The sequence below is a fragment of the Anser brachyrhynchus genome (genome assembly GCF_964034855.1).
Source record: "Anser brachyrhynchus genome assembly, contig: SCAFFOLD_47, whole genome shotgun sequence".
Classification (NCBI taxonomy): domain Eukaryota; kingdom Metazoa; phylum Chordata; class Aves; order Anseriformes; family Anatidae; genus Anser; species Anser brachyrhynchus.
In genome coordinates this window covers 1348524-1415968 of record NW_027663839.1, presented here as the reverse complement: position 1 = coordinate 1415968, position 67445 = coordinate 1348524, and the positions used below count along the sequence as shown (strand labels likewise).

Here is a 67445-nt window from a genome sequence, read left to right as displayed (position 1 = left end):
TTTCTTCAGGGTTGGGGCTTTTTCTCAGGTTTGGGGTCGGAGGGGAAGGGCCTTTTCCTCAGGACTGGGGCCTCATGGGAAGGGCCGTGTCCTCAGGGTTGGGGCTGAAAGGGAAGGGAAATTTCCTAAGCGATGGGACCAGAGGGGAATGGGATTTTTCTCAGGGTTGCAGGCAAGGTGGAAGGGGCTTTTCGTCAGGCTTGGGGCCGGAGGCGCAGGGGCTTTTCGTCAGGGTTGGGCCAGAGGCACAGGGGCTTTTCGTCAGGGTTGGGGCCGGAGGCGCAGGGGCCTTTTCCGCAGGCCTGGGGCCGGAGGCACAGGGGCCTTTTCCGCAGGCCTGGGGCCCGACGCGCAGGGGCCTTTTCCGCAGGCCTGGGGCCCGACGCGCAGGGGCCTTTTCCGCAGGCCTGGGGCCCGACGCGCAGGGGCCTTTTCCGCAGGCCTGGGGCCCGACGCGGAAGGGGCCTTTTCCGCAGGCCTGGGGCCCGATGCGGAAGGGGCCTTTTCCGCAGGCCTGGGGCCCGACGCGGAAGGGGCTTCTTTTTAGGGTTGGGACTTTTCCTCAGGGTTGCGGCCAGAGGGGAAGGGGCTTTTCCTCAGGGTTGCAGAGAAAGAGGAAGGGCCTTTTCCTCAGGGTTGCCGCCGGGAGGGGAAGGGGCCTTTTCCTCAGGGTTGCCGCCGGGAGGGTAAGGGGCTTTTCGTCAGGGTTGGGGCCGGACGCGCAGGGGCTTTTCGTCAGGGTTGGGGTTTTTCCTCAGTGTCGCGGCCAGAGGGGAAGGGGTTTTTGTCAGGGTTCGGGCCGGAGTTGAAGGGGCTTTTCCTGAGGTTTTTGGCAGGAGGGGAGGTGGCTTTTCTTCAGGGTTGGGGCTTTTTCTCAGAGTTGGGGTCGGAGGGGAAGGGGCTTTTTCTCAGGGTTGGGGCCTCATGGGAAGGGCCTTTTCCTCAGGATTGGGGCCTCATGGGAAGGGCTTTTCCTCAGGATTGGGGCCTCATGGGAAGGGCCTTTTCCTCAGGGTTGGGGCCGAAAGGGAAGGGACATCTCCTAAGCGATGGGACCAGAGGCGAATGGGACTTTCCTCAGGGTTGCAGGTAAGGTGGAAGGGGCTTTTCCTCAGGGTTGTGGCCGGACCCGAAGGGCCTTTTCCTCAGGGTTGAGGCCTGTGGGGAGTGGGCTTCTTTTTAGGGTTGGGACTTTTCTTAATGGTTGCGGCCAGAGGGGAAGGGGCTTGTTATCAGGGTTGCAGCCGGAGGGGAAGGGGCTTTTTCTCAGGGTTGCAGATAAGGTGGAATGGGCTTTTCCTCAGGGTTGGGGCCGGGAGGGGAAGGGGCTTTCCCTGAGGGTTGGGGCCGGACGTGCAGGGGCTTTTTCTCAGGGTTGGGGCCAGACGCACAGGGGCTTTTCCGGAGGGTTGTGGCCCGAGTGGAAGGGGCTTTTTCTGAGGCTTGTGGCCCGAGCGGAAAAGGCTTTTATGAGGGTTGTGTCCGGAGGGGAAGGGGCTTTTCTTAAGGGTTGGGACGTTTTCTCAGGCTTGGGGCTGAAGTGGAAGGGGCTTTTCCTCATGGTTGGGACAGGTGCGGAAGGGCTTTTCGTCAGGGTTGGGGCTGCAGTGGAAGGGGCTTTTCCTCAGGTTTTTGGCAGGAGTGGATGTGGCTTTTCCTCAGGGTTGGGGCTTTTTTTCAGGGTTGGGGTTGGAGGAGAAGGACCTTTTCCTCAGGATTGTGGCCTCATGGGAAGAGCCTTTTCCTCAGGGTTGGGGCCGAAAGGGAAGGGACATTTCCTAAACGATGGGAGCAGACGGGAATGGGATTTTCCTCAGGGTTGCAGGTAAGGTGGAAGTGGCTTTTCCTGATGGTTGGGGTTTGGACGGGAGGGGGCTTTTCGTCAGGGTTGGGGCCGGGAGGGGATGGGGATTTTCCTGGTGGTTGTGGCTGGAAGTGCAGGGGCTTTTCCTCAGGGTTGGGGCTGGGAGGGGAAGGGGCTGTTCCTCAGGATTGGGGCCGGACGCGCAGGGGCTTTTCCTCAGGGTTGGGTTCGGACGCGCAGGGGCTTTTTCTGAGGGTTGTGTCCGGAGGGGAAGGGCTTTTCTTCCGGGTGGGGGCCTTTTCTGAGGCTTGGGGTGGAAGTGGATGGGGCTTTTCCTGAGGGTTGGGGCCGGTGGGGAAGGGCTTTTCGTCAGGGTTGGGGCCGGAGTGGAAGGGGCTTTTCCTCAGGTTTTTGGCATGAGTGGATGTGGCTTTTCCTCAGGGTTGGGGCTTTTCCTCAGGATTGGGGCCTCATGGGAAGGGCCTTTTCCTGAGGATTGGGGCCTCATGGGAAGGGCCTTTTCCTCAGGGTTGGGGCCGAAAGGGAAGGGACATCTCCTAAGCAATGGGACCAGATGGGAATGGGATTTTCCTCAGGGTTGCAGGTAAGGTGGAAGGGGCTTTTCTTCAGGGTTGGGGCCGGAGGGGAAGGGGCTTTTCCTCAGGGTTGGGGCCAAAGGGGAGGGGATATTTCCTAAGCAATGGGAGCAGGGTGGAAGGGCCTCTTCCTCAGGGTTGAGGCCGGACCTGAAGGGCCTTTTCCTCCGGGTTGAGGCCGGACCCGAAGGGCCTTTTCCTCAGGGTTGTGGCCGGACCCGAAGGGCCTTTTCCTCAGGGTTGAGGCCTGTGGGGAGTGGGCTTCTTTTTAGGGTTGGAACTTTTTTAATGGTTGCGGCCAGAGGGGAAGGGGCTTGTTATCAGGGTTGCAGCCGGAGGGGAAGGGGCTTTTCCTCAGGGCTGGGGCCTGGAGGGGAAGGGGCTTTTCCTCAGGGCTGGGGCCTGGAGGGGAAGGGGCTTTTAGTCAGGGCTGGGGCCTGGAGGGGAAGGGACTTTTCCTCAGGGTTGGGGCCGGACGCGCAGGGGCTTTTCCTCAGGGTTGGGGCCGGACGCGCAGGGGCTTTTCGTCAGGGTTGGGGCCGGACGCGCAGGGGTTTTTCGTCAGGGTTGGGGCCGGACGCGCAGGGGCTTTTCGTCAGGGTTGGGGCCGGACGCGCAGGGGCTTTTCCTCAGGGTTGGGGCCGGACGCGCAGGGGCTTTTCCTCAGGGTTGGGGTTTTTCCTCAGTGTTGCGGGCGGAGGGGAAAGGGTTTTTGTCAGTGTTGGAGCCGGAGTTGAAGGGGCTTTTCCTGAGGTTTTTGTTAGGAGGGGAGGTGGCTTTTCTTCAGGGTTGGGGCTTTTTCTCAGAGTTGGGGTCGGAGGGGAAGGGGCTTTTTCTCAGAGTTGGGGTCGGAGGGGAAGAGACTTTTTCTCAGGGTTGTGGATGGAGGGGAAGGGGATTTTTATCACGGTTGTGGATGGAGGGGAAGGGGCTTTTCTCCAGGGTTGGGGCCGGACGTGCAGGGGCTTTTCGTCAGGGTTGTGGCCCGAGGGGAAGGGGCTTTTTCTGAGGGTTGTGGCCCAAGGGGAAGGGGCTTTTCTGAGGGTTGTGTCCGGAGGGGAAGGGGCTTTTCTTCAGGGTTGGGGCTTTTTCTCAGGTTTGGGGTCGGAGGGGAAGGGCCTTTTCCTCAGGACTGGGGCCTCATGGGAAGGGCCGTGTCCTCAGGGTTGGGGCTGAAAGGGAAGGGAAATTTCCTAAGCGATGGGACCAGAGGGGAATGGGATTTTTCTCAGGGTTGCAGGCAAGGTGGAAGGGGCTTTTCGTCAGGCTTGGGGCCGGAGGCGCAGGGGCTTTTCGTCAGGGTTGGGCCAGAGGCACAGGGGCTTTTCGTCAGGGTTGGGGCCGGAGGCGCAGGGGCCTTTTCCGCAGGCCTGGGGCCGGAGGCACAGGGGCCTTTTCCGCAGGCCTGGGGCCCGACGCGCAGGGGCCTTTTCCGCAGGCCTGGGGCCCGACGCGCAGGGGCCTTTTCCGCAGGCCTGGGGCCCGACGCGCAGGGGCCTTTTCCGCAGGCCTGGGGCCCGACGCGGAAGGGGCCTTTTCCGCAGGCCTGGGGCCCGATGCGGAAGGGGCCTTTTCCGCAGGCCTGGGGCCCGACGCGGAAGGGGCTTCTTTTTAGGGTTGGGACTTTTCCTCAGGGTTGCGGCCAGAGGGGAAGGGGCTTTTCCTCAGGGTTGCAGAGAAAGAGGAAGGGCCTTTTCCTCAGGGTTGCCGCCGGGAGGGGAAGGGGCCTTTTCCTCAGGGTTGCCGCCGGGAGGGTAAGGGGCTTTTCGTCAGGGTTGGGGCCGGACGCGCAGGGGCTTTTCGTCAGGGTTGGGGTTTTTCCTCAGTGTCGCGGCCAGAGGGGAAGGGGTTTTTGTCAGGGTTCGGGCCGGAGTTGAAGGGGCTTTTCCTGAGGTTTTTGGCAGGAGGGGAGGTGGCTTTTCTTCAGGGTTGGGGCTTTTTCTCAGAGTTGGGGTCGGAGGGGAAGGGGCTTTTTCTCAGGGTTGGGGCCTCATGGGAAGGGCCTTTTCCTCAGGATTGGGGCCTCATGGGAAGGGCTTTTCCTCAGGATTGGGGCCTCATGGGAAGGGCCTTTTCCTCAGGGTTGGGGCCGAAAGGGAAGGGACATCTCCTAAGCGATGGGACCAGAGGCGAATGGGACTTTCCTCAGGGTTGCAGGTAAGGTGGAAGGGGCTTTTCCTCAGGGTTGTGGCCGGACCCGAAGGGCCTTTTCCTCAGGGTTGAGGCCTGTGGGGAGTGGGCTTCTTTTTAGGGTTGGGACTTTTCTTAATGGTTGCGGCCAGAGGGGAAGGGGCTTGTTATCAGGGTTGCAGCCGGAGGGGAAGGGGCTTTTTCTCAGGGTTGCAGATAAGGTGGAATGGGCTTTTCCTCAGGGTTGGGGCCGGGAGGGGAAGGGGCTTTCCCTGAGGGTTGGGGCCGGACGTGCAGGGGCTTTTTCTCAGGGTTGGGGCCAGACGCACAGGGGCTTTTCCGGAGGGTTGTGGCCCGAGTGGAAGGGGCTTTTTCTGAGGCTTGTGGCCCGAGCGGAAAAGGCTTTTATGAGGGTTGTGTCCGGAGGGGAAGGGGCTTTTCTTAAGGGTTGGGACGTTTTCTCAGGCTTGGGGCTGAAGTGGAAGGGGCTTTTCCTCATGGTTGGGACAGGTGCGGAAGGGCTTTTCGTCAGGGTTGGGGCTGCAGTGGAAGGGGCTTTTCCTCAGGTTTTTGGCAGGAGTGGATGTGGCTTTTCCTCAGGGTTGGGGCTTTTTTTCAGGGTTGGGGTTGGAGGAGAAGGACCTTTTCCTCAGGATTGTGGCCTCATGGGAAGAGCCTTTTCCTCAGGGTTGGGGCCGAAAGGGAAGGGACATTTCCTAAACGATGGGAGCAGACGGGAATGGGATTTTCCTCAGGGTTGCAGGTAAGGTGGAAGTGGCTTTTCCTGATGGTTGGGGTTTGGACGGGAGGGGGCTTTTCGTCAGGGTTGGGGCCGGGAGGGGATGGGGATTTTCCTGGTGGTTGTGGCTGGAAGTGCAGGGGCTTTTCCTCAGGGTTGGGGCTGGGAGGGGAAGGGGCTGTTCCTCAGGATTGGGGCCGGACGCGCAGGGGCTTTTCCTCAGGGTTGGGTTCGGACGCGCAGGGGCTTTTTCTGAGGGTTGTGTCCGGAGGGGAAGGGCTTTTCTTCCGGGTGGGGGCCTTTTCTGAGGCTTGGGGTGGAAGTGGATGGGGCTTTTCCTGAGGGTTGGGGCCGGTGGGGAAGGGCTTTTCGTCAGGGTTGGGGCCGGAGTGGAAGGGGCTTTTCCTCAGGTTTTTGGCATGAGTGGATGTGGCTTTTCCTCAGGGTTGGGGCTTTTCCTCAGGATTGGGGCCTCATGGGAAGGGCCTTTTCCTGAGGATTGGGGCCTCATGGGAAGGGCCTTTTCCTCAGGGTTGGGGCCGAAAGGGAAGGGACATCTCCTAAGCAATGGGACCAGATGGGAATGGGATTTTCCTCAGGGTTGCAGGTAAGGTGGAAGGGGCTTTTCTTCAGGGTTGGGGCCGGAGGGGAAGGGGCTTTTCCTCAGGGTTGGGGCCAAAGGGGAGGGGATATTTCCTAAGCAATGGGAGCAGGGTGGAAGGGCCTCTTCCTCAGGGTTGAGGCCGGACCTGAAGGGCCTTTTCCTCCGGGTTGAGGCCGGACCCGAAGGGCCTTTTCCTCAGGGTTGTGGCCGGACCCGAAGGGCCTTTTCCTCAGGGTTGAGGCCTGTGGGGAGTGGGCTTCTTTTTAGGGTTGGAACTTTTTTAATGGTTGCGGCCAGAGGGGAAGGGGCTTGTTATCAGGGTTGCAGCCGGAGGGGAAGGGGCTTTTCCTCAGGGCTGGGGCCTGGAGGGGAAGGGGCTTTTCCTCAGGGCTGGGGCCTGGAGGGGAAGGGGCTTTTAGTCAGGGCTGGGGCCTGGAGGGGAAGGGACTTTTCCTCAGGGTTGGGGCCGGACGCGCAGGGGCTTTTCCTCAGGGTTGGGGCCGGACGCGCAGGGGCTTTTCGTCAGGGTTGGGGCCGGACGCGCAGGGGTTTTTCGTCAGGGTTGGGGCCGGACGCGCAGGGGCTTTTCGTCAGGGTTGGGGCCGGACGCGCAGGGGCTTTTCCTCAGGGTTGGGGCCGGACGCGCAGGGGCTTTTCCTCAGGGTTGGGGTTTTTCCTCAGTGTTGCGGGCGGAGGGGAAAGGGTTTTTGTCAGTGTTGGAGCCGGAGTTGAAGGGGCTTTTCCTGAGGTTTTTGTTAGGAGGGGAGGTGGCTTTTCTTCAGGGTTGGGGCTTTTACTCAGAGTTGCGGTCGGAGGGGAAGGGGCTTTTTCTCAGAGTTGGGGTCGGAGGGGAAGAGACTTTTTCTCAGGGTTGTGGATGGAGGGGAAGGGGATTTTTATCACGGTTGTGGATGGAGGGGAAGGGGCTTTTCTCCAGGGTTGGGGCCGGACGTGCAGGGGCTTTTCGTCAGGGTTGTGGCCCGAGGGGAAGGGGCTTTTTCTGAGGGTTGTGGCCCAAGGGGAAGGGGCTTTTCTGAGGGTTGTGTCCGGAGGGGAAGGGGCTTTTCTTCAGGGTTGGGGCTTTTTCTCAGGTTTGGGGTCGGAGGGGAAGGGCCTTTTCCTCAGGACTGGGGCCTCATGGGAAGGGCCGTGTCCTCAGGGTTGGGGCTGAAAGGGAAGGGAAATTTCCTAAGCGATGGGACCAGAGGGGAATGGGATTTTTCTCAGGGTTGCAGGCAAGGTGGAAGGGGCTTTTCGTCAGGCTTGGGGCCGGAGGCGCAGGGGCTTTTCGTCAGGGTTGGGCCAGAGGCACAGGGGCTTTTCGTCAGGGTTGGGGCCGGAGGCGCAGGGGCCTTTTCCGCAGGCCTGGGGCCGGAGGCACAGGGGCCTTTTCCGCAGGCCTGGGGCCCGACGCGCAGGGGCCTTTTCCGCAGGCCTGGGGCCCGACGCGCAGGGGCCTTTTCCGCAGGCCTGGGGCCCGACGCGCAGGGGCCTTTTCCGCAGGCCTGGGGCCCGACGCGGAAGGGGCCTTTTCCGCAGGCCTGGGGCCCGATGCGGAAGGGGCCTTTTCCGCAGGCCTGGGGCCCGACGCGGAAGGGGCTTCTTTTTAGGGTTGGGACTTTTCCTCAGGGTTGCGGCCAGAGGGGAAGGGGCTTTTCCTCAGGGTTGCAGAGAAAGAGGAAGGGCCTTTTCCTCAGGGTTGCCGCCGGGAGGGGAAGGGGCCTTTTCCTCAGGGTTGCCGCCGGGAGGGTAAGGGGCTTTTCGTCAGGGTTGGGGCCGGACGCGCAGGGGCTTTTCGTCAGGGTTGGGGTTTTTCCTCAGTGTCGCGGCCAGAGGGGAAGGGGTTTTTGTCAGGGTTCGGGCCGGAGTTGAAGGGGCTTTTCCTGAGGTTTTTGGCAGGAGGGGAGGTGGCTTTTCTTCAGGGTTGGGGCTTTTTCTCAGAGTTGGGGTCGGAGGGGAAGGGGCTTTTTCTCAGGGTTGGGGCCTCATGGGAAGGGCCTTTTCCTCAGGATTGGGGCCTCATGGGAAGGGCTTTTCCTCAGGATTGGGGCCTCATGGGAAGGGCCTTTTCCTCAGGGTTGGGGCCGAAAGGGAAGGGACATCTCCTAAGCGATGGGACCAGAGGCGAATGGGACTTTCCTCAGGGTTGCAGGTAAGGTGGAAGGGGCTTTTCCTCAGGGTTGTGGCCGGACCCGAAGGGCCTTTTCCTCAGGGTTGAGGCCTGTGGGGAGTGGGCTTCTTTTTAGGGTTGGGACTTTTCTTAATGGTTGCGGCCAGAGGGGAAGGGGCTTGTTATCAGGGTTGCAGCCGGAGGGGAAGGGGCTTTTTCTCAGGGTTGCAGATAAGGTGGAATGGGCTTTTCCTCAGGGTTGGGGCCGGGAGGGGAAGGGGCTTTCCCTGAGGGTTGGGGCCGGACGTGCAGGGGCTTTTTCTCAGGGTTGGGGCCAGACGCACAGGGGCTTTTCCGGAGGGTTGTGGCCCGAGTGGAAGGGGCTTTTTCTGAGGCTTGTGGCCCGAGCGGAAAAGGCTTTTATGAGGGTTGTGTCCGGAGGGGAAGGGGCTTTTCTTAAGGGTTGGGACGTTTTCTCAGGCTTGGGGCTGAAGTGGAAGGGGCTTTTCCTCATGGTTGGGACAGGTGCGGAAGGGCTTTTCGTCAGGGTTGGGGCTGCAGTGGAAGGGGCTTTTCCTCAGGTTTTTGGCAGGAGTGGATGTGGCTTTTCCTCAGGGTTGGGGCTTTTTTTCAGGGTTGGGGTTGGAGGAGAAGGACCTTTTCCTCAGGATTGTGGCCTCATGGGAAGAGCCTTTTCCTCAGGGTTGGGGCCGAAAGGGAAGGGACATTTCCTAAACGATGGGAGCAGACGGGAATGGGATTTTCCTCAGGGTTGCAGGTAAGGTGGAAGTGGCTTTTCCTGAGGGTTGGGGTTTGGACGGGAGGGGGCTTTTCATCAGGGTTGGGGCCGGGAGGGGATGGGGATTTTCCTGGTGGTTGTGGCTGGAAGTGCAGGGGCTTTTCCTCAGGGTTGGGGCCGGGAGGGGAAGGGGCTGTTCCTCAGGATTGGGGCCGGACGCGCAGGGGCTTTTCCTCAGGGTTGGGTTCGGACGCGCAGGGGCTTTTTCTGAGGGTTGTGTCCGGAGGGGAAGGGCTTTTCTTCCGGGTGGGGGCCTTTTCTGAGGCTTGGGGTGGAAGTGGATGGGGCTTTTCGTCAGGGCTGGGGCTGGTGGGCTAGGGCTTTTTGTCAGGTTTGGGGCCGAAGGGGAAGGGGCGTTTCGTCAGGGTTGGGGCCGGACACGAAGGGCCTTTTCCTCAGGCCTGGGGTCTGATGGGAGTGGGCTTCTTTTTAGGGTTGGGACTTTTCCTAATGGTTGTGGCCAGAGGGGAAGGGGCTTTTCCTCAGGCTTCGGGCTTTTTCCGAGGGTTGGGATCGGACGGGAAGGGGCTTTTCTGAAGGTTGTGTCCGGAGGGGAAGGGCTTTTCTTCAGGGTTGGGGCCTTTTCTGAGGCTTGGGGCTGAAGGGGAAGGGCTTTTCGTCAGGGTTGGGGCTGGTGGGGAAGGGCTTTTCCTCAGGGTTGAGGCCAGAGGGGAAGGGGCTTTTCCTCAGGGTTGGGTCCGGAGGGGTAGGCGCTATTCCTCAGGGTTGCGGCCGGACGCGCAGGGGCTTTTCCTCAGGGTTGGGGCCGGACGCGCTGGCGCTTTTCCCCAGGTTTGGGGCCGGACGCGCCGGCGCTTTTCCTCCGGGTTGGGGCCGGACGCGCAGGAGCTTTTCCTCAGGGTTGGGGCCGGACGCGCAGGGGCTTTTCCTCAGGGTTAGGGTTTTTCCTCAGTGTCGCGGCGGGAGAGGAAGGGGTTTTTGTCAGGGTTCGGGCCCGAGTTGAAGGGGTTTTCCTGAGGTTTTTTGCAGGAGGGGAGGTGGCTTTTCTTCAGGGTTGGGGCTTTTTCTCAGGGTAGTGGCTGGAGGGGAAGGGGCTTTTTCTCAGGGTTGTGGCCGGAGGGGAAGGGGCCTTTTCTGAGGCTTGGGGCCGGAGGCGAAGGGGCTTTTCCTCAGGGATTGGGACAGAGTGTAAGGGGCTTTTCGTCAGGGTTGTGGACGGAGGGGAACGGGCTATTCATCAGGGTTTGGGCCGGGAGGGGAAGGGGCTTTTCGTCAAGGTTGGTTTCGGGAGGGGAAGGGGTTTTCCTGAGGGTTGGGGTTTGGAGGGGAAGTGGCTCTTCCTCAGGGTTGGGGCCGGGAGGGGAAGGGGCTTTTCCTGAGGGTTGGGGCCGGACGTGCAGGGGCTTTTTCTAAGGGTTGGGGACGGACGCACAGGGTCTTTTTCTGAGGGTTGTGGCCTGAGCGGAAGGGGCTTTTTCGGAGGGTTGTGGCCCGAGCGGAAAGGGCTTTTTTGAGGGTTTTGTCCGGAGGGGAAGGGGCTTTTCTTTAGGGTTGGGGTATTTTCTGAGGATTGGGGCTGAAGTGGATGTGGCTTTTCCTCATGGTTGGGGCAGGTGGGGAAGTGCTTTTTGTCAGGGTTGGGGCTGCAGTGGAAGGGGCTTTTCCTCAGATTTTTGGCAGGAGTGGATGTGGCTTTTCCTCAGGGTTGGGGATTTTTTTCAGGGTTGGGGTCGGAGGAGAAGGGCCTTTTCCTCAGGATTGGCGCCTCATGGGAAGGGCCTTTTTCTCAGGGTTGGGGCTGAAAGGAAAGGGACATTTCCTAAGCGATGGGAGCAGATGGGAATGGGATTTTCCTCAGGGTTGCAGGTAAGGTGGAAGGGGCTTTTCCTGAGGGTTGGGGTTTGGAGGGGAAGGGGCTTTTCCTCAGGGTTGGAGCCAGGAGAGGATAGGGATTTTCCTGAGGGTTGTGGCTGGAAGTGCAGGGGTTTTTCCTCAGGATTGGGGCCGGACGCGCAGGGGCTTTTCCTCAGGGTTGGGTCTGGACGTGCAGGGGCTTTTCGTCAAGGTTGTTTCGGAGGGGAATGGACATTTCCTGTGGCTTGTGGCTGGAGGGGAATGGGCTTTTCCTCAGGGTTGGGGTTTTTCCTCAGGGTTGGGGCCAGAGGGGAAGGGGCTTTTCCTCAGGCTTGGGGCCGGGAGGGGAAGGGTGTTTTCATCAGTGTTGAGGCCAGGAGGGGAAGGGGCCTTTCCTCAGGGTTGGGGCCGGATGCGCATGGACCTTTCCTCAGGGTTGGGGCCGGACGCGCAGGGGCTTCTACTCAGGGTTGGGGCTTCTCCTCAGGGTTGGGGCCTGAGGGGAATGGACCATTTCCTGAGGCTTGTGGCTGGAGGGGAAGGGGCTTTCCTCAGTGTTGGGGCCGGAGGGGAAGTGCTTTTCGTCATGGTTCTGGCCGGAGTGGAAGGGGCTTTTCCTCAGGTTTTTGCCAGGAGGGGAAGGGGCTTTTCCTCAGGCTTGGGGCTTTTTCCGAGGGTTGGGATCGGACGGGAAGGGGCTTTTTCTGAGGGTTGTGGCTGGAGAGGAAGGGGCTTTTCTGAGGGTTGTGTCCGGAGGGGAAGGGCTTTTCTTGAGGGTTGGGGCCTTTTCTGAGGCTTGGGGCTGAAGTGGATGGGGCTTTTCCTCATGGTTGGGGCAGGTGGGGAAGTGCTTTTCGTCAGGGTTGGGGCCGCAGTGGAAGGGGCTTTTCCTCAGGTTTTTGGCAGGAGTGGATGTGGCTTTTCCTCAGGGTTGGGGCTTTTTTTCAGGGTTGGGGTCAGAGGAGAAGGGCCTTTTCCTCAGGATTGGGGCCTCATGGGAAGAGCCTTTTCCTCAGGGTTGGGGCCGAAAGGGAAGGGACATTTCCTAAGCGATGGGAGCAGATGGGAATGGGATTTTCCTCAGGGTTGCAGGTAAGGTGGAAGGGGCTATTCTTCAGGGTTGGGGCCAGAGTGGAAGGGGCTTTTCCTCAGCGTTGGGGACGGAGGGGAAGGGGCTATTCTTCAGGGTTGGGGTCGGAGGAGAAGGGCCTTTTCCTCAGGATTGGCGCCTCATGGGAAGGGCCTTTTCCTCAGGGTTGGGGCTGAAAGGGAAGGGACATTTCCTAAGCGATGGGACGAGATGGGAATGGGATTTTCCTCAGGGTTGCAGGTAAGGTGGAAGGGGCTTTTCCTGAGGGTTGGGGTTTGGAGGGGAAGGGGCTTTTCCTCAGGTTTGGGGCCGGGAGGGGAAGGGGCTTTTCCTCAGGGTTGGGGCCAGGAGGGGAAGGGGTTTTTCCTCAGGATTGGGGCCGGACGCGCAGGGGCTTTTCCTCAGGGTTGGGGTCTGGACGTGCAGGGGCTTTTCCTCAGGGTTGGGTCGGAGGGGAAGGGGTTTTTCGTCATGGTTGGGGCCGGAGGGGAAGGGGCTTTTCGTCAGGGTTGGGGCCGGAGGGGAAGGGGCTATTCCTCAGGGTTGCGGCCAGAGGGGAAGGGGCTTTTCCTCAGGGTTGCGGCCAGAGGGGAAGGGGCTTTTCGTCAAGGTTGGTTCCGGGAGGGGAAGGGGTTTTCCTGAGGGTTGGGGTTTGGAGGGGAAGGGGCTTTTCCTCAGGGTTGGGACCGGGAGGAGAAGGGGCTTTTCCTGACGGTTGGGGCCAGACGCGCAGGGGCTTTTGCTCAGGGTTGGGGCCGGAAGTGCAGGGGCTTTTCCTCAGGGTTGGGGCCGAGACGGGAAGGGGCTTTTCCTCAGGATTGGGGCCGGACGCGCAGGTGTTTTCCTCAGGGTTGGGTCTGGACGCGCAGGGTCTTTTCCTCAGGGTTGGGTCGGAGGGGAATGGACCATTTCCTGAGGCTTGTGGCTGGAGGGGAACGGGCTTTTCCTCAGTGTTGGGGCCGGAGGGGAAGGGCTTTTCGTCAGGGTTGGGGCCGGAGTGGAAAGGGCTTTTCCTCAGGTTTTTGCCAGGAGGGGAAGGGGTTTTTCCTCAGGCTTGGGGCTTTTTCTGAGGGTTGGGGTCAGACGGGAAGGGGCTTTTTCTGAGGGTTGTGGCTGGAGAGGACGGGGCTTTTCTTAGGGTTGTGTCCGGAGGGGAAGGGCTTTTCTTCAGGGTTGGGGCCTTTTCTGAGGCTTGGGGCTGAAGGGGAAGGGTCTTTTCGTCAGGGTTGGGGCTGGTGGGGAAGGGCTTTTTGTCAGGGTTGGGGCTGAAGGGGAAGGGGCTTTTCCTCAGGGTTGGGGCCGGACGCGCAGGAGCTTTTCCTCAGGGTTGGGGCCGGACGCGCAGGAGCTTTTCCTCAGGGTTGGGGCCGGACGCGCAGGGGATTTCCTCGGGGTTGGGGCCGGAGGGGAAGGGGTTTTTGTGAGGGTTCGGGCCGGAGTTGAAGGGGCTTTTCCTCAGGTTTTTGGCAGGAGGGGAGGTGGCTTTTGTTCAGGGTTGGGGCTTTTTCTCAGAGTTGGGGTCGGAGGGGAAGGGGCCTTTTCTGAGCCTTGGGGCCGGAGGGGAAAGGGATTTTCCTCAGGTTTGGGGCTTTTCCTCAGGGTTTGGGACAGAGTGTAAGGGGCTTTTCGTCAGGGTTGTGGACGGAGGGGAAGGGGTATTCCTCAGGGTTGGGGCCGGGAGGGGAAGGGGCTTTTCCTCAGGGTTGGGGCCGGGAGGGGAAGGGGCTTTTCTTCAAGGTTGGTTCCGGGAGGGGAAGGGGTTTTCCTGAGGGTTGGGGTTTGGAGGGGAATGGGCTTTTCCTCAGGGTTGGGGCCGGGAGGGGAAGGGGCTTTTCTTCAAGGTTGGTTCCGGGAGGGGAAGGGGTTTTCCTGAGGGTTGGGGTTTGGAGGGGAAGGGGCTTTTCCTCAGGGTTGGGGCCGGGAGGGGAAGGGGCTTTTCCTCTGGGTTGGGGCCGGACGTGCAGGTGCTTTTTCTCAGGGCTGGGGCCGGACGTACAGGGGCTTTTTCGGAGGGTTTTGGCCCGAGCGGAAAGGGCTTTTCTGAGGGTTGTGTCCGGAGGGGAAGGGGCTTTTCTTTAGGGTTGGGGCATTTTCTGAGGCTTGGGGCTGAAGTGGATGGGGCTTTTCCTCATGGTTGGGGCAGGTGGGGAAGTGCTTTTCGTCAGGGTTGGGGCTGCAGTGGAAGGGGCTTTTCCTCAGGTTTTTGGCAGGAGTGGATGTGGCTTTTCCTCAGGGTTGGGGCTTTTTTTCAGGGTTGGGGTCGGAGGAGAAGGGCCTTTTCCTCAGGGTTGGGGCCGAAAGGGAAGGGACATTTCCTAAGCGATGGGAGCAGATGGGAATGGGATTTTCCTTAGGGTTGCAGGTAAGGTGGAAGGGGCTTTTCCTGACGGTTGGGGTTTGGAGGGGAAGGGGCTTTTCCTCAGGGTTGGGGCCGGACGCGCAGGGGCTTTTCCTCAGGCTTGTGTCTGGACGTGCAGGGGCTTTTCCTCAGGGTTGGGTCGGAGGGGAATGGAACTTTTCCTGAGGCTTGTGGCTGGAGGGGAATGGGCTTTTCCTCAGGGTTGGGGTTTTTCCTCAGGGTTGGGGCCGGAGGGGAAGGGGCTTTTCGTCAGGGTTGGGGCCGGAGGGGAAGGGCTTTTCGTCAGGGTTTGGGCCGGATGGGAAGGGGCTTTTCCTCAGGGTTGCGGCCAGCGGGGAAGGAGCTTTTCGTCAGGGTTGAGGCCAGAGGGGAAGGGGCTTTTCCTCAGGGTTGGGGCCGGAGGGGAAGGCGCTATTCCTCAGGGTTGCGGCCAGAGGGGAAGGGGCTTTTCCTCAGCGTTGCGGCCAGAGGGGAAGGGGCTTTTCCTCAGGGTTGCGGCCAGAGGGGAAGGGGCTTTTCGTCAAGGTTGGTTCCGGGAGGGGAAGGGGTTTTCCTGAGGGTTGGGGTTTGGAGGGGAAGGGGCTTTTCCTCAGGGTTGGGGCTGGGAGGAGAAGGGGCTTTTCCTGACGGTTGGGGCCAGACGCGCAGGGGCTTTTCCTCAGGGTTGGGGCCGGAAGTGCAGGGGCTTTTCCTCAGGGTTGGGGCCGAGACGGGAAGGGGCTTTTCCTCTGGATTGGGGCCGGACGCGCAGGGGTTTTCCTCAGGGTTGGGTCTGGACGTGCAGGGTCTTTTTCTCAGGGTTGGGTCGGAGGGGAATGGACCTTTTCCTGAGGCTTGTGGCTGGAGGGGAACGGGCTTTTCGTCAGGGTTGGAGCCGGAGTGGAAGGGGCTTTTCCTCAGGTTTTTGCCAGGAGGGGAAGGGACTTTTCCTCAGGCTTGGGGCTTTTTCTGAGGGTTGGGGTCGGACGGGAAGGGGCTTTTTCTGAGGGTTGTGGCTGGAGAGGAAGGGGCTTTTCTGAGGGTTGTGTCCGGAGGGGAAGTGTTTTTCTTCAGGGTTGGGGCCTTTTCTGAGGCTTGGGGCTGAAGGGGAAGGGTCTTTTCGTCAGGGTTGGGGCTGGTGGGGAAGGGCTTTTTGTCAGGGTTGCGGCCAGAGTGGAAGGGGTTTTTCCTCAGGGTTGGGGCTGGACGCGCAGGAGCTTTTCCTCAGGGTTGGGGCTGGACGCGCAGGAGCTTTTCCTCAGGGTTGGGGCCGGACGCGCATGGGCTTTTCCTCAGGGTTGGGGCCGGACGCGCAGGAGCTTTTCCTCAGGGTTGGGGCCGGACGCGCAGGGGCTTTTCCTCAGGGTTGGGGCTGGAGGGGAAGGGGTTTTTGTGAGGGTTCGGGCCGGAGTTGAAGGGGCTTTTCCTCAGGTTTTTGGCAGGAGGGGAGGTGGCTTTTGTTCAGGGTTGGGGCTTTTTCTCAGAGTTGGGGTCGGAGGGGAAGGGGCCTTTTCTGAGCCTTGGGGCCGGAGGGGAAAGGGATTTTCCTCAGGTTTGGGGCTTTTCCTCAGGGTTTGGGACTGAGTGTAAGGGGCTTCTCATCAGGGCTGTGGACGGAGGGGAAGGGGTATTCCTCAGGGTTTGGGCCGGGAGGGGAAGGGGTTTTTCCTCAGGGTTGGGGTGGGAGGGGAAGGGGCTTTTCTTCAAGGTTGGTTCCGGGAGGGGAGGGGTTTTCCTGAGGGTTGGGGTTTGGAGGGGAAGGGGCTTTTCCTGAGGGTTGGGGCCGGGAGGGGAAGGGGCTTTTTCTCAGGGCTGGGGCCGGACGTGCAGGGGCTTTTTCTCAGGGCTGGGGCCGGACGTACAGGGGCTTTTTTGGAGGGTTTTGGCCCGAGCGGAAAGGGCTTTTCTGAGGGTTGTGTCCGGAGGGGAAGGGGCTTTTCTTTAGGGTTGGGGCATTTTCTGAGGCTTGGGGCTGAAGTGGATGGGGCTTTTCCTCATGGTTGGGGCAGGTGGGGAAGTGCTTTTCGTCAGGGTTGGGGCTGCAGTGGAAGGGGCTTTTCCTCAGGTTTTTGGCAGGAGTGGATGTGGCTTTTCCTCAGGGTTGGGGCTCTTTTTCAGGGTTGGGGTCAGAGGAGAAGGGCCTTTTCCTCAGGATTGGGGCCTCATGGGAAGAGCCTTTTCCTCAGGGTTGGGGCCGAAAGGGAAGGGACATTTCCTAAGCGATGGGAGCAGATGGGAATGGGATTTTCCTCAGGGTTGCAGGTAAGGTGGAAAGGGCTATTCTTCAGGGTTGGGGCCGGGAGGGGAAGGGGCTTTTCCTCAGCGTTGGGGACGGAGGGGAAGGGGCTATTCTTCAGGGTTGGGGTCGGAGGAGAAGGGCCTTTTCCTCAGGATTGGCGCCTCATGGGAAGGGCCTTTTCCTCAGGGTTGGGGCTGAAAGGGAAGTGACATTTCCTAAGCGATGGAACCAGAGGGGAATGGGATTTTCCGCAGGGTTGCAGGTAAGGTGGAAGGGGCTTTTCCTGAGGGTTGGGGTTTGGAGGGGAAGGGGCTTTTCCTCAGGGTTGGGGCCGGGCGGAGAAGGGGTTTTTCCTCAGGATTGGGTCCGGACGTGCAGGGGCTTTTCCTCAGGGTTGGGTCTGGACGTGCAGGGGCTTTTCCTCAGGGTTGGGTCGGAGGGGAACATACCTTTTCCTGAGGCTTGTGGCTGGAGAGGAATGGGCTTTTCCTCAGGGTTGGGGATTTTCCTCAGGGTTGGTGCCGGACGGGAAGGGGCTTTTCCTGAGGATTGGGGCCGGAGGGGAAGGGCTTTTTGTCAGGGTTGGAGCCGGAGTGGAAGGGGCTTTTCCTCAGGTTTTTGCCAGGAGGGGAAGGGGCTTTTCCTCAGGATTGGGGCTTTTTCTGAGGGTTCGGATCGGACGGGAAGGGGCTTTTTCTGAGGGTTGTGTCCGGAGGGGAAGTGGCTTTTCAAGGGTTTTGTCCGGAGGGGAAGGGCTTTTCTTCAGGGTTGGGGCCTTTTCTGAGGCTTGGGGCTGAAGGGGAAGGGGCTTTTTGTTAGGGTTGGGGCTGAAGGGGAAGGGGCGTTTCGTCTGGGTTGGGGCCGGACTCGAAGGGCCTTTTCCTCAGGCCTGGGGCCGTATGGGAGTGGGCTTCTTTTTAGGGTTGGGACTTTTCGTCAGGGTTGGGGCCGGATGCGCAGGGGCTTTTCCTCAGGGTTGGGGCCGGACGTGCAGGGGCTTTTCCTCAGGGTTGGGGCCGGATGCGCAGGGGCTTTTCCTCAGGGTTGGGGCCGGAGGGGAAGGGGTTTTTGTGAGGGTTCGGGCCGGAGTTGAAGGGGCTTTTCCTCAGGTTTTTGGCAGGAGGGGAGGTGGCTTTTGTTCAGGGTTGGGGCTTTTTCTCAGAGTTGGGGTCGGAGGGGAAGGGGCCTTTTCTGAGCCTTGGGGCCGGAGGGGAAAGGGATTTTCCTCAGGTTTGGGGCTTTTCCTCAGGGTTTGGGACAGAGTGTAAGGGGCTTCTCATCAGGGTTGTGGACGGAGGGGAATGGGTATTCCTCAGGGTTGGGGCCGGGAGGGGAAGGGGCTTTTCCTCAGGGTTGGGGCTGGGAGGGGAAGGGGTTTTCCTGAGGGTTGGGGTTTGGAGGGGAAGGGGCTTTTCCTCAGGGTTGGGGCCGGGAGGGGAAGGGGCTTTTTCTCAGGGCTGGGGCCGGACGTGCAGGGGCTTTTTCTCAGGGCTGGGGCCGGACGTACAGGGGCTTTTTTGGAGGGTTTTGGCCCGAGCGGAAAGGGCTTTTCTGAGGGTTGTGTCCGGAGGGGAAGGGGCTTTTCTTTAGGGTTGGGGCATTTTCTGAGGCTTGGGGCTGAAGTGGATGGGGCTTTTCCTCATGGTTGGGGCAGGTGGGGAAGTGCTTTTCGTCAGGGTTGGGGCTGCAGTGGAAGGGGCTTTTCCTCAGGTTTTTGGCAGGAGTGGATGTGGCTTTTCCTCAGGGTTGGGGCTTTTTTTCAGGGTTGGGGTCAGAGGAGAAGGGCCTTTTCCTCAGGATTGGGGCTGAAAGGGAAGGGACATTTCCTAAGCGATGGGAGCAGATGGGAATGGGATTTTCCTCAGGGTTGTAGGTAAGGTGGAAGGGGCTATTTTTCAGGGTTGGGGCCAGACTTGCAGGGGCTTTTCCTCAGGGTTGGGGCTGGAGGGGAAGGGCTTTTCGTCAGGGTTGGGTCTGGAGGGGAAAGGGCTTTTCCTCAGGTTTTTGCCAGGAGGGGAAGGGGCTTTTCCTCAGGCTTGGGGCTTTTTCTGAGGGTTGGGGTCGGACGGGAAGGGGCTTTTCTGAAGGTTGTGTCCGGAGGGGAAGGGCTTTTCTTCAGGGTAGGGGCCGTTCTGAGGCTTGGGGCTGAAGGGGAAGGGGCTTTTCGTCAGGGTTGGGACTGGTGGGGAAGGGCTTTTTGTCAGGGTTGCGGCCAGAGGGGAAGGGGCTTTTCGTCAAGTTTGGGGCCGGACTCGCAGGGGCTTTTCCTCAGGGTTGGGGCCAGACGCGCAGGGGCTTTTCGTCAGGGTTGGGGCCGGACGTGCAGGAGCTTTTCCTCAGGGTTGGGGCCGGACGCGCAGGAGCTTTTCCTCAGGGTTGGGGCCGGACGCGCGGGGGCTTTTCCTCAGGGTTGGGCCGGAGGGGAAGGGGTTTTTGTCAGGGTTGGGGCCGGAGTAGAAGGGGCTTTTCGTCTGGTTTTTGGCAGGAGGGGAGGTGGCTTTTCTTCAGGGTTGGGTCTTTTCCTCAGGGTTTGGGACAGAGTGTAAGGGGCTTTTCGTCAGGGTTGTGGACGGAGGGGAAGGGGCTATTCCTGAGGGTTGGGGTTTGGAGGGGAAGGGGCTTTTCCTCAGGGTTGGGGCCGGGAGGGGAAGGGGCTTTTCCTCAGTGTTGGGGCCGGACGCACAGGGGCTTTTTCAGAGGGTTGTGGCCTGAGCAGAAAGGGCTTTTCTGAGGGTTGTGTCCGGAGGGGAAGGACTTTTCTTCAGGGTTGGGGCATATTCTGAGGCTTGGGGCTTAAGGGGAAGGGACTTTTCCTCATGGTTGGGGCAGGTGGGGAAAGGCTTTTCCTCAGGGTTGGGGCTGGGAGGAGAAGGGGCTTTTCCTCAGGGTTGGGGCCATACGCGCAGGGGCTTTTCCTCAGGGTTGAGGCCGGAAGTGCAGGGGCTTTTCCTCAGGATTGGGGCCAGACGCGCAGGGGTTTTCCTCAGGGTTGGGTCTGGACATGCAGGGTCTTTTCCTCAGGGTTGGGTCGGAGGGGAATGGACCTTTTCCTGAGGCTTGTGGCTGGAGGGGAATGGGCTTTTCCTCAGTGTTGGGGCCGGAGGGGAAGGGCTTTTCGTCAGGGTTGGGGCCGGGAGGGGAAGAGGCTTTTCCTCTGGGTTGGGGTTTGGAGGGGAAGGGGCTTTTCCTCAGGTTTGGGGCCGGGAGGGGAAGGGGCTTTTCCTCAGGGTTGGTACCGGAATTGCAGGAGCTTTTCCTCAGGGTTGGGTATGGACGCGCAGGGTCTTTTCCTTAGGGTTGGGTCGGAGGGGAATGAGGGAATGAACCACTTCCTGAGGCTTGTGGCTGAAGGGGAAGGGGCTTTTCCTCAGGGTTTTGTCCGGAGGGGAAGGGCTTTTCTTCAGGGTTGGGGCCTTTTCTGAGGCTTGGGGCTGAAGGGGAAGGGGCTTTTTGTCAGGGTTGGGGCTGGTGGGGAAGGGCTTTTTGTCAGGGTTGGGGCCGAAGGGAAGGGGCGTTTCGTCCGGGTTGGGGCCGGACTCGAAGGGCCTTTTCCTCAGGCCTGGGGCCGTATGTGATTGGGCTTCTTTTTAGGGTTGGGACTTTTTCTCAGGGTTGGGGCCGGATGCGCATGGGCTTTTCCTCAGGGTTGGGGCCGGACGCGCAGGGGCTTTTCCTCAGGGTTGGGGCTTTTTCTCAGAGTTTTGGCTGGAGGGGAAGGGGCTTTTTCTCAGGGTTGTGGCCGGAGGGCTAGGGGCCTTTTCTGAGGCTTGGGGCCGGAGGGGAAGGGGCTTTTCCTCAGGGTTGGGGCTTTTCCTCAGGGTTTGGGACTGAGTGTAAGGGGCTTTTCGTGAAGGTTGGTTCTGGGAGGGGAAGGGGTTTTCCTGAGGGTTGGTGTTTGGAGGGGAAAGGGCTTTTCCTCAGGGTTGGGGCCGGACGCGCAGGAGCTTTTCCTCATGGTTGGGGCCGGACGTGCAGGGGCTTTTCCTCAGGGTTGGGGCCGGAGGGGAAGGAGTTTTTGTGAGTGTTCGGGCCGGAGTTGAAGGGGCTTTTCCTCAGGTTTTTGGCAGGAGGGGAGGTGGCTTTTGTTCAGGGTTGGGGCTTTTTCTCAGAGTTGGGGTCGGAGGGGAAGGGGCCTTTTCTGAGCCTTGGGGCCGGAGGGGAAAGGGATTTTCCTCAGGTTTGGGGCTTTTCCTCAGGGTTTGGGACAGAGTGTAAGGGGCTTCTCATCAGGGTTGTGGACGGAGGGGAATGGGTATTCCTCAGGGTTGGGGCCGGGAGGGGAAGGGGCTTTTCTTCAAGGTTGGTTCCGGGAGGGGAAGGGGTTTTCCTGAGGGTTGGGGTTTGGAGGGGAAGGGGCTTTTCCTCAGGGTTGGGGCCGGGAGGGGAAGGGGCTTTTCCTCTGGGTTGGGGCTGGACGTGCAGGGGCTTTTTCTCAGGGCTGGGGCCGGACGTACAGGGGCTTTTTCGGAGGGTTTTGGCCCGAGCGGAAAGGGCTTTTCTGAGGGTTGTGTCCGGAGAGGAAGGGGCTTTTCTTTAGAGTTGGGGCATTTTCTGAGGCTTGGGGCTGAAGTGGATGGGGCTTTTCCTCATGGTTGGGGCAGGTGGGGAAGTGCTTTTCGTCAGGGTTGGGGCTGCAGTGGAAGGGGCTTTTCCTCAGGTTTTTGGCAGGAGTGGATGTGGCTTTTCCTCAGGGTTGGGGCTTTTTTTCAGGGTTGGGGTCAGAGGAGAAGGGCCTTTTCCTCAGGATTGGGGCCTCATGGGAAGAGCCTTTTCCTCAGGGTTGGGGCCGAAAGGGAAGGGACATTTCCTAAGCGATGGGAGCAGATGGGAATGGGATTTTCCTCAGGGTTGCAGGTAAGGTGGAAAGGGCTATTCTTCAGGGTTGGGGCCGGGAGGGGAAGGGGCTTTTCCTCAGCGTTGGGGACGGAGGGGAAGGGGCTATTCTTCAGGGTTGGGGTCGGAGGAGAAGGGCCTTTTCCTCAGGATTTGCGCCTCATGGGAAGGGCCTTTTCCTCAGGGTTGGGGCTGAAAGGGAAGTGACATTTCCTAAGCGATGGAACCAGAGGGGAATGGGATTTTCCGCAGGGTTGCAGGTAAGGTGGAAGGGGCTTTTCCTGAGGGTTGGGGTTTGGAGGGGAAGGGGCTTTTCCTCAGGGTTGGGGCCGGGCGGAGAAGGGGTTTTTCCTCAGGATTGGGTCCGGACGTGCAGGGGCTTTTCCTCAGGGTTGGGTCTGGACGTGCAGGGGCTTTTCCTCAGGGTTGGGTCGGAGGGGAACATACCTTTTCCTGAGGCTTGTGGCTGGAGAGGAATGGGCTTTTCCTCAGGGTTGGGGATTTTCCTCAGGGTTGGTGCCGGACGGGAAGGGGCTTTTCCTGAGGATTGGGGCCGGAGGGGAAGGGCTTTTTGTCAGGGTTGGAGCCGGAGTGGAAGGGGCTTTTCCTCAGGTTTTTGCCAGGAGGGGAAGGGGCTTTTCCTCAGGATTGGGGCTTTTTCTGAGGGTTCGGGTCGGACGGGAAGGGGCTTTTTCTGAGGGTTGTGTCCGGAGGGGAAGTGGCTTTTCAAGGGTTTTGTCCGGAGGGGAAGGGCTTTTCTTCAGGGTTGGGGCCTTTTCTGAGGCTTGGGGCTGAAGGGGAAGGGGCTTTTTGTTAGGGTTGGGGCTGAAGGGGAAGGGGCGTTTCGTCTGGGTTGGGGCCGGACTCGAAGGGCCTTTTCCTCAGGCCTGGGGCCGTATGGGAGTGGGCTTCTTTTTAGGGTTGGGACTTTTCGTCAGGGTTGGGGCCGGATGCGCAGGGGCTTTTCCTCAGGGTTGGGGCCGGACGTGCAGGGGCTTTTCCTCAGGGTTGGGGCCGGATGCGCAGGGGCTTTTCCTCAGGGTTGGGGCCGGAGGGGAAGGGGTTTTTGTGAGGGTTCGGGCCGGAGTTGAAGGGGCTTTTCCTCAGGTTTTTGGCAGGAGGGGAGGTGGCTTTTGTTCAGGGTTGGGGCTTTTTCTCAGAGTTGGGGTCGGAGGGGAAGGGGCCTTTTCTGAGCCTTGGGGCCGGAGGGGAAAGGGATTTTCCTCAGGTTTGGGGCTTTTCCTCAGGGTTTGGGACAGAGTGTAAGGGGCTTCTCATCAGGGTTGTGGACGGAGGGGAATGGGTATTCCTCAGGGTTGGGGCCGGGAGGGGAAGGGGCTTTTCCTCAGGGTTGGGGCTGGGAGGGGAAGGGGTTTTCCTGAGGGTTGGGGTTTGGAGGGGAAGGGGCTTTTCCTCAGGGTTGGGGCCGGGAGGGGAAGGGGCTTTTCCTCTGGGTTGGGGCTGGACGTGCAGGGGCTTTTTCTCAGGGCTGGGGCCGGACGTACAGGGGCTTTTTTGGAGGGTTTTGGCCCGAGCGGAAAGGGCTTTTCTGAGGGTTGTGTCCGGAGGGGAAGGGGCTTTTCTTTAGGGTTGGGGCATTTTCTGAGGCTTGGGGCTGAAGTGGATGGGGCTTTTCCTCATGGTTGGGGCAGGTGGGGAAGTGCTTTTCGTCAGGGTTGGGGCTGCAGTGGAAGGGGCTTTTCCTCAGGTTTTTGGCAGGAGTGGATGTGGCTTTTCCTCAGGGTTGGGGCTCTTTTTCAGGGTTGGGGTCAGAGGAGAAGGGCCTTTTCCTCAGGATTGGGGCCTCATGGGAAGAGCCTTTTCCTCAGGGTTGGGGCCGAAAGGGAAGGGACATTTCCTAAGCGATGGGAGCAGAGGGGAATGGGATTTTCCTCAGGGTTGCAGGTAAGGTGGAAGGGGCTATTCTTCAGGGTTGGGGCCGGAGGGGAAGGGGCTTTTCCTCAGCGTTGGGGACGGAGGGGAAGGGGCTATTCTTCAGGGTTGGGGTCGGAGGAGAAGGGCCTTTTCCTCAGGATTGGCGCCTCATGGGAAGGGCCTTTTCCTCAGGGTTGGGGCTGAAAGGGAAGGGACGTTTCCTAAGCGATGGGACCAGATGGGAATGGGATTTTCCTCAGGGTTGCAGGTAAGGTGGAAGGGGCTTTTCCTGAGGGTTGGGGTTTGGAGGGGAAGGGGCTTTTCCTCAGGGTTGGGGCCGGGAGGGGAAGGGGCTTTTCCTGAGGGTTGGGGTTTGGAGGGGAAGGGGCTTTTCCTCAGGTTTGGGGCCGGGAGGGGAAGGGGCTTTTCCTCAGGGTTGGGGCCGGGAGGGGACGGGGTTTTTCCTCAGGATTGGGGCCGGACGCACAGGGGCTTTTCCTCAGGGTTGGGTCTGGACGTGCAGGGGCTTTTCCTCAGGGTTGGGTCGGAGGGGAATGGAACTTTTCCTGAGGCTTGTGGCTGGAGGGGAATGGGCTTTTCCTCAGGGTTGGGGTTTTTCCTCAGGGTTGGGGCCGGAGGGGAAGGGGCTTTTCGTCAGGGTTGGGGCCGGAGGGGAAGGGGCTTTTCCTCAGGGTTGCGGCCAGCGGGGAAGGGGCTTTTCGTCAGGGTTGGGGCCGGGAGGGGAAGGGGCTATTCTTCAGGTTTGGGGTCGGAGGAGAAGGGCCTTTTCCTCAGGATTGGTGCCTCATGGGAAGGGCCTTTTCCTCAGGGTTGGGGCCGAAAGGGAAGGGACATTTCCTAAGCGATGGGAGCAGAGGGGAATGGGATTTTCCTCAGGGTTGCAGGTAAGGTGGAAGGGGCTTTTCCTGAGGGTTGGGGTTTGGAGGGGAAGGGGCTTTTCCTCAGGGTTAGGGCCGGGAGCAGAAGGGGCTTTTCCTGAGGGTTGGGTCCGGAAGGGAAGTGACATTTCCTAAGCGATGGAACCAGAGGGGAATGGGATTTTCCGCAGGGTTGCAGGTAAGGTGGAAGGGGCTTTTCCTGAGGGTTGGGGTTTGGAGGGGAAGGGGCTTTTCCTCAGGGTTGGGGCCGGGCGGAGTAGGGGTTTTTCCACAGGATTGGGTCCGGACGTGCAGGGGCTTTTCCTCAGGGTTGGGTCTGGACGTGCAGGGGCTTTTCCTCAGGGTTGGGTCGGAGAGGAACGTACCTTTTCCTGAGGCTTGTGGCTGGAGGGGAATGGGCTTTTCCTCAGGGTTGGGGATTTTCCTCAGGGTTGGTGCCGGACGGGAAGGGGCTTTTCCTGAGGATTGGGGCCGGAGGGGAAGGGCTTTTCGTCAGGGTTGGAGCCGGAGTGGAAGGGGCTTTTCCTCAGGTTTTTGCCAGGAGGAGAAGGGGCTTTTCCTCAGGCTTGGGGCTTTTTCTGAGGGTTCGGGTCGGACGGGAAGGGGCTTTTTCTGAGGGTTGTGGCCGGAGGGGAAGTGGCTTTTCAAGGGTTTTGTCCGGAGGGGAAGGGCTTTTCTTCAGGGTTGGGGCCTTTTCTGAGGCTTGGGGCTGAAGGGGAAGGGGCTTTTTGTCAGGGTTGGAGCTGGTGGGGAAGGGCTTTTTGTCAGGGTTGGGGCTGAAGGGGAAGGGGCGTTTCGTCTGGGTTGGGGCCAGACTCGAAGGGCCTTTTCCTCAGGCCTGGGGCCGCATGGGAGTGGGCTTCTTTTTAGGGTTGGGACTTTTCCTCAGGGTTGGGGCCGGATGCGCAGGGGCTTTTCCTCAGGGTTGGGGCCGGACGTGCAGGGGCTTTTCCTCAGGGTTGGGGCCGGATGCGCAGGGGCTTTTCCTCAGGGTTGGGGCCGGAGGGGAAGGGGTTTTTGTGAGGGTTCGGGCCGGAGTTGAAGGGGCTTTTCCTCAGGTTTTTGGCAGGAGGGGAGGTGGCTTTTGTTCAGGGTTGGGGCTTTTTCTCAGAGTTGGGGTCGGAGGGGAAGGGGCCTTTTCTGAGCCTTGGGGCCGGAGGGGAAAGGGATTTTCCTCAGGTTTGGGGCTTTTCCTCAGGGTTTGGGACTGAGTGTAAGGGGCTTCTCATCAGGGTTGTGGACGGAGGGGAATGGGTATTCCTCAGGGTTGGGGCCGGGAGGGGAAGGGGCTTTTCCTCAGGGTTGGGGCTGGGAGGGGAAGGGGCTTTTTCTCAGGGCTGGGGCCGGACGTACAGGGGCTTTTTCGGAGGGTTTTGGCCCGAGCGGAAAGGGCTTCTCTGAGGGTTGTGTCCGGAGGGGAAGGGGCTTTTCTTTAGGGTTGGGGCATTTTCTGAGGCTTGGGGCTGAAGTGGATGGGGCTTTTCCTCATGGTTGGGGCAGGTGGGGAAGTGCTTTTCGTCAGGGTTGGGGCTGCAGTGGAAGGGGCTTTTCCTCAGGTTTTTGGCAGGAGTGGATGTGGCTTTTCCTCAGGGTTGGGGCTCTTTTTCAGGGTTGGGGTCAGAGGAGAAGGGCCTTTTCCTCAGGGTTGGGGCCTCATGGGAAGGGCCTTTTCCTCAGGGTTGGGGCCGAAAGGGAAGGGACATTTCCTAAGCGATGGGAGCAGATGGGAATGGGATTTTCCTCAGGGTTGCAGGTAAGGTGGAAGGGGCTATTCTTCAGGGTTGGGGCCGGAGGGGAAGGGGCTTTTCCTCAGCGTTGGGGACGGAGGGGAAGGGGCTATTCTTCAGGGTTGGGGTCGGAGGAGAAGGGCCTTTTCCTCAGGATTGGCGCCTCATGGGAAGGGCCTTTTCCTCAGGGTTGGGGCTGAAAGGGAAGGGACTTTCCTAAGCGATGGGACGAGATGGGAATGGGATTTTCCTCAGGGTTGCAGGTAAGGTGGAAGGGGCTTTTCCTGAGGGTTGGGGTTTGCAGGGGAAGGGGCTTTTCCTCAGGGTTGGGGCCGGGAGGGGAAGGGGCTTTTCCTGAGGGTTGGGGTTTGGAGGGGAAGGGGCTTTTCCTCAGGTTTGGGGCCGGGAGGGGAAGGGGCTTTTCCTCAGGGTTGGGGCCGGGAGGGGAAGGGGTTTTTCCTCAGGATTGGGGCCGGACGCGCAGGGGCTTTTCCTCAGGGTTGGGTCTGGACGTGCAGGGGCTTTTCCTCAGGGTTGGGTCGGAGGGGAATGGAACTTTTCCTCAGGCTTGTGGCTGGAGGGGAATGGGCTTTTCCTCAGGGTTGGGGTTTTTCCTCAGGGTTGGGGCCGGAGGGGAAGGGGCTTTTCATCAGGGTTGGGGCTGGAGGGGAAGGGCTTTTCGTCAGGGTTTGGGCCGGATGGGAAGGGGCTTTTCCTCAGGGTTGCGGCCAGCGGGGAAGGGGCTTTTCGTCAGGGTTGGGGCCGGGAGGGGAAGGGGCTATTCTTCAGGTTTGGGGTCGGAGGAGAAGGGCCTTTTCCTCAGGATTGGCGCCTCATGGGAAGGGCCTTTTCCTCAGGGTTGGGGCCGAAAGGGAAGGGACATTTCCTAAGCGATGGGAGCAGAGGGGAATGGGATTTTCCTCAGGGTTGCAGGTAAGGTGGAAGGGGCTTTTCCTGAGGGTTGGGGTTTGGAGGGGAAGGGGCTTTTCCTCAGGGTTAGGGCCGGGAGCAGAAGGGGCTTTTCCTGAGGGTTGGGTCCGGAAGGGAAGTGACATTTCCTAAGCGATGGAACCAGAGGGGAATGGGATTTTCCGCAGGGTTGCAGGTAAGGTGGAAGGGGCTTTTCCTGAGGGTTGGGGTTTGGAGGGGAAGGGGCTTTTCCTCAGGGTTGGGGCCGGGAGGGGAAGGGGCTTTTCCTGAGGGTTGGGGTTTGGAGGGGAAGGGGCTTTTCCTCAGGTTTGGGGCCGGGAGGGGAAGGGGCTTTTCCTCAGGGTTGGGGCCGGGAGGGGAAGGGGTTTTTCCTCAGGATTGGGGCCGGACGCGCAGGGACTTTTCTTCAGGGTTGGGGTTTTCCTCAGTTTTGCGGCCGGAGGGGAAGTGGTTTTTGTCAGGGTTCGGGCCGGAGTTGAAGGGGCTTTTCCTCAGGTTTTTGGCAGGAGGGGAGGTGGCTTTTCCTCAGGGTTGGGGCTTTTTCTCAGAGTTGGGGTCGGTGGGGAAGGGGCTTTTTCTCAGAGTTGGGGTCGGAGGGGAAGGGGCTTTTTCTCAGAGTTGGGGCCCGAGGGGAACGGGGTTTTTCTCAGGGTTATGGCTGGAAGGGGAAGGGGCTTTTTCTCAGGGTTGTGGCTGGAGGGGAAGGGGCCTTTTCTGAGGCTTGGGGTCGGAGGGGAAGGCGCTTTTCCTCAGGGTTGGGGCTTTTCCTCAGGGTTTGAGACAGAGTGTAAGGGGTTTTTCGTCAGGGTTGTGTACGGAGGGGAAGGGGCTTTTCCTCAGGGTTGGGGCCGGGAGGGGAAGGGGCTTTTCCTCATGGTTGGGGCAGGTGGGGAAGTGCTTTTTGTCAGGGTTGGGGCCGCAGTGGAAGGGGCTTTTCCTCAGGTTTTTGGCAGGAGTGGATGTGGCTTTTCCTCAGGGTTGGGTCTTTTTCTCAGGGTTGGGGTCGGAATAGACGGGCCTTTTCCTCAGGATTGGCTCCTCATGGGAAGGGCCTTTTCCTCAGGGTTGGGGCCGAAAGGGAAGGGACATTTCCTAAGCGATGGGACCACATGGGAATGGGATTTTCCTCAGGGTTGCAGGTAAGGTGGAAGGGGCTATTCTTCAGGGTTGGGGCCGGAGGGGAAGGGGCTTTTCCTCAGGGTTGGGGCCAGAAGTGCAGGGGCTTTTCCTCAGGGTTGGGGCCGGGAGGGGAAGGGGCTTTTCCTCAGGGTTTGGGCATTTTCTGAGGCTTGGTGCTGAAGGGGAAGGGGCTTTTCATCAGGGTTGGGGCTGGTGGGGAAGGGCTTTTTGTCAGGGTTGGGGCTGAAGGAGAATGGGCATTTCGTCAGGGTTGGGGCTGGACTCGAAGGGCCTTTTCCTCAGGCCTGGGGCCGGATGGGAGTGGGCTTCTTTTTAGGGTTGGGATTTTTCTTCAGGGGTGCGGCCAGAGGGGAAGGGGCTTTTCCTCAGGGTTGGGGCCGGACGCGCAGGGGCTTTTCGTCAGGGTTGGGGTCGGACGCGCAGGGGCTTTTCCTCAGGGTTGGGGCCGGACGCGCAGGGGCTTTTCCTCAGGTTGGGGTTTTTCCTCAGTGTTGCGGCCGGAGGGGAAGTGGTTTTTGTCAGGGTTTGGGCCGGAGTTGAAGGGGCTCTTCCTCAGTTTTTTTTAAGAGGGGAGGTGGCTTTTCTTCAGGGTTGGGGCTTTTTCTGAGTTGGGGTAGGAGGGGAAGGTGCTTTTTCTCAGAGTTTTGGCCGGAGGGGAAGGGGCCTTTTCTGAGGCTTGGGGCCGGAGGGGAAGGGACTTTTTCTCAGGCTTGGGGCTTTTTCTGAGTTTTGGGGTCGGATGGGAATGGGCTTTTTCTGAGAGTGGTTGCCGGATGGGAAGGGGCTTTTCTGAGGGTTGTGTCCGGAGGGGAAGGGCTTTTCTTCAGGGTTGGGGCCTTTCTGAGGCTTGGGGCTGAAGGGGAAGGGGCTTTTCCTCAGTGTTGGGGCTTGTGGGGAAGGGTTTTTTGTCAGGGTTGGGGCTGAAGTGGAAGGGGCGTTTCGTCCGGGTTGGGGCCGGACTCGAAGGTCCTTTTCCTCAGGGTTGGGGTTTTTCCTTAGTGTTGCGGCCGGAGGGGAAGGGGTTTTTGTCAGTGTTCGGGCCGGAGTTGAAGGGGCTTTTCCTCCGGTTTTTGGCAGGAGTGGATGTGGCTTTTCCTCAGAGTTGGGGCTTTTTCTCAGGGTTGGGGCCTCATGGAAGGGACTTTTCCTCAGGGTTGGGGCTGAAAGGGAAGGGACATTTCCGAAGCGATGGGACCAGAGGGGAATGGGATTTTCCTCAGGGTTTCAGGTAAGGTGGAAGGGGCTTCTCTTCAGGGTTGGGGGCCGGAGGGGAAGGGGCTTTCCCTCATGGTTGGGGTCGGGAGGGGAAGGGGCTTTTCATCTGGGTTGGGGCCGGGAGGGGAAGTGTCTTTTCCTCAGGGTTGGGGCCGGACGTGCAGGGGCTTTTCCTCAGGGTTGGGGCTGGATGCGCAGGGGGTTTTTCCTAGGGTTGGGCCCGGAGGGGAATGGGCTTTTCCTCAGGGTTGGGGTCTTTCCTCAGTTTTGCAGCCGGAGGGGAAGGGGTTTTTGTCAGGGTTCGAGCCAGAGTTGAAGGGGCTTTTCCTCAGGTTCTTGGCAGGAGGGGAGGTGGCTTTTCTTCAGGGTTGGGGCTTTTTCTCAGAGTTGGGGTCGGAGGGGAAGGGCATTTTCCTCAGGGTTGGGGCTTTTCGTCAGGGTTTGGGCCAGAGTGTAAGGGGCATTTCGTCAGGGTTGGGGCCGGAGGGGAAGGGGCTTTTTATCAAGGTTGGTTCTGGGAGGGGAAGGGGTTTTGCTGAGGGTTGGTGTTTGGAGGGGAAGGGCCTTTTCCTTAGGGTTGGGGCCGGGAGGGGAAGGGGCTTTTCCTGAGGGTTGGGGCCGGACGCGCAGGGGCTTTTTCGGAGGCTTGTGGCCGGACACGCAGGTTCTTTTTCAGAGGGTTGTGGCCCGAGGGGAAGGGGCTTTTCTGAGGGTTGTGTCTGGAGGGGAAGGGGCTTTTCTTCAGGGTTGGGGCATTTTCTGAGGTTTGGGATTGAAGGGGAAGGGGCTTTTCCTCAGGGTTCGGGCTGGTGGGGAAGGGCTTTTCATCAGGGTTGGGGCCGGAGTAGAAGGGGCTTTTTCTCAGGTTTTTGGCAGGAGTGGATGTGGCTTTTCCTCAGGGTTGGGGATTTTTCTCAGGGTTGGTTTCGGAGGGGAAGGGCCTTTTCCTCAGGGTTGGGGCCTCATGGGAAGGGCCTTTTCCTCAGGGTTGGAGCCGAAAGGGAAGGGACATTTCCTAAGCGATGGGAGCAGATGGGAATGGGATTTTCCTCAGCGTTGCAGGTAAGGTGGAAGGGGCTATTCCTCAGGGTTTCAGGTAAGGTGGAAGGGGCTTTTCCTCAGGGTTGGTGCCGGGATGGGAGGGGCTTTTCCGCAGGGTTGGGGCCGGGAGGGGAAGGGGCTTTTCCTCAGGGTTGGGGCTGGGAGGGGAAGGGGCTTTTCCTCAGTGTTGAGGCCGGGAGGGGAAGGGGTGTTTCCTCAGGGTTGGGACCGGACGCGCAGGGGCCTTTCCTCAGGGTTGGGGCTGGACGCGCAGGGGCCTTTCCTCAGGGTTGGGGATTTTCCTCAGGGTTGTGGCTGGAGGGGAAGGGGCTTGTTATAAGATTTGAAGCTAGAGGGAAAGGGGCTTTTCCTCAGGGTTGGGGCTTGAGGGGAAGGGGATTTTCCTCAGGGTTGGGGTTTTTCCTCAGGGTTTGGGCCAGAGTGTAAGGGGTTCCTTGTCAGGGTTGTGGACGGAGCGGAAGGGGCTATTCGTCCGGGTTGGTTCCGGGAGGGGAAGGGGTTTTCCTGAGGGTTAGGGATTGGAGGGCAAGGGGCTTTTCCTCAGGGATGGGGCCGGGAGGGGAAGGGGCTTCTCCTGTGGGTTGGGGTTTGGAGGGGAAGGGGCTTTTCCTCTTGGTTGATGCCGGGAGGGGAAGGGGCTTTTACTCAGGGTTGGGGCCGGATGCGCAGGGGCTTTTCCTCAGGGTTTGGTGTGGACGCATAAGGGCTTTTCGTCAGGGTTGGGGCTGGAGGGGAATGGGTTTTCCTCAGGTTTGGGGCCTGAGGCAAAGTGGCTTTTCCTTAGGGTTGGGGCCAGAGTTGATGGAGCTTTTCCTCAGGGTTTGGGCCGAAGAGGAAGGTGCTTAACCTCAGGATGGGGCCAGAGTTGATTGGGATTTTTCTCAGGGCTGGGTTCAGAGGGGAAAGGGATTTTCCTCAGGGTTGGTTTCAGAGGGCAAGGGGCTTTTCCTCAGGGTTTATGCCAGACCGGAACGTGTTTTTCTCGGGATTGGGGATGGAGGTGAAGTGGCATTTTCCTCAGGGTTTGGAATTTTCCTGAGGGTTGGGGCCAGTGTGGAAGGGGCTTTTTCTTAGGGTTGGAGCCGGATGGGAAGGGTCTTCTCCTCAGCATTCGGGCCGGAGGGGAAGGTGCTTTTCCTCATGGGTGGGACAGGATGGGAAGGGGCTTTTCCGCAGGGTTTGGGGTGTAGGGGAAAGGGCTTTTCCTCAGGGTTGGGGCTGGATGGAAAGGGGTTCTTCCTCAGGCTTGGGCCTCATGGGAAGGGGTTTTTCCTCAGGGTTGGGGACTTTCCTCAGGGTTGCTGCTGGAGGGGAAGGGGTTTTTCTTTATGCTTGGCGCTGGAGGGGAAGGGGCTTTTCCTCAGGATTGGGGCCGGAAGCGAAGGGGCTTTTCCTCAGGGTTGGGGCCGGACGGGAAGGGGCTGTTCCTCATGTTTGGTGCTGTACAGGAAGGGGCTTTTCTTCAGGGTTGGATCCGGAGCGGAAACGGACTTTTCCTCAGGGTTGGGGCTGGAGGGGAAGGGGCTTTTCCTCAGGGTTGGGGCTGGAGGGGAAGGGGCTTTTCCTCAGGTTTGGGGCTGGACGGGAAGGGGCTTTTCTTCAGGGTTGGGGCAGGAGCGGAAAGGGACTTTTCCTCAGGGTTGGGACCGGAGGTGAAGGGGTTTTTCCTCAGGGTTGGGGCTGGAGGTGAAGGGTCTTTTCCTCAGGTTTGGGGCCGGAGGTGAAGGGGCTTTCTCTTAGCCTTCGGGACGGAGGGGAAGGGGCTTTTCCTCAGGGTTGGCGCCGAAGGGGAAAGGGTTTTACCTCAGGGTTGGGGCCAGAGTTGATTGGGGAGTTGAAAAGGGGCTTTTCCTCAGAGTTTATGCCAGACCGGAACGTGTTTTCCTCGGGATTGGGGATGGAGGTGAAGGGGCATTTTCCTCAGAGTTTAGAATTTTCCTGAGGGTTGGGGCCGGAGTAGAAGGGGCTTTTGCTTAGGATTGGAGCCGGAGGGGATGTGTCTTCTCCTCAGGGCTGGGGCCGGAGGGGAAGGCGCTTTCACTCATGGGTGGGACAGTATGGGAAGGGGCTTTTCCGCAGTGTTGGGGCTGGAGGGGAAGGGGTTTTTTCCTCAGGCTTGGGCCTCATGGGAATGGGTTTTCCCTCAGGGTTAGGGATTTTCCTCAGGGTTGGGGCTGGAGGGGAAGGGTCTTTACTCAGCATTGAGGCTGGAGGGGAAGGGGCTTTTTCTTAGGGTTGGGACAAGGGTGGAAGTGGCTTTTCCTTAGTGTCGGCGGCGGAGAGGAATGGGCTTTCCTCAGGGTTATGGCTGGAGGGGAAGGGGTTTTCCCTCAGGGTTGGGGCTTCATGGGAACGTGCTTTTCCTCAGAGTTGGGTCAGGAGTTGGTGGGGCTTTTCCTCAGGCTTAGGGCCGGAGGGGAAGGCGCTTTTCCTCAGGGTTGGGGATTTTCCTCAGGGTTGCTGCCGGAGGGGAAAGGGTTTTTCTTGATGCTTGGCGCTGGAGGGGAAGGGGCTTTTCCTCAGGGTTGGGGCCAGAACGAAAGGGGCTGTTCCTCATGTTTCGGGCTGGACGGGAAGGGGCTGTTCCTCATGTTTGGTGCTGGACAGGAAGGGGCTTTTCCTCAGGGTTGGGCTGAATTTGATAGGGCTTTTCCTCAGGGTTGGGTCCGGAGCGGAAAGGGATTTCCTCAGGGTTTGGGCCGGAGGCAAAGGGGTTTTCCTTAGGATTGGGGCCGGAGCGGAAAGGGTTTTCCTCAGGTTTGGGGCTGGAGGGGAACGCAGTTTTCCTCAGGATTGGTGCCAGTGTTGATTGGGCTTTTCCTCAGGGTTGGGGCCAGAGTTGATGGGGCTTTTCCTCAGGGTTGGGGCCGAAGGGGAAAGGGTTTTACCTCAGGGTAGGGGCCAGAGTTGATGGGGCTTTTCCTCAGTGTTGGTGTTGGAAAGGAATGGACTTTTCTCAGTGTTGGGGCCGGACGGGAAGGGGTTTTTCCTCACAGTTGGGGCTTCATGGGGTGGGGCTTTTCCTCAGGGTTGGGTCCAGAGTTGATGGGGCTTTTCCTCAGGGTTGGGTCCGGAGTTGATGGGGCTTTTCCTCAGGGTTGGGTCCGGAGTTGATGGGGGTTTTCCTCAGGGTTGGGTCCGGAGTTGATGGGGCTTTTCCTCAGGGTTGGGGCTTCATGGGTTGATTGGACTTTTTCTAGGATTGGGTGCGGAGTTGATGGGGCTTTTCCTCAGGTTTTGGGCCAGAGGGGAATGGGCTATTTCTCAGGGTTAGTGCAGGAGAGGAATGGGCTTTTGCTTAGTGTTGGGGCCGGAGGGGAAGGGCTTTTTGGTAAGGGTTGGGGCCAGATGGGGAGGGTCTTTTACTCTGGGTTGGGGCCAGAGGGGAAGGGGTTTCTCCATAGGGTGTGGTCCAGAGGGGAAGGGTCTTCTCCTCAGGGTTGGGGCCGGACCGGAGGGGACTTTTCCTCATGGTTGGGACGGGATGGGAAGAGGCTTTTCCGCAGGGTTTGGGGCTGGATTGGAGGGGGCTTTTCCTCAGGGCTGGGGCTGGAGGGGAAGGGGCTTTTCCTCAGGGTTGGGCCTCATGGGAAGGGGTTTTTCCTCAGGGTTGGGGTTTTTCCTCAGGGTTGGGGATTTTCCTCAGGGTTGGGGCCTGAGGGAAAGGGTTTTTTTCCTGATGGTCGGCGCTGGAGGGGAAGGGGCTTTTTCTCAGGGTTGGGACCGGGGTGGAAGTGGCTTTTCCTCAGTGTTGGCGGCGGAGAGGAATGGTATCCCTTAGGATTTTCACAGGTTGGTGGGGCTTCCTGTGAGTCTCAGCCTGTATGTCAAATATTATCCAAGTTAGAGCTGTGGTGGTAAAGTGATGGAGCAGGGTTTAGGAGAACTGGATCATCGAAGCTCCCTGAGCAGCAGTAGGCAGGTAAGGTGTAGTCTTTCCCAGGGTTAGGGGCAGTTTATTATATTTCTGGAGCTTTTGCCTGTGGTTTGGCTGGCTGTGGAGTCTTTAGACCTTGCAGCCTTCCAGATGTTAAGTGCTTGGAATTCACGTACTAGAGGTATGTTTAGGAGGGGTTGCTGGCTAACTTGTGTTTGGGAAATCGTGGGGTATGGTTCCTTTTTTGGGGTTCTACTTTAATCTCTAGATATATCAAGGCATTTGAGTAACTGTGCAGAGGATTCCCGAAGAACCTCAGTATGCATGGCAAGGGCCTTGACTGCATAAGGGCAGTATGAGGAAGAGGCTGAGCAGGGTCGCCTTTTTCATCTGTGAAGGGTAACTCTGTGATTGTGGCACTGCCCAGGGCATTTTTTTGTGCGGCGCTGTCTGGGTACGTTTTCGCGCAGTGCTGCCTGGTCATGAGTCTCAGAGCTAACGAGCAGCTGAAGTAAAGGAGCTGGGAAGAGAGGTATTGCAGCAAGTATGCTGTGGCTGTGAGTTGCCTCAGGGTGTGCTTTTCTCTTGTCTCTGCAGGTGCCTAGTGCAGTCTTGGACAGGGAATTCCACATGTCACGGAGCAGTTGTGGAAGGTGAGAGTGTTGTCAGCGAGGTCATCCCTTATCGGAAGCAAAGGGAAAGATGTTCAGGTGTTTCCCTCTGAGGGTCTGAGGTGAGGCTGTTTGGGCCAGAGGAGCGGTGTGGCAGGTGGTTGCTTGCAAGCACAGTGGTCATTTTGTCCTTTTGTGTGGCCAGGTGGCATGGGTGATGCTGTCTACTCCTTTTGAGCTTGGATCTAATTTCCAGGTACAGAGGAAAGTGGACTGCTGTTTTAAAATGATAAAATGAACTATAGAGTCACTTCTGTTGTTGAGGGATGGGTGCTAATGGTGGCAGCTGAATGTTTATCTTCTGTGTTTTTCTTTGTTCAGGCGGAGACGCAGTGTGCGATACAGGATGTCACGACCCGAGCTGCCTCTGGAGTGACTCTGGTGGGCGATGAAGAGATGTAGCAGTTGCTTTTGGGGTGCGGTTGTCACTGCAGTTATTTTATGACATCAGATAGAGTAAAATTCCAGTTTGCCTTTTCGAGGTGCTGTAAGTGGCTAAAGAGAACAGATGGAAGCATCTGCTCTGTGGGGTAGGTAAGCTGCTGAGGTAAAGGAGGGGATGAGAGTAACTGACCTAAGGGTGCTGTGGCTTTTGCTGCTGTGGTTGCTTTCTCTTCTGTTTCTCAGGTGCCACAGGCAAGGTGGACTGTGATAGTCTTCAGAATAGGAACAAAGCAGGTCACTTGAATGCTGCCTGGTTCCTGAGAAAGGGTTTGTAGAGGAGAGAAGCTTTCAATATTCAAAGCTGAAGCAAAAGCCTGGTCATTGTTGCTTCTAGAAACACCCCAGTTCTCTTGTCTGCACTCTGTATGGTGTTGAGCTGAAAACCAGATGGAAAGAAAAAAAAAAAAAAAGAAAACCACAGCTGCTGCTTGTCCTGCTCTCTACTTTGTTGTTTTTTGCCCCTCCCCTTTCCCAGGTGATTGGGTTTGGGTGCTCGGCAGGGCCAAATGGTATATGGGCCCCAGGCAAGGCATGAGGGAGCTCATCCTGCCTGGGCTGCTCTTAGGGGTAAGTGCTTTGTTTTTCCTTCTGTCAGTTGCAGGGTTCTTTGGGTGGGTTGGAGTCTATGGACTGATGCGTACTGGTCTCTGCTTGGAAATGCACATCTCTTTGAGGTAAGGGCTAGAAGGATCTGTTAGAGGAAAGCAATCTATATAGTAGGAGCAGGCGCCCTTATTGCATGCAGCTCTTCTTCAGGTGAGTAATTGTTAGAGCGTGTTTACGGATAGGGTGGTAATGTTAGCTTGTGTGTTCTAGGTCCCTTAGGGTTTTCAGAGATGGATTGGGGCTTCCTGTGCATCTTGGCCTGTATGTCAAATATTATCCAAGTTAGAGCTGTGGTGGTCAAGTGATGGAGCAGGGTTTAAGAGAACTGGATCCTGGAAGCTCCCTGTGCAAGCATGTATCTGAAAAGAGCAGCAGGTAGGCAGGTAAGGTGTAGTCTTTTCCAGGCTTATGGGCTGTCCTGGTTCCAGTTAGGACAGAGTTAATTTTTCCTCATAGTAGCTGGTAGGGTGCTATGTTTTGGATTAGGATGAGAAGAGCGCCGATAACATGCTGATGTTTTAATTGTTGCAGAGCAGTGTTTACACCAGGCCAAGGACTCTTCAGCTTCTCGCTCTGTCCTGCCAGCGAGCAGGCTGGGGGTGCAGCAGGAGCTGGGAGGGGACAGACCCAGGACAGCTGACCCAAACTGGCCAAAGGGGTATTCCATACCATCTGGCGTCATGCTAAACAATATATAGGGGTGGCTGGCCGGGGTGGGGGGCCGGCTGCTCGGGGATAGGCTGGGCATCGGTCAGCGGGTGGTGAGCAATTGCATTGTGCATCACTTGTTTTCTTACGCATTATTAATACTATTATCATTATTATTATTATTGTTATTATTATATTCCTGTCTTAATAAACTGTCTTTATCTCAACTCACTGGCTTCACTTTCCCGTTTCTCTCCCCCATCCCAGAGAGGGAGGGGGGAGGGTGAGCGAATGGCTGTGTGGTGTTTAGCTGCCAGCTGGGTTAAACCACAACAGGGGCAGTTTGTTATATTTCTGGAGCTTTTGCCTGTGGTTTGACTGGCTGTGGAGTCTTTAGACCTTGCAGCCTTCCAGATGTTAAGTGCTTGGAATTCACGTCCTAGAGGTATGTTTTAGGAGGGGTTGCTGGCTAACTTGTGTTTGGGAAATCGTGGGGCACGGTTCTTTGACTGCATAAGCGCAGTAGTACCTAGAGAGTGAGCAGGGTCAACTTTTCCATTCGTGAAAGATAAGTCTGTGATCGCGCGGCGCCGCCCGGGCCCATTTTCGCGCGGCGCCGCCCGGGCCCATTTTCGCGCGGCGCCGCCCGGGCCCATTTTCGCGCGGCGCCGCCCGGGCCCATTTTCGCGCGGCGCCGCCCGGGCCCATTTTCGCGCGGCGCCGCCCGGGCCCATTTTCGCGCGGCGCCGCCCGGGCCCATTTTCGCGCGGCGCCGCCCGGGCCCATTTTCGCGCGGCGCCGCCCGGGCCCATTTTCGCGCGGCGCCGCCCGGGCCCATTTTCGCGCGGCGCCGCCCGGGCCCATTTTCGCGCGGCGCCGCCCGGGCCCATTTTCGCGCGGCGCCGCCCGGGCCCATTTTCGCGCGGCGCCGCCCGGGCCCATTTTCGCGCGGCGCCGCCCGGGCCCATTTTCGCGCGGCGCCGCCCGGGCCCATTTTCGCGCGGCGCCGCCCGGGCCCATTTTCGCGCGGCGCCGCCCGGGCCCATTTTCGCGCGGCGCCGCCCGGGCCCATTTTCGCGCGGCGCCGCCCGGGCCCATTTTCGCGCGGCGCCGCCCGGGCCCATTTTCGCGCGGCGCCGCCCGGGCCCATTTTCGCGCGGCGCCGCCCGGGCCCATTTTCGCGCGGCGCCGCCCGGGCCCATTTTCGCGCGGCGCCGCCCGGGCCCATTTTCGCGCGGCGCCGCCCGGGCCCATTTTCGCGCGGCGCCGCCCGGGCCCATTTTCGCGCGGCGCCGCCCGGGCCCATTTTCGCGCGGCGCCGCCCGGGCCCATTTTCGCGCGGCGCCGCCCGGGCCCATTTGTCTCAGATCAAGCTAACGAGCAGCTGAGGTAAAGGAGCTGGGACGAGGGAGGTATTGCAGCAGGTTCGCTGTGGCTGTGAGGTGCCTCAGGGTGTGCTTTTTCTCTTGTCTCTGTAGGTGCCTCTGTAGGAGCAGGGTTTAGGAGAACTGGATTATGGAAGCTCCCTGTGCAAGCATGTATCTGAAAAGAGCAGCAGGAGGCAGGTAAGGTGTAGTCTTTCCCAGGGTTGGGGGCAGTTTGTTATATTTCTGGAGCTTTTGCCTGTGGTTTGGCTGGCTGCGGAGTCTTTAGACCTTGCAGCCTTCCAGATGTTAAGTGCTTGGACTTCACGTCCTAGAGGTATGTTTTAGGAGGGGTTGCTAGCTAACTTGTGTTTGGGAAATCGTGGGGTACAGTTCCTTTTTTGGGGTTCTATTTTAATCTCTAGATATATCAAGGCATTTGCGTAACTGTCCAGAGGATTCCCAAAGAGCCTCAGTATGCATGGCAAGGGCCTTGACTGCATAAGGGCAGTATGAGGAAGAGACTGAGCAGGGTCACCTTCCTCATCTGTAGAGGATAAGCCTGTGATTACCCTTGCAGGGGCTACTGTGCATTCCTGGCCTTTTGGCCTTTGTGGACCTGAGGGTGGTTTTTTTCTGGCTCTGGTCTCTGTGCTTGAGACCTCTGCAAGGAGCTGTACTGTTTGCGTGTCCATCATGGGCGTGGCCTTCTCTCTGGTTCTTGTAGGCCAGGTCATGGGCATGGGCTAAGCTGGAAACTTGAAAGAGGCACGAGGGTGAGGGGATGGCAGTGTGGGCCCTGAGTTGGTGGGTGCATTGTGTTAGTCTGTTTGCCCTGTCGGGCAGGCTTTGCAAGCACTTGTGACAGCATTGTGCATCTCCTGCCATGTTCCTGGGGGGCGTCAGCGGGTCCAGTTCCTGAAATGCTGAGCCATCAGCATAGCCTTTTGGTTTTCAGATAGCCTACTCAAGTGTGTGATTTTTCCTGTGAGTGATGTTATTTCATGGAATTGGTTTTTCTTTGTTGGTGTGTCATCTGTGGTGCTCCTAGATTTTTCTTCCTATGCAGAAAGAAAGCTTTAATGCTAGCTGAAGAAGATCAGTTACTTGCTTGGTTGTATGGTCCTCTCAATATTCAAAGCTGAAGCAAAAGCCTGGGGATTGTTGCTTCTAGAAACACCCCAGTTCTCTTGTCTGCACTCTGCATGGTGTTGAGCTAAAAACCATATGGAAAAAAAAAAACCCCACACCTGTTGCTTGTCCTGCTCTGTCTACTTTGATGTGCTTTGCCCCTCCCCTTTCCCAGGTGATGGGGTTTGGGTGCTGGGCGGGGCCAAATGGTATATGAGCCCCAGGCAAGGCCTGAGGGGGAGCTCTTTCTGCCTGGGCTGCTCTTAGGGGTAAGTGCTTTGTTTTTCCTTCTGTCAGTTGCAGGGTTCTTTGGGTGGGTTGGAGTCTATGGACTGATGCGTACCGGTCTCTGCTTGGAAATGCACATCTCTTTGAGGTAAGGGCTAGAAGGATCTGTTAGAGGAAAGCAATCTATATAGTAGGAGCAGGCGCCCTTATTGCATGCAGCTCTTCTTCAGGTGAGTAATTGTTAGAGTGTGTTTCTGGATAGGGTGGTAATGTTAGCTTGGTGGTTTTTTTCTGGCAGCAGGAGGCAGGTAAAGTGTAGTCTTTTCCAGGGCAGCGCCGGGGGTGCACCGCGGTGGGGCCGGAGAGGGCCCTGGCAGCGCCGGGGGTGCACCGCGGTGGGGGCCCTGGCAGCGCCGGGGGTGCACCGCGGTGGGGGCCCTGGCAGCGCCGGGGGTGCACCGCGGTGGGGGCCCTGGCAGCGCCGGGGGTGCACCGCGGTGGGGGCCCTGGCAGCGCCGGGGGTGCACCGCGGTGGGGGCCCTGGCAGCGCCGGGGGTGCACCGCGGTGGGGGCCCTGGCAGCGCCGGGGGTGCACCGCGGTGGGGGCCCTGGCAGCGCCGGGGGTGCACCGCGGTGGGGGCCCTGGCAGCGCCGGGGGTGCACCGCGGTGGGGGCCCTGGCAGCGCCGGGGGTGCACCGCGGTGGGGGCCCTGGCAGCGCCGGGGGTGCACCGCGGTGGGGGCCCTGGCAGCGCCGGGGGTGCACCGCGGTGGGGGCCCTGGCAGCGCCGGGGGTGCACCGCGGTGGGGGCCCTGGCAGCGCCGGGGACGCAGCGCGGTGGGGGCCCTGGCAGCGCCGGGGACGCAGCGCGGTGGGGGCCCTGGCAGCGCCGGGGACGCAGCGCGGTGGGGGCCCTGGCAGCGCCGGGGACGCAGCGCGGTGGGGGCCCTGGCAGCGCCGGGGACGCAGCGCGGTGGGGGCCCTGGCAGCGCCGGGGACGCAGCGCGGTGGGGGCCCTGGCAGCGCCGGGGACGCAGCGCGGTGGGGGCCCGGCAGCGCCGGGGACGCAGCGCGGAGAGTGGCCCGGCAGCGCCGGGGACGCAGCGCGGAGAGTGGCCCGGCAGCGCCGGGGACGCAGCGCGGAGAGTGGCCCGGCAGCGCCGGGGACGCAGCGCGGAGAGTGGCCCGGCAGCGCCGGGGACGCAGCGCGGAGAGTGGCCCGGCAGCGCCGGGGACGCAGCGCGGAGAGTGGCCCGGCAGCGCCGGGGACGCAGCGCGGAGAGTGGCCCGGCAGCGCCGGGGACGCAGCGCGGAGAGTGGCCCGGCAGCGCCGGGGACGCAGCGCGGAGAGTGGCCCGGCAGCGCCGGGGACGCAGCGCGGAGAGTGGCCCGGCAGCGCCGGGGACGCAGCGCGGAGAGTGGCCCGGCAGCGCCGGGGACGCAGCGCGGAGAGTGGCCCGGCAGCGCCGGGGACGCAGCGCGGAGAGTGGCCCGGCAGCGCCGGGGACGCAGCGCGGAGAGTGGCCCGGCAGCGCCGGGGACGCAGCGCGGAGAGTGGCCCGGCAGCGCCGGGGACGCAGCGCGGAGAGTGGCCCGGCAGCGCCGGGGACGCAGCGCGGAGAGTGGCCCGGCAGCGCCGGGGACGCAGCGCGGAGAGTGGCCCGGCAGCGCCGGGGACGCAGCGCGGAGAGTGGCCCGGCAGCGCCGGGGACGCAGCGCGGAGAGTGGCCCGGCAGCGCCGGGGACGCAGCGCGGAGAGTGGCCCGGCAGCGCCGGGGACGCAGCGCGGAGAGTGGCCCGGCAGCGCCGGGGACGCAGCGCGGAGAGTGGCCCGGCAGCGCCGGGGACGCAGCGCGGAGAGTGGCCCGGCAGCGCCGGGGACGCAGCGCGGAGAGTGGCCCGGCAGCGCCGCGCGGAGAGTGGCCCGGCAGCGCCGCGCGGAGAGTGGCCCGGCAGCGCCGCGCGGAGAGTGGCCCGGCAGCGCCGCGCGGAGAGTGGCCCGGCAGCGCCGCGCGGAGAGTGGCCCGGCAGCGCCGCGCGGAGAGTGGCCCGGCAGCGCCGGGGACGCAGCGCGGAGAGTGGCCCGGCAGCGCCGGGGACGCAGCGCGGAGAGTGGCCCGGCAGCGCCGGGGACGCAGCGCGGAGAGTGGCCCGGCAGCGCCGGGGACGCAGCGCGGAGAGTGGCCCGGCAGCGCCGGGGACGCAGCGCGGAGAGTGGCCCGGCAGCGCCGGGGACGCAGCGCGGAGAGTGGCCCGGCAGCGCCGGGGACGCAGCGCGGAGAGTGGCCCGGCAGCGCCGGGGACGCAGCGCGGAGAGTGGCCCGGCAGCGCCGGGGACGCAGCGCGGAGAGTGGCCCGGCAGCGCCGGGGACGCAGCGCGGAGAGTGGCCCGGCAGCGCCGGGGACGCAGCGCGGAGAGTGGCCCGGCAGCGCCGGGGACGCAGCGCGGAGAGTGGCCCGGCAGCGCCGGGGACGCAGCGCGGAGAGTGGCCCGGCAGCGCCGGGGACGCAGCGCGGAGAGTGGCCCGGCAGCGCCGGGGACGCAGCGCGGAGAGTGGCCCGGCAGCGCCGGGGACGCAGCGCGGAGAGTGGCCCGGCAGCGCCGGGGACGCAGCGCGGAGAGTGGCCCGGCAGCGCCGGGGACGCAGCGCGGAGAGTGGCCCGGCAGCGCCGGGGACGCAGCGCGGAGAGTGGCCCGGCAGCGCCGGGGACGCAGCGCGGAGAGTGGCCCGGCAGCGCCGGGGACGCAGCGCGGTGAGCGCGGAGAGTGGCCCGGCAGCGCCGGGGACGCAGCGCGGTGAGCGCGGAGAGTGGCCCGGCAGCGCCGGGGACGCAGCGCGGTGAGCGCGGAGAGTGGCCCGGCAGCGCCGGGGACGCACCCCGGTGACTCCGGAGAGTGGCCCGGCAGCGCCGGGGACGCAGCGCGGTGAGCGCGGAGAGTGGCCCGGCAGCGCCGGGGACGCACCCCGGTGACTCCGGAGAGTGGCCTGGCAGCGCCGGGGACGCACCCCGGTGACTCCGGAGAGTGGCCTGGCAGCGCCGGGGACGCACCCCGGTGACTCCGGAGAGTGGCCTGGCACTCCCGGGGGAGTGCACTGGCACCACTGGGGATGCACTGCGGTGACTCCAGAGAGTGCACTGGCACCACTGGGGGTGCACCGCGGTGACTCCAGAGAGTGCACTGGCACCACTGGGGGTGCACCCCGGTGAGTCCAGAGAGTGCACCGGCACCACTGGGGGTGCACCGCGGTGAGTCCAGAGAGTGCACCGGCACCACTGGGGACGCACCGCGGTGAGTCCAGAGAGTGCACCGGCACCACTGGGGACGCACCGCGGTGAGTCCAGAGAGTGCACCGGCACCACTGGGGACGCACCGCGGTGAGTCCAGAGAGTGCACCGGCACCACTGGGGACGCACCGCGGTGAGTCCAGAGAGTGCACCGGCACCACTGGGGACGCACCGCGGTGAGTCCAGAGAGTGCACCGGCACCACTGGGGACGCACCGCGGTGAGTCCAGAGAGTGCACCGGCACCACTGGGGACGCACCCCGGTGAGTCCAGAGAGTGCACCGGCACCACTGGGGACGCACCCCGGTGAGTCCAGAGAGTGCACCGGCACCACTGGGGACGCACCCCGGTGAGTCCAGAGAGTGCACCGGCACCACTGGGGACGCACCCCGGTGAGTCCAGAGAGTGCACCGGCACCACTGGGGACGCACCCCGTTGAGTCCAGAGAGTGCACCGGCACCACTGGGGACGCACCCCGTTGAGTCCAGAGAGTGCACCGGCACCACTGGGGACGCACCCCGTTGAGTCCAGAGAGTGCACCGGCACCACTGGGGACGCACCCCGTTGAGTCCAGAGAGTGCACCGGCACCACTGGGGACGCACCCCGTTGAGTCCAGAGAGTGCACCGGCACCACTGGGGACGCACCCCGTTGAGTCCAGAGAGTGCACCGGCACCACTGGGGACGCACCGCGGTGACTCCAGAGAGTGCACCGGCACCACTGGGGACGCACCGCGGTGACTCCAGAGAGTGCACCGGCACCACTGGGGACGCACCGCGGTGACTCCAGAGAGTGCACCGGCACCACTGGGGACGCACCGCGGTGACTCCAGAGAGTGCACCGGCACCACTGGGGACGCACCCCGGTGAGTCCAGAGAGTGCACCGGCACCACTGGGGACGCACCCCGGTGAGTCCAGAGAGTGCACCGGCACCACTGGGGACGCACCCCGGTGAGTCCAGAGAGTGCACCGGCACCACTGGGGACGCACCCCGGTGAGTCCAGAGAGTGCACCGGCACCACTGGGGACGCACCCCGGTGAGTCCAGAGAGTGCACCGGCACCACTGGGGACGCACCCCGGTGAGTCCAGAGAGTGCACCGGCACCACTGGGGACGCACCCCGGTGAGTCCAGAGAGTGCACCGGCACCACTGGGGACGCACCCCGGTGAGTCCAGAGAGTGCACCGGCACCACTGGGGACGCACCCCGGTGAGTCCAGAGAGTGCACCGGCACCACTGGGGACGCACCCCGGTGAGTCCAGAGAGTGCACCGGCACCACTGGGGACGCACCCCGGTGAGTCCAGAGAGTGCACCGGCACCACTGGGGACGCACCCCGGTGAGTCCAGAGAGTGCACCGGCACCACTGGGGACGCACCCCGGTGAGTCCAGAGAGTGCACCGGCACCACTGGGGACGCACCCCGGTGAGTCCAGAGAGTGCACCGGCACCACTGGGGACGCACCCCGGTGAGTCCAGAGAGTGCACCGGCACCACTGGGGACGCACCCCGGTGAGTCCAGAGAGTGCACCGGCACCACTGGGGACGCACCCCGGTGAGTCCAGAGAGTGCACCGGCACCACTGGGGACGCACCCCGGTGAGTCCAGAGAGTGCACCGGCACCACTGGGGACGCACCCCGGTGAGTCCAGAGAGTGCACCGGCACCACTGGGGACGCACCCCGGTGAGTCCAGAGAGTGCACCGGCACCACTGGGGACGCACCCCGGTGAGTCCAGAGAGTGCACCGGCACCACTGGGGACGCACCCCGGTGAGTCCAGAGAGTGCACCGGCACCACTGGGGACGCACCCCGGTGAGTCCAGAGAGTGCACCGGCACCACTGGGGACGCACCCCGGTGAGTCCAGAGAGTGCACCGGCACCACTGGGGACGCACCCCGGTGAGTCCAGAGAGTGCACCGGCACCACTGGGGACGCACCCCGGTGAGTCCAGAGAGTGCACCGGCACCACTGGGGACGCACCCCGGTGAGTCCAGAGAGTGCACCGGCACCACTGGGGACGCACCCCGGTGAGTCCAGAGAGTGCACCGGCACCACTGGGGACGCACCCCGGTGAGTCCAGAGAGTGCACCGGCACCACTGGGGACGCACCCCGGTGAGTCCAGAGAGTGCACCGGCACCACTGGGGACGCACCCCGGTGAGTCCAGAGAGTGCACCGGCACCACTGGGGACGCACCCCGGTGAGTCCAGAGAGTGCACCGGCACCACTGGGGACGCACCCCGGTGAGTCCAGAGAGTGCACCGGCACCACTGGGGACGCACCCCGGTGAGTCCAGAGAGTGCACCGGCACCACTGGGGACGCACCCCGGTGAGTCCAGAGAGTGCACCGGCACCACTGGGGACGCACCCCGGTGAGTCCAGAGAGTGCACCGGCACCACTGGGGACGCACCCCGGTGAGTCCAGAGAGTGCACCGGCACCACTGGGGACGCACCCCGGTGAGTCCAGAGAGTGCACCGGCACCACTGGGGACGCACCCCGGTGAGTCCAGAGAGTGCACCGGCACCACTGGGGACGCACCCCGGTGAGTCCAGAGAGTGCACCGGCACCACTGGGGACGCACCCCGGTGAGTCCAGAGAGTGCACCGGCACCACTGGGGACGCACCCCGGTGAGTCCAGAGAGTGCACCGGCACCACTGGGGACGCACCCCGGTGAGTCCAGAGAGTGCACCGGCACCACTGGGGACGCACCCCGGTGAGTCCAGAGAGTGCACCGGCACCACTGGGGACGCACCCCGGTGAGTCCAGAGAGTGCACCGGCACCACTGGGGACGCACCCCGGTGAGTCCAGAGAGTGCACCGGCACCACTGGGGACGCACCGCGGTGAGTCCAGAGAGTGCACCGGCACCACTGGGGACGCACCCCGGTGAGTCCAGAGAGTGCACCGGCACCACTGGGGACGCACCCCGGTGAGTCCAGAGAGTGCACCGGCACCACTGGGGACGCACCCCGGTGAGTCCAGAGAGTGCACCGGCACCACTGGGGACGCACCCCGGTGAGTCCAGAGAGTGCACCGGCACCACTGGGGACGCAATGCGGTGAGTCCAGAGAGTGCACCGGCACCACTGGGGATGCACTGCGGTGAGTCCAGAGAGTGCACCGGCACCACTGGGGATGCACTGCGGTGAGTCCAGAGAGTGCCCTGGCACCACTGGGGATGCACTGCGGTGAGTCCAGAAGGTGCACTGGCACCACTGGGGATGTACTGCGGTGACTCCAGAGAGTGCACTGTAAGCACTGGGGATGCACTTCGGTGACTCCAGAGAGTGCCCTGGAACCACTGGGGATGCAGCGCGGTGAGTCCAGAGAGTGCCCTGGCACCACTGGGGATGCAGCGCGGTGAGTCCAGAGAGTGCCCTGGCACCACTGGGGATGCACCGCGGTGAGTCCAGAGAGTGCACTGGCACCACTGGGGATGCACCCCCGTAACTCCTGAGAGTGCATTGTCACCACTGGGGATGCACCCCGGTGAGTCCAGAGAGTGCACTGGCACCACTGGGGATGTACAACGGTGAGTCCAGAGAGTGCACTGGCACCACTGGGGATGTACTGCGGTGAGTCCAGAGAGTGCACTGGCACCACTGGGGATGTACTGCGGTGACTCCAGAGAGTGCACTGGCACCACTGGGGATGTACTGCGGTGAGTCCAGAGAGTGCACCGGCACCACTGGGGACGCACCCCGTTGAGTCCAGAGAGTGCACCGGCACCACTGGGGACGCAATGCGGTGAGTCCAGAGAGTGCACCGGCACCACTGGGGACGCAATGCGGTGAGTCCAGAGAGTGCACCGGCACCACTGGGGACGCAGTGCGGTGAGTCCAGAGAGTGCACCGGCACCACTGGGGACGCACCCCGGTGAGTCCAGAGAGTGCACCGGCACCACTGGGGACGCACCCCGGTGAGTCCAGAGAGTGCACCGGCACCACTGGGGACGCACCCCGTTGAGTCCAGAGAGTGCACCGGCACCACTGGGGACGCAATGCGGTGAGTCCAGAGAGTGCACCGGCACCACTGGGGACGCAGTGCGGTGAGTCCAGAGAGTGCACCGGCACCACTGGGGATGCACTGCGGTGAGTCCAGAGAGTGCCCTGGCACCACTGGGGATGCACTGCGGTGAGTCCAGAAGGTGCACTGGCACCACTGGGGATGTACTGCGGTGACTCCAGAGAGTGCACTGTAAGCACTGGGGATGCACTTCGGTGACTCCAGAGAGTGCCCTGGAACCACTGGGGATGCAGCGCGGTGAGTCCAGAGAGTGCCCTGGCACCACTGGGGATGCAGCGCGGTGAGTCCAGAGAGTGCCCTGGCACCACTGGGGATGCACCGCGGTGAGTCCAGAGAGTGCACTGGCACCACTGGGGATGCACCGCGGTGAGTCCAGAGAGTGCACTGGCACCACTGGGGATGCACCGCGGTGAGTCCAGAGAGTGCACTGGCACCACTGGGGATGCACCCCCGTAACTCCTGAGAGTGCATTGTCACCACTGGGGATGCACCCCGGTGAGTCCAGAGAGTGCACTGGCACCACTGGGGATGTACAACGGTGAGTCCAGAGAGTGCACTGGCACCACTGGGGATGTACTGCGGTGAGTCCAGAGAGTGCACTGGCACCACTGGGGATGTACTACGGTGACTCCAGAGAGTGCACTGGCACCACTGGGGATGTACTGCGGTGAGTCCAGAGAGTGCACTGGCACCACTCGGAGTGCACCCCGGTGAGTCCAGAGAGTGCACTGGCACCACTGGGGATGCTCTGCGGTGAGTCCAGAGAGTGCACTGGCACCACTGGGGATGCACCCCGGTGAGTCCAGAGGGTGCACTGGCACCACTGGGGATGCACCCCGGTGAGTCCAGAGAGTGCACTGGCAACACTGGGGATGCACCCCGGTGAGTCCAGAAAGTGCACTGGCAACACTGGGGATGCACCCCGGTGAGTCCACAGAGTGCACTGGCACCACTGGGGATGCACCCCGGTGATTCCAGAGAGTGCACTGGCAACACTGGGGATGCACTGCGGTGAGTCCAGAAAGTGCACTGGCAACACTGGGGATGCACTGCGGTGAGTCCAGAGAGTGCACTGGCACCACTGGGAATGCAGTGCGGTGAGTCCAGAGAGTGCACCGGCACCACTGGGGATGCACTGCGGTGACTCCAGAGAGTGCACCGGCACCACTGGGGACGCACCCCGGTGACTCCAGAGAGTGCACCGGCACCACTGGGGACGCACCCCGGTGACTCCAGAGAGTGCACCGGCACCACTGGGGACGCACCCCGGTGACTCCAGAGAGTGCACCGGCACCACTGGGGACGCACCCCGGTGACTCCAGAGAGTGCACCGGCACCACTGGGGACGCACCCCGGTGACTCCAGAGAGTGCACCGGCACCACTGGGGACGCACCCCGGTGACTCCAGAGAGTGCACCGGCACCACTGGGGACGCACCCCGGTGACTCCAGAGAGTGCACCGGCACCACTGGGGACGCACCCCGGTGACTCCAGAGAGTGCACCGGCACCACTGGGGACGCACCCCGGTGAGTCCAGAGAGTGCACCGGCACCACTGGGGACGCACCCCGGTGAGTCCAGAGAGTGCACCGGCACCACTGGGGACGCACCCCGGTGAGTCCAGAGAGTGCACCGGCACCACTGGGGACGCACCCCGGTGAGTACAGAGAGTGCACTGGCACCACTGGGGATGCACTGCGGTGAGTCCAGAGAGTGCCCTGGCACCACTGGAGATTCAGTTCGGTGAGTCCAGTGAGTGCCCTGGCACCACTGGGAATGCAGTGCAGTGACTCCAGAGAGTGCACTGGCACCACTGGGAATGCAGTGCAGTGACTCCAGAGAGTGCACTGGCACCACTGGGGATGCACAGCGGTGAGTCCAGAGAGTGCACCGGCATCACTGGGGACGCACCCCGGTGACTCCAGGGAGTGCACTGGCACCACTGGGGATGCACTGCGGTGAGTCCAGAGAGTGCACTGGCACCACTGGAGATTCAGTTCGGTGAGTCCAGAGAGTGCACTGGCACCACTGGGGATGCACTGCGGTGAATCCAGAGAGTGCACTGGCACCACTGGGGATGCACTGCGATGAGTTCAGAAAGTGCACTATCTCCACTGGGGATGGACCGTGTTGAGTCCAGAGAGTGCACTGTCACCACTGGGGATGCAATGCAGTGAGTCCAAAGAGTGCCCTGGCACCACTGGGGATGCACTGCGGTGAGTCCAGAGAGTGCACTGGCACCATTGGAGATGCACTGCGGTGAGTCCAGAGAGTGCACTGTCACCACTGGGGATGGACGGCGTTGAGTCCAGAGAGTGCACTGGCACCAGTGGGGATGCACTGCAGTGAGTCCAGAGAGTGTCCTGGCACCACTGGGGATGCAGTGCGGTGACTCCAGAGTCACTGGCACCACTGGGGATGCAGTGCGGTGAGTCCAGAGAGTGCACTGGCACCACTGGGGATGCACTGCGGTGAGTCCAGAGAGTGCACTGGCACCACTGGGGATGCACTGCGGTGAGTCCAGAGAGTGCACTGGCACCACTGGGGATGCAGTGCGGTGAGTCCAGAGAGTGCACTGGCACCACTGGGGATGCACTGTGGTGAGTCCAGAGAGTGCACTGGCACTCCCGGGGGAGTGCACTGGCACCACTGGGGATGCACTGCGGTGAGTCCAGAGAGTGCACTGGCACCACTGGGGATGTACTGCGGTGACTCTAGAGAGTGCACTGGCACCACTGGGGGTGCACTGCAGTGAGTCCAGAGAGTGCACTGGTACCACTGGGGATGCACCCCTGTAACTCCAGAGAGTGCATTGTCACCACTGGGGGTGCACCCCGGTGAGTCCAGAGAGTGCACTGGCACCACTGGGGATGCACTGCAGTGAGTCCAGAGAGTGCACTGGCACCACTGGGGATGCACTGCGGTGAGTCCAGAGAGTACACTGGCACCACTGGGGATGCACTGCGGAGAGTCCAGAGAGTGCACTGGCACCACTGGGGATGCAGCCCGGTGAGTCCAGAGAGTGCACTGGCACCACTGGGGATGCAGCCCGGTGAGTCCAGAGAGTGCACTGGCACCACTGGGGATGCAGCCCGGTGAGTCCAGAGAGTGCACTGGCACCACTGGAGATTCAGTTCGGTGAGTCCAGAGAGTGCACTGGCAGCACTGGGGATGCACTGCGGTGAGTTCAGAGAGTGCCCTGGCACCACTGGGGATGGACCGCGTTGAGTCCAGAGAGTGCACTGTCACTACTGGGGATGCACTGCAGTGAGTCCAGAGAGTGCCCTGGCACCACTGGGGATGCACTGCGGTGAGTCCAGAAGGTGCACTGGCACCACTGGGGATGTACTGCGGTGACTCCAGAGAGTGCACTGTAAGCACTGGGGATGCACTTCGGTGACTCCAGAGAGTGCACTGGCACCACTGGGGATGCAATGCGGTGAGTCCAGAGAGTGCATTGGTACCACTGGGGATGCACCCCGTTGAGTCCAGAGAGTGCCCTGGCACCACTGGGGATGCAGCGCGGTGAGTCCAGAGAGTGCCCTGGCACCACTGGGGATGCAGCGCGGTGAGTCCAGAGAGTGCCCTGGCACCACTGGGGATGCAGCGCGGTGAGTCCAGAGAGTGCCCTGGCACCACTGGGGATGCAGCGCGGTGAGTCCAGAGAGTGCCCTGGCACCACTGGGGATGCAGCGCGGTGAGTCCAGAGGGTGCCCTGGCACCACTGGGGATGCAGCGCGGTGAGTCCAGAGAGTGCCCTGGCACCACTGGGGATGCAGCGCGGTGAGTCCAGAGAGTGCCCTGGCACCACTGGGGATGCACTGCGGTTAGTCCAGAGAGTGCACTGGCACCACTGGGGATGCACTGCGGTGAGTCCAGAAAGTGCACTGGCACCACTGGGGATGCAGCGCGGTGAGTCCAGAGAGTGCACTGGCACCACTGAGGATGCACCCCAGTAACTCCTGAGAGTGCATTATCACCACTGGGGATGCTCTGCGGTGACTCCAGAGAGTGCACTGGCACCACTCGGAGTGCACCCCGGTGAGTCCAGAGAGTGCACTGGCACCACTGGGGATGCACCCCGGTGAGTCCCGAGAGTGCACTGGCACCGCTGGGGACGCACCCCGGTGAGTCTAGGTAGTGCACTGGCACCACTGGGGACGCACCCCGGTGAGTCCAGAGAGTGGACTGGCACCACTGGGGACGCACCCCGGTGAGTCCAGAGAGTGGACTGGCACCACTGGGGACGCACCCCGGTGAGTCCAGAGAGTGGACTGGCACCACTGGGGATGCACTGCGGTGAGTCCAGAGAGTGCACTGGCAGCAGTGGGGATGCACCCCGTTGAGTCCAGAGAGTGCACTGGCACCACTGGGGATGCACCCCGTTGAGTCCAGACAGTGCACTGGCACCACTGGGGATGCACCCCGGTGAGTCCAGAGAGTGCACTGGCACCACTGGGGATGCACCCCGGTGAGTCCAGAGAGTGCACTGGCACCACTGGGGATGCACCCCGGTGAGTCCAGAGAGTGCACTGGCACCACTGGGGATGTACCCCGGTGACTCCAGCTAGTGCACTGACACCACTGGGGATGCACTGTGGTGAGTCCAGAGAGTGCACTGGCACCACTGGGGATGCAGCGTGGTGAGTCCAGAGAGTGCACTGGCACCACTGGGAATGCAGCGCGGTGAGTCGAGAGAGTGCACTGGCACCACTGGGGATGCAGCGCGGTGAGTCCAGAGAGTGCACTGGCACCACTGGGGATGCAGCGCGGTGAGTCCAGAGAGTGCACTGGCACCACTGGGGATGCACCCCGGTGAGTCCAGAGAGTGCACTGGCACCGCTGGGGACGCACCCTGGTGAGTCTAGATAGTGCACAGGCACCATTGGGGACGCACCCCGGTGAGTCCAGAGAGTGGACTGGCACCACTGGGGATGCACTGCGGTGAGTCCAGAGAGTGCACTGGCAGCAGTGGGGATGCACTGCGGTGAGTCCAGAAAGTGCACTGGCACCACTGGGGATGCACCCCTTTGAGTCCAGAGAGTGCACTGGCACCACTGGGGATGCACCCCGTTGAGTCCAGAGAGTGCACTGGCACCACTGGGGATGCACCCCGGTGAGTCCAGAGAGTGCACTGGCACCACTGGGGATGTACCCCGGTGACTCCAGCCAGTGCACTGACACCACTGGGGATGCACTGTGGTGAGTCCAGAGAATGCACTGGCACCACTGGGGATGCACTGCGGTGAGTCCAGAGAGTGCACTGGCACCCCTGGGGATGTACCCCGGTGAGTCCAGAGAGTGCACTGGCACCACTGGGGATGCACCCCGTTGAGTCCAGAGAGTGCACTGGCACCACTGGGGATGCACCCCGTTGAGTCCAGAGAGTGCACTGGCACCACTGGGGATGCACCCCGTTGAGTCCAGAGAGTGCACTGGCAACACTGGGGATGCACTGCGGTGAGTCCAGAAAGTGCACTGGTACCACTGGGGATGCAGTGCGGTGAGTCCAGAGAGTGCACTGGCACCACTGGGGATGCAGTGCGGTGAGTCCAGAGAGTGCACTGGCACCACTGGGGTTGCACTGCGGTGAGTCCAGAGAGTGCATTGGCACCACTGGGGATGCACTACGGTGAGTCCAGAGAGTGCAATGGCACCACTGGGGATGGACTGAGGTGATTCCAGAGAGTGCAATGGCACCACTGGGGATGCACTGCGGTGACTCCAGAGAGTGCACTGGCACCACTGGGGATGCACTGCGGTGAGTCCAGAGAGTGCACTGGCAGCAGTGGGAATGCAGCCCGGTGACTCCAGAGAGTGCCCTGGCAACACTGGGGATGCACTGCGGTGAGTCCAGAGAGGGCACTGGCACCACTGGTGAATCACCCCGGTGAGTCCAGAGAGGGCACTGGCACCACTGGTGAATCACCCCGGTGAGTCCAGAGAGGGCACTGGCACCACTGGGGACGCACCCCGGTGAGTCCAGAGAGGGCACTGGCACCACTGGGGACGCACCCCGGTGAGTCCAGAGAGGGCACTGGCACCACTGGGGACGCACCCCGGTGAGTCCAGAGAGGGCACTGGCACCACTGGGGACGCACCCCGGTGAGTCCAGAGAGGGCACTGGCACCACTGGGGACGCACCCCGGTGAGTCCAGAGAGGGCACTGGCACCACTGGGGACGCACCCCGGTGAGTCCAGAGAGGGCACTGGCACCACTGGGGACGCACCCCGGTGAGTCCAGAGAGGGCACTGGCACCACTGGGGACGCACCCCGGTGAGTCCAGAGAGGGCACTGGCACCACTGGGGACGCACCCCGGTGAGTCCAGAGAGGGCACTGGCACCACTTGGGACGCACCCCGGTGAGTCCAGAGAGGGCGCTGGCACCACTGGGGACGCACCCCGGTGAGTCCAGAGAGTGCGCTGGCACCACTGGGGACGCACCCCGGTGAGTCCAGAGAGTGCGCTGGCACCACTGGGGACGCACCCCGGTGAGTCCAGAGAGTGCGCTGGCACCACTGGGGACGCACCCCGGTGAGTCCAGAGAGTGCGCTGGCACCACTGGGGACGCACCCCGGTGAGTCCAGAGAGTGCGCTGGCACCACTGGGGACGCACCCCGGTGAGTCCAGAGAGTGCGCTGGCACCACTGGGGACGCACCCCGGTGAGTCCAGAGAGTGCGCTGGCACCACTGGGGACGCACCCCGGTGAGTCCAGAGAGTGCGCTGGCACCACTGGGGACGCACCCCGGTGAGTCCAGAGAGTGCGCTGGCACCACTGGGGACGCACCCCGGTGAGTCCAGAGAGTGCGCTGGCACCACTGGGGACGCACCCCGGTGAGTCCAGAGAGTGCGCTGGCACCACTGGGGACGCACCCCGGTGAGTCCAGAGAGTGCGCTGGCACCACTGGGGACGCACCCCGGTGAGTCCAGAGAGTGCACTGGCACCACTCGGAGTGCACCCCGGTGAGTCCAGAGAGTGCACTGGCACCACTGGGGATGCACCCCGTTGAGTCCAGAGAGTGCACTGGCACCACTGGGGATGCACCCCGTTGAGTCCAGAGAGTGCACTGGCACCACTGGGGATGCACCCCGTTGAGTCCAGAGAGTGCACTGGCACCACTGGGGATGCACCCCGGTGACTCCAGCCAGTGCACTGACACCACTGGGGATGCACTGTGGTGAGTCCAGAGAATGCACTGGCACCACTGGGGATGCAGTGCGGTGAGTCCAGAGAGTGCACTGGCACGACTGGGGATGCAGTGCGGTGAGTCCAGAGAGTGCACTGGCACCACTGGGGATGCAGTGCGGTGAGTCCAGAGAGTGCACTGGCACCACTGGGGATGCACTGCGGTGAGTACAGAGAGTGCACTGGCACCACTGGGGATGCACTGCGGTGAGTACAGAGAGTGCACTGGCACCACTGGGGATGCACTGCGGTGAGTACAGAGAGTGCATTGGCACCACTGGGGATGCACTACGGTGAGTCCAGAGATTGCACTGGCAGCACTGGGGATGTACCCCGGTGACTCCAGAGAGTGCACTGGCACCACTGGTAATGCACCCCGGTGAGTCCAGAGAGTGCACTGGAAACACTGGGGATGCACTGCGGTGAGTCCAGAGAGGGCACTGGCACCACTGGTGATTCACCCCGGTGAGTCCACAGAGTGCACTGGCACCACTGGGAATGCACCGCGGTGAGTCCAGAGAGTGCACTGGCACCCCTGGGGATGCACCGCGGTGAGTCCAGAGAGTGCACTGGCACCCCTGGGGATGTACCCCGTTGAGTCCAGAGAGTGCACTGGCACCACTGCGGATGCACCCCGTTGAGTCCAGAGAGTGCACTGGCACCACTGGGGATGCACCCCGGTGAGCCCAGAGAGTGCACTGGCAACACTGGGGATGCACTGCGGTGAGTCCAGAAAGTGCACTGGCAACACTGGGGATGCACTGCGGTGAGTCCAGAGAGTGCACTGGCACCACTGGGGATTCACTGCGGTGAGTCCAGAGAGTGCACTGGCACCACTGGGGATGCACCCCGTTGAGTCCAGTGAGTGCCCTGGCACCACTGGGAATGCAGTGCAGTGACTCCAGAGAGTGCACTGTCACCACTGGGAATGCAGTGCAGTGAGTCCAGAGAGTGCACTGGCACCACTGGGGATGCACTGCGGTGACTCCAGAGAGTGCACTGGCACCATTGGGGATGCACTGCGGTGAGTCCAGAGAGTGCACCGGCACCACTGTAGACGCACCCCGGTGAGTACAGAGAGTGCACTGGCACCACTGGGGATGCACTGCGGTGAGTCCAGAGAGTGCCCTGGCATTACTGGAGATTCAGTTCGGTGAGTCCAGTGAGTGCACTGGCACCACTGGGAATGCAGTGCAGTGACTCCAGAGAGTGCACTGGCACCACTGGGAATGCAGTGCAGTGACTCCAGAGAGTGCACTGGCACCACTGGGGATGCACTGCGGTGACTCCAGGGAGTGCACTGGCACCACTGGGGATGTACTGCGGTGAGTCCAGAGAGTGCACCGGCATCACTGGGGATGCACTGCGGTGACTCCAGGGAGTGCACTGGCACCACTGGGGATGCACTGCGGTGAGTCCAGAGAGTGCACTGGCACCACTGGAGATTCAGTTCGGTGAGTCCAGAGAGTGCACTGGCACCACTGGGGATGCACTGCGGTGAATCCAGAGAGTGCACTGGCACCACTGGGGATGCACTGCGGTGAGTTCAGAAAGTGCACTGTCACCACTGGGGATGCAATGCAGTGAGTCCAAAGAGTGCCCTGGCACCACTGGGGATGCACTGCGGTGAGTCCAGAGAGTGCACTGGCACCATTGGAGATGCACTGCGGTGAGTCCAGAGAGTGCACTGTCACCACTGGGGATGGACGCCGTTGAGTCCAGAGAGTGCACTGGCACCAGTGGGGATGCACTGCAGTGAGTCCAGAGAGTGTCCTGGCACCACTGGGGATGCAGTGCGGTGACTCCAGAGTCACTGGCACCACTGGGGATGCAGTGCGGTGAGTCCAGAGAGTGCACTGGCACCACTGGGGATGCACTGCGGTGAGTCCAGAGAGTGCACTGGCACCACTGGGGATGCACTGCGGTGAGTCCAGAGAGTGCACTGGCACCACTGGGGATGCAGTGCGGTGAGCCCAGAGAGTGCACTGGCAGCACTGGGGATGCAGCGCGGTGAGTCCAGAGAGTGCACTGGCACCACTGGGGATGCACTGTGGTGAGTCCAGAGAGTGCACTGGCACTCCCGGGGGAGTGCACTGGCACCACTGGGGATGCACTGCGGTGACTCCAGAGAGTGCACTGGCACCACTGGGGATGTACTGCGGTGACTCTAGAGAGTGCACTGGCACCACTGGGGGTGCACTGCAGTGAGTCCAGAGAGTGCACTGGTACCACTGGTGATGCACCCCTGTAACTCCAGAGAGTGCATTGTCACCACTGGGGGTGCACCCCGGTGAGTCCAGAGAGCGCACTGGCACCACTGGGGATGCACTGCGGTGAGTCCAGAGAGTGCACTGGCACCACTGGGGATGCACTGCGGTGAGTCCAGAGAGTACACTGGCACCACTGGGGATGCAGCCCGGTGAGTCCAGAGAGTGCACTGGCACCACTGGGGATGCAGCCCGGTGAGTCCAGAGAGTGCACTGGCACCACTGGGGATGCAGCCCGGTGAGTCCAGAGAGTGCACTGGCACCACTGGGGATGCAGCCCGGTGAGTCCAGAGAGTGCACTGGCACCACTGGAGATTCAGTTCGGTGAGTCCAGAGAGTGCACTGGCACCACTGGGGATGCACTGCGGTGAGTTCAGAAAGTGCACTGGCACCACTGGGGATGGACCGCGTTGAGTCCAGAGAGTGCACTGTCACCACTGGGGATGCACTGCAGTGAGTCCAGAGAGTGCCCTGGCACCACTGGGGATGCACTGCGGTGAGTCCAGAAGGTGCACTGGCACCACTGGGGATGTACTGCGGTGACTCCAGAGAGTGCACTGTAAGCACTGGGGATGCACTTCGGTGACTCCAGAGAGTGCACTGGCACCACTGGGGATGCAATGCGGTGAGTCCAGAGAGTGCATTGGTACCACTGGGGATGCCCCCCGTTGAGTCCAGAGAGTGCCCTGGCACCACTGGAGATGCACTGCGGTGAGTCCAGAGAGTGCCCTGGCACCACTGGGGATGCAGCGCGGTGAGTCCAGAGAGTGCCCTGGCACCACTGGAGATGCAGCGCGGTGAGTCCAGAGAGTGACCTGGCACCACTGGGGATGCAGCGCGGTGAGTCCAGAGAGTGCCCTGGCACCACTGGGGATGCAGCGTGGTGAGTCCAGAGAGTGCCCTGGCACCACTGGGGATGCACTGCGGTTAGTCCAGAGAGTGCACTGGCACCACTGGGGATGCACTGCGGTGAGTCCAGAAAGTGCACTGGCACCACTGGGGATGCACCGCGGTGAGTCCAGAGAGTGCACTGGCACCACTGAGGATGCACCCCAGTAACTCCTGAGAGTGCATTATCACCACTGGGGATGCTCTGCGGTGACTCCAGAGAGTGCACTGGCACCACTCGGAGTGCACCCTGGTGACTCCAGAGAGTGCACTGGCACCACTGGGGATGCAGTGCAGTGAGTCCAGTGAGTTCACTGGCACCACTGGGAATGCACTGCAGTGAGTCCAGAGAGTGTACTGGCACCACTGGGGACGCACCCCGGTGAGTCTAGATAGTGCACTGGCACCACTGGGGACGCACCCCGGTGAGTCCAGAGAGTGCACTGGCACCACTGGGGATGCACTGCGGTGAGTCCAGAGAGTGCACTGGCACCGCTGGGGACGCACCCCGGTGAGTCCAGAGAGTGCACTGGCACCACTGGGGACGCACCCCGGTGAGTCCAGAGAGTGCACTGGCACCACTGGGGATGCACTGCGGTGAGTCCAGAGAGTGGACTGGCACCACTGGGGATGCACTGCGGTGAGTCCAGAGAGTGCACTGGCAGCAGTGGGGATGCACTGCGGTGAGTCCCGAGAGTGCACTGGCACCACTGGGGATGCACCCCGTTGAGTCCAGAGAGTGCACTGGCACCACTGGGGATGCACCCCGGTGAGTCCAGAGAGTGCACTGGCACCACTGGGGATGTACCCCGGTGACTCCAGCCAGTGCACTGACACCACTGGGGATGCACTGTGGTGAGTCCAGAGAATGCACTGGCACCACTGGGGATGCACTGCGGTGAGTCCAGAGAGTGCACTGGCACCCCTGGGGATGTACCCCGTTGAGTCCAGAGAGTGCACTGGCACCACTGGGGATGCACCCCGTTGAGTCCAGAGAGTGCACTGGCACCACTGGGGATGCACCCCGGTGAGCCCAGAGAGTGCACTGGCAACACTGGGGATGCACTGCGGTGAGTCCAGAAAGTGCACTGGCAACACTGGGGATGCACTGCGGTGAGTCCAGAGAGTGCCCTGGCACCACTGTTGATGCACTGCGGTGAGTCCAGAGAGTGGACTGGCACCACTGGGGATGCACTGCGGTGAGTCCAGAGAGTGCACTGGCAGCAGTGGGGATGCACTGCGGTGAGTCCAGAGAGTGCACTGGCACCACTGGGGATGCACCCCGTTGAGTCCAGAGAGTGCACTGGCACCACTGGGGATGCACCCCGGTGAGTCCAGAGAGTGCACTGGCACCACTGGGGATGTACCCCGGTGACTCCAGCCAGTGCACTGACACCACTGGGGATGCACTGTGGTGAGTCCAGAGAATGCACTGGCACCACTGGGGATGCACTGCGGTGAGTCCAGAGAGTGCACTGGCACCACTGGGGATGCACCCCGTTGAGTCCAGAGAGTGCACTGGCACCACTGGGGATGCACCCCGGTGAGCCCAGAGAGTGCACTGGCAACACTGGGGATGCACTGCGGTGAGTCCAGAAAGTGCACTGGCAACACTGGGGACGCACCCCGGTGAGTCCAGAGAGTGCACTGGCACCACTGGGGATGCACTGCGGTGAGTCCAGAGAGTGCCCTGGCATTACTGGAGATTCAGTTCGGTGAGTCCAGTGAGTGCCCTGGCACCACTGGGAATGCAGTGCAGTGACTCCAGAGAGTGCACTGGCACCACTGGGAATGCAGTGCAGTGACTCCAGAGAGTGCACTGGCACCACTGGGGATGCACTGCGGTGACTCCAGAGAGTGCACTGGCACCACTGGGGATGCACTGCGGTGACTCCAGGGAGTGCACCGGCATCACTGGGGATGCACTGCGGTGACTCCAGGGAGTGCACCGGCACCACTGGGGACGCACCCCGGTGACTCCAGGGAGTGCACTGGCACCACTGGGGATGCACTGCGGTGAGTCCAGAGAGTGCACTGGCACCACTGGAGATTCAGTTCGGTGAGTCCAGAGAGTGCACTGGCACCACTGGGGATGCACTGCGGTGAATCCAGAGAGTGCACTGGCACCACTGGGGATGCACTGCGGTGAGTTCAGAAAGTGCACTGGCACCACTGGGGATGCACCCCGTTGAGTCCAGAGAGTGCACTGGCACCACTGGGGATGGACCGTGTTGAGTCCAGAGAGTGCACTGGCAACACTGGGGATGCACCCCGTTGAGTCCAGAGAGTGCACTGGCACCACTGGGGATGCACCCCGTTGAGTCCAGAGAGTGCACTGGCACCACTGGGGATGTACCCCGGTGACTCCAGCCAGTGCACTGACACCACTGGGGATGCACTGTGGTGAGTCCAGAGAGTGCACTGGCACCAGTGGGGATGCACTGCAGTGAGTCCAGAGTCACTGGCACCATTGGGGATGCAGTGCGGTGAGTCCAGAGAGTGCACTGGCACCACTGGGGATGCACTGCGGTGAGTCCAGAGAGTGCACTGGCACCATTGGAGATGCACTGCGGTGAGTCCAGAGAGTGCACTGTCACCACTGGGGATGGACGGCGTTGAGTCCAGAGAGTGTCCTGGCACCACTGGGGATGCAGTGCGGTGACTCCAGAGTCACTGGCACCATTGGGGATGCAGTGCGGTGAGTCCAGAGAGTGCACTGGCACCACTGGGGATGCACTGTGGTGAGTCCAGAGAGTGCACTGGCACCACTGGGGATGCACTGTGGTGAGTCCAGAGAGTGCACTGGCACCAGTGGGGATGGACGGCGTTGAGTCCAGAGAGTGCACTGGCACCAGTGGGGATGCACTGCAGTGAGTCCAGAGTCACTGGCACCACTGGGGATGCAATGCAGTGAGTCCAAAGAGTGCACTGGCACCACTGGGGATGCACTGCGGTGAGTCCAGAGAGTGCACTGGCACCATTGGAGATGCACTGCGGTGAGTCCAGAGAGTGCACTGTCACCACTGGGGATGGACGGCGTTGAGTCCAGAGAGTGTCCTGGTACCACTGGGGATGCAGTGCGGTGACTCCAGAGTCACTGGCACCATTGGGGATGCAGTGCGGTGAGTCCAGAGAGTGCACTGGCACCACTGGGGATGCACTGTGGTGAGTCCAGAGAGTGCACTGGCACCACTGGGGATGCACTGTGGTGAGTCCAGAGAGTGCACTGGCACCACTGGGGATGCACTGTGGTGAGTCCAGAGAGTGCACTGGCACCACTGGGGATGCACTGTGGTGAGTCCAGAGAGTGCACTGGCACTCCCGGGGGAGTGCACTGGCACCACTGGGGATGCACTGCGGTGACTCCAGAGAGTGCACTGGCACCACTGGGGATGTACTGCGGTGACTCTAGAGAGTGCACTGGCACCACTGGGGGTGCACTGCAGTGAGTCCAGAGAGTGCACTGGTACCACTGGTGATGCACCCCTGTAACTCCAGAGAGTGCGTTGTCACCACTGGGTGTGCACCCCGGTGAGTCCAGAGAGCGCACTGGCACCACTGGGGATGCACTGCAGTGAGTCCAGAGAGTGCACTGGCACCACTGGGGATGCACTGCGGAGAGTCCAGAGAGTGCACTGGCACCACTGGGGATGCAGCCCGGTGAGTCCAGAGAGTGCACTGGCACCACTGGGGATGCAGCCCGGTGAGTCCAGAGAGTGCACTGGCACCACTGGAGATTCAGTTCGGTGAGTCCAGAGAGTGCACTGGCACCACTGGGGATGCACTGCGGTGAGTTCAGAAAGTGCACTGGCACCACTGGGGATGGACCGCGTTGAGTCCAGAGAGTGCACTGTCACCACTGGGGATGCACTGCAGTGAGTCCAGAGAGTGCCCTGGCACCACTGGGGATGCACTGCGGTGAGTCCAGAAGGTGCACTGGCACCACTGGGGATGTACTGCGGTGACTCCAGAGAGTGCACTGTAAGCACTGGGCATGCACTTCGGTGACTCCAGAGAGTGCACTGGCACCACTGGGGATGCAATGCGGTGAGTCCAGAGAGTGCATTGGTACCACTGGGGATGCACCCCGTTGAGTCCAGAGAGTGCCCTGGCACCACTGGAGATGCACTGCGGTGAGTCCAGAGAGTGCCCTGGCACCACTGGGGATGCAGCGCGGTGAGTCCAGAGAGTGCCCTGGCACCACTGGGGATGCAGCGCGGTGAGTCCAGAGAGTGCCCTGGCACCACTGGGGATGCAGCGCGGTGAGTCCAGAGAGTGCCCTGGCACCACTGGGGATGCAGCGCGGTGAGTCCAGAGAGTGCCCTGGCACCACTGGGGATGCACTGCGGTTAGTCCAGAGAGTGCACTGGCACCACTGGGGATGCACTGCGGTGAGTCCAGAAAGTGCACTGGCACCACTGGGGATGCACCGCGGTGAGTCCAGAGAGTGCACTGGCACCACTGAGGATGCACCCCAGTAACTCCTGAGAGTGCATTATCACCACTGGGGATGCTCTGCGGTGACTCCAGAGAGTGCACTGGCACCACTCGGAGTGCACCCTGGTGACTCCAGAGAGTGCACTGGCACCACTGGGGATGCACCCCGGTGAGTCCAGAGAGTGCACTGGCACCGCTGGGTACGCACCCCGGCGAGTCTAGATAGTGCACTGGCACCACTGGGGACGCACCCCGGTGAGTCCAGAGAGTGCACTGGCACCACTGGGGATGCACTGCGGTGAGTCCAGAGAGTGCACTGGCAGCAGTGGGGATGCACTGCGGTGAGTCCAGAAAGTGCACTGGAACCACTGGGGATGCACCCCGTTGAGTCCAGAGAGTGCACTGGCACCACTGGGGATGCACCCCGTTGAGTCCAGAGAGTGCACTGGCACCACTGGGGATGCACCCCGGTGAGTCCAGAGAGTGCACTGGCACCACTGGGGATGTACCCCGGTGACTCCAGCCACTGCACTGACACCACTGGGGATGCACTGTGGTGAGTCCAGAGAGTGCACTGGCACCACTGGGGATGCACTGCGGTGAGTCCAGAGAGTGCACTGGCACCACTGGGGATCCTCTGCGGTGAGTCCAGAGAGTGCACTGGCAGCACTGGGGATGCAGCGCGGTGAGTCCAGAGAGTGCACTGGCACCACTGGGGATGCAGTGCGGTGAGTCCAGAGAGTGCACTGGCACCACTGGGGATGCAGCGCGGTGAGTCCAGAGAGTGCACTGGCACCACTGGGGATGCACTGCGGTGAGTCCAGAGAGTGCACTGGCACCGCTGGGGACGCACCCCGGTGAGTCTAGATAGTGCACTGGCACCACTGGGGATGCACCCCGTTGAGTCCAGAGAGTGCACTGGCACCACTGGGGATGCACTGCGTGAGTCCAGAGAGTGCACTGGCACCACTGGGGATGCACCCCGGTGAGTCCAGAGAGTGCACTGGCACCACTGGGGATGTACCCCGGTGACTCCAGCCAGTGCACTGACACCACTGGGGATGCACTGCGGTGAGTCCAGAGAGTGCACTGGCACCACTGGGGATGCACTGCGGTGAGTCCAGAGAGTGCACTGGCACCACTGGGGATGCTCTGCGGTGAGTCCAGAGAGTGCACTGGCACCACTGGGGATGCAGCGCGGTGAGTCCAGAGAGTGCACTGGCACCACTGGGAATGCAGCGCGGTGAGTCCAGAGAGTGCACTGGCACCACTGGGAATGCAGCGCGGTGAGTCCAGAGAGTGCACTGGCACCGCTGGGGACGCACCCCGGTGAGTCTAGATAGTGCACTGGCACCACTGGGGACGCACCCCGGTGAGTCCAGAGAGTGGACTGGCACCACTGGGGACGCACCCCGGTGAGTCCAGAGAGTGGACTGGCACCACTGGGGATGCACTGCGGTGAGTCCAGAGAGTGCACTGGCACCACTGGGGATGCACCCCGTTGAGTCCAGAGAGTGCACTGGCACCACTGGGGACGCACCCCGGTGAGTCCAGAGAGTGGACTGGCACCACTGGGGACGCACCCCGGTGAGTCCAGAGAGTGGACTGGCACCACTGGGGATGCACTGCGGTGAGTCCAGAGAGTGCACTGGCACCACTGGGGATGCACCCCGTTGAGTCCAGAGAGTGCACTGGCACCACTGGGGATGCACCCCGTTGAGTCCAGAGAGTGCACTGGCACCACTGGGGATGTACCCCGGTGACTCCAGCCAGTGCACTGACACCACTGGGGATGCACTGTGGTGAGTCCAGAGAATGCACTGGCACCACTGGGGATGCACTGCGGTGAGTCCAGAGAGTGCACTGGCACCACTGGGGATGCTCTGCGGTGAGTCTAGAGAGTGCACTGGCAGCACTGGGGATGCAGCGCGGTGAGTCCAGAGAGTGCACTGGCACCACTGGGGATGCAGTGCGGTGAGTCCAGAGAGTGCACTGGCACCACTGGGGATGCAGTGCGGTGAGTCCAGAGAGTGCACTGGCACCACTGGGGATGCACTTCGGTGAGTCCAGAGAGTGCACTGGCACCACTGGGGATGCACTTCGGTGAGTCCAGAGAGTGCACTGGCACCACTGGGGATGCACTTCGGTGAGTCCAGAGAGTGCACTGGCACCACTGGGGATGCACTTCGGTGAGTCCAGAGAGTGCACTGGCACCACTGGGGATGCACTGCGGTGAGTCCAGAGAGTGCACTGGCACCACTGGGGATGCACTGCGGTGAGTCCAGAGAGTGCATTGGCACCACTGGGGATGCACTGTGGTGAGTACAGAGAGTGCATTGGCACCACTGGGGATGCACTACGGTGAGTCCAGAGAGTGCACTGGCACCACTGGGGATGGACTGAGGTGATTCCAGAGAGTGCAATGGCACCACTGGGGATGCACTGCAGTGACTCCAGAGAATGCACTGGCACCACTGGGGATGCACTGCGGTGAGTCCAGAGAGTGCACTGGCAGCACTGGGGATGCACCCCGGTGACTCCAGAGAGTGCACTGGCAACACTGGTAATGCACCCCAGTGAGTCCAGAGAGTGCCCTGGCAACACTGGGGATGCACTGCGGTGAGTCCAGAGAGGGCACTGGCACCACTGGTGAATCACCCCGGTGAGTCCAGAGAGTGCACTGGCACCGCTGGGGACGCACCCCCGTGAGTCTAGATAGTGCACTGGCACCACTGGGGACGCACCCCGGTGAGTCCAGAGAGTGCACTGGCACCGCTGGGGACGCACCCCCGTGAGTCTAGATAGTGCACTGGCACCACTGGGGACGCACCCCGGTGAGTCCAGAGAGTGCACTGGCACCGCTGGGGACGCACCCCCGTGAGTCTAGATAGTGCACTGGCACCACTGGGGACGCACCCCGGTGAGTCCAGAGAGTGCACTGGCACCACTGGGGACGCACCCCGGTGAGTCCAGAGAGTGCACTGGCACCACTGGGGACGCACCCCGGTGAGTCTAGAGAGTGCACTGGCACCACTGGGGACGCACCCCGGTGAGTCCAGAGAGTGCACTGGCACCACTGGGGACGCACCCCGGTGAGTCCAGAGAGTGCACTGGCACCACTGGGGACGCACCCCGGTGAGTCCAGAGAGTGCACTGGCACCACTGGGGACGCACCCCGGTGAGTCCAGAGAGTGCACTGGCACCACTCGGAGTGCACCCCGGTGAGTCCAGAGAGTGCACTGGCACCACTGGGAATGCACCGCGGTGAGTCCAGAGAGTGCACTGGCACCACTGGGGATGCACCGCGGTGAGTCCAGAGAGTGCACTGGCACCACTGGGGATGCACCCCGTTGAGTCCAGAGAGTGCACTGGCACCACTGGGGATGCACCCCGTTGAGTCCAGGGAGTGCACTGGCACCATTGGGGATGCTCTGCGGTGACTCCAGAGAGTGCACTGGCACCACTGGGGATGCTCTGCGGTGACTCCAGAGAGTGCACTGGCACCACTGGGGATGCTCTGCGGTGACTCCAGAGAGTGCACTGGCACCACTGGGGATGCACCGCGGTGACTCCAGAGAGTGCACTGTTACGACTGGGGACGTACCCCGGTGAGTCCAGAGAGTGCACTGGCACCACTGGGGACGCACCCCGGTGAGTCCAGAGAGTGCACTGGCACCACTCGGAGTGCACCCCGGTGAGTCCAGAGAGTGCACTGGCACCACTCGGAGTGCACCCCGGTGAGTCCAGAGAGTGCACTGGCACCACTCGGAGTGCACCCCGGTGACTCCAGAGAGTGCACTGGCACCACTGGGGATGCACCCCGTTGAGTCCAGAGAGTGCACTGGCACCACTGGGGATGCACCCCGTAGAGTCCAGAGAGTGCACTGGCACCACTGGGGATGCACCCCGTTGAGTCCAGAGAGTGCACTGGCACCACTGGGGATGCACCCCGGTGACTCCAGCCAGTGCACTGACACCACTGGGGATGCACTGTGGTGAGTCCAGAGAGTGCACTGGCACCACTGGGGATGCACTGCGGTGAGTCCAGAGAGTGCACTGGCACCACTGGGGATGCAGTGCGGTGATTCCAGAGAGTGCACTGGCACCACTGGGGATGCAGTGCGGTGAGTCCAGAGAGTGCACTGGCACCACTGGGGATGCAGTGCGGTGAGTCCAGAGAGTGCACTGGCACCACTGGGGATGCAGTGCGGTGAGTCCAGAGAGTGCACTGGCACCACTGGGGATGCAGTGCGGTGAGTCCAGAGAGTGCACTGGCACCACTGGGGATGCAGTGCGGTGAGTCCAGAGAGTGCACTGGCACCACTGGGGATGCAGTGCGGTGAGTCCAGAGAGTGCACTGGCACCACTGGGGATGCAGTGCGGTGAGTCCAGAGAGTGCACTGGCACCACTAGGGATGCAGTGCGGTGAGTACAGAGAGTGCACTGGCACCACTGGGGATGCACTGCGGTGAGTACAGAGAGTGCATTGGCACCACTGGGGATGCACTGTGGTGAGTACAGAGAGTGCATTGGCACCACTGGGGATGCACTGTGGTGAGTACAGAGAGTGCATTGGCATCACTGGGGATGCACTACGGTGAGTCCAGAGAGTGCACTGGCACCACTGGGGATGGACTGAGGTGATTCCAGAGAGTGCAATGGCACCACTGGGGATGCACCGAGGTGATTCCAGAGAGTGCACTGGCACCACTGGGGATGTACTGCGGTGAGTCCAGAGATTGCACTGGCAGCACTGGGGATGTACCCCGGTGACTCCAGAGAGTGCACTGGCACCACTGGTAATGCACCCCGGTGAGTCCAGAGAGTGCACTGGCACCACTGGGGATGCACTGCGGTGAGTCCAGAGAGGGCACTGGCACCACTGGGGATGCACCGCGGTGAGTCCAGAGAGTGCACTGGCACCCCTGGGGATGTACCCCGTTGAGTCCAGAGAGTGCACTGGCACCACTGGGGATGCACCCCGTTGAGTCCAGAGAGTGCACTGGCACCATTGGGGATGCTCTGCGGTGACTCCAGAGAGTGCACTGGCACCACTGGGGATGCTCTGCGGTGACTCCAGAGAGTGCACTGGCACCACTGGGGATGCACCGCGGTGACTCCAGAGAGTGCACTGTTACGACTGGGGACGCACCCCGGTGAGTCCAGAGAGTGCACTGGCACCACTGGGGACGCACCCCGGTGAGTTCAGAGAGTGCACTGGCACCACTGGAGGTTCAGTTCGGTGAGTCCAGAGAGTGCACTGGCACCAGTGGGGATGCACCGCGGTGACTCCAGAGAGTGTACTGGCACCACTGGGGATGCAGTGCGGTGAGTCCAGAGAGTGCACTGGCACCACTGGGGATGCAGTGCAGTGAGTCCAGAGAGTGCCCTGGCACCACTGGGGATGCAGTGCGGTGAGTCCAGAGAGTGCCCTGGCACCACTGGGGATGCAGTGCGGTGAGTCCAGAGAGTGCCCTGGCACCACTGGGGATTCAGTGCGGTGACTCCAGAGAGCGCACTGGCACCACTGGGGATGTAGTGCGGTGATTCCAGAGAGTGCACTGGCACCACTGGGGATGCACCGCGGTGAGTCCAGAGAGTGCACTGGCAGCACTGGGGATGCAGCGCGGTGAGTCCAGAGAGTGCACTGGCACCACTGGGGATGCAGGGCGGTGAGTCCAGAGAGTGCACTGGCAGCACTGGGGATGCACCGCGGTGAGTCCAGAGAGTGCCCTGGCACCACTGGGGATGCACCGCGGTGAGTCCAGAGAGTGCCCTGGCACCACTGGGGATGCAGTGCGGTGAGTCCAGAGAGTGCCCTGGCACCACTGGGGATGCAGTGCGGTGAGTCCAGAGAGTGCCCTGGCACCACTGGGGATGCACTGCGGTGAGTCCAGAGAGTGCACTGGCACCACTGGGGATGCACTGCGGTGAGTCCAGAGAGTGCACTGGCACCACGGGGGATGCACAGCGGTGAGTCCAGAGAGTGCTCTGGCACCACTGGGGATGCACTGCAGTGAGTCCAGAGAGTGCACTGGCACCACTGGGGATGCAGCCCGGTGAGTCCAGAGAGTGCACTGGCACCACTGGGGATGCAGTGCGGTGAGTCCAGAGAGTGCACTGTAAGCACTGGGGATGCACTTCGGTGACTCCAGAGAGTGCACTGGCACCACTGGGGATGCAATGCGGTGAGTCCAGAGAGTGCACTGGTACCACTGGGGATGCACCCCGTTGAGTCCAGAGAGTGCCCTGGCACCACTGGGGATGCAGCGCGGTGAGTCCAGAGAGTGCCCTGGCACCACTGGGGATGCAGCGCGGTGAGTCCAGAGAGTGCCCTGGCACCACTGGGGATGCAGCGCTGTGAGTCCAGTGAGTGCCCTGGCACCACTGGGGATGCAGTGCGGTGAGTCCAGAGAGTGCACTGGCACCACTGGGGATGC

General features: G+C 61.7%; 1 protein-coding gene across 37 annotated transcripts; it reads left to right on the top strand.

Annotated features, from left to right (window-relative positions):
* The first annotated feature begins 11736 nt into the window (after positions 1-11736).
* On the top strand, positions 11737-39309 carry LOC308186757 (uncharacterized protein). 37 transcript variants are annotated; one of them, XR_013944262.1, is made up of 18 exons: positions 11758-11927; positions 16451-16526; positions 21282-21357; positions 23165-23240; positions 23802-23877; positions 23974-24049; positions 26628-26703; positions 27592-27667; positions 28821-28896; positions 29870-29945; positions 34420-34555; positions 34639-34689; positions 34815-34874; positions 34962-35023; positions 35121-35412; positions 35533-35611; positions 35754-35926; positions 36075-36415. XR_013944262.1 is itself a non-coding variant. In XM_080608929.1 (16 exons), the coding sequence occupies exons 10-15, from the start codon at positions 28857-28859 to the stop codon at positions 35827-35829; spliced, it is 387 nt and encodes a 128-aa protein (XP_080465055.1). In that variant the 5' UTR covers positions 11849-11927; positions 16451-16526; positions 21282-21357; positions 23165-23240; positions 23802-23877; positions 23974-24049; positions 26628-26703; positions 27592-27667; positions 28746-28775; positions 28809-28856; the 3' UTR covers positions 35830-35918; positions 36080-36415. The 37 variants fall into 37 exon arrangements, 11 of the variants coding, with proteins under 11 accessions (XP_080465056.1, XP_080465055.1, XP_080465054.1 ...); XR_013944260.1 differs by having other exon boundaries at positions 34976-35023; positions 35121-35611; XR_013944261.1 differs by having other exon boundaries at positions 34976-35027; positions 35121-35611.
* The last annotated feature ends 28136 nt before the right edge of the window (positions 39310-67445 follow it).

Coding starts and splice junctions, on each gene's coding strand:
- LOC308186757 (XM_080608930.1), top strand. CDS start 27,628: ATGGGACCACATGGGAATGGGATTTTCCTCAGGGTTGCAG. Junction 27,668..29,869: donor GATTTTCCTCAGGGTTGCAG/GTAAGGTGGAAG, acceptor CCTTTTCCTCAG/GGTTGGAGCCGAAAGGGAAG. Junction 34,476..34,814: donor TCACGGAGCAGTTGTGGAAG/GTGAGAGTGTTG, acceptor TTCTTTGTTCAG/GCGGAGACGCAGTGTGCGAT.